This window comes from Equus caballus, chromosome 1 (genome assembly GCF_041296265.1).
Source record: "Equus caballus isolate H_3958 breed thoroughbred chromosome 1, TB-T2T, whole genome shotgun sequence".
Classification (NCBI taxonomy): Eukaryota; Metazoa; Chordata; class Mammalia; order Perissodactyla; family Equidae; genus Equus; species Equus caballus.
Window position 1 is genome coordinate 152,125,566 of NC_091684.1, and position 60,454 is coordinate 152,186,019.

Here is a 60,454-nt window from a genome sequence, read left to right on the forward strand (position 1 = left end):
TCTGTGTATATCTAGTTCTAGGTACGAGGTTTACATTTTTCACGTTTTCCTATAGAGAAAACATGCTCCACGTCAGTGGTTTTTCACTATTCAGAAGGAGCTAGCAAACTGTGAAAGTTCCAACAGAGGAGCAACCAGTATAATTCTACCACAGTATTGTTCTTGGGGGTTATTTTTTTCTTTTAAATGTTGCATGTAAATTAACAAGAAGTAAAAGTAACAATACACCTGTTTCAACATGTGATGGTGCTCAGCCATGATTATTTTATTGACTAATTAGATTCAAGTTAAATAAATTACAACCAAAAAAGAGACATTCACCATTATTCACTTGGGGTTCAGAATCTGTGGTTACAGATCGGAAAGGATGGCTTTTAACGATATGATACACCAGGTCCCGGCAGCTGGATGGAAAGTCAAGAGCCGGATCACGCACTTCTCCCTCCCATGGCTGGACCTCCCATAGTCATAGCCCAAGTGTACTCTGTGCAGTTGGAAAAGGCCACCTGGCTCTTGAAGACTCATGGTGTCTCATCTGACTTTTCACCCTGTAACCTCGAAGGTCACAGACCAGGAAGGTGCCTACGATCAGAGCTCCTCATTTTAGAACTTTCGCCCCAGAACTCTTTCTGTCATCACACCCGTGCTTGGTGATACACTGAGACCATAACCACGTGCACGGCTGCAACAGGCCGCACCATCAGCCTGAGACAGGGCCCGGCCCACCTTTGAGGCCGGGAGGGATGGTTTTATTTACTTTCCAGTGGGAAGTTATCTGCCTTAGACTGAAGAAGCATTAGAGAATTCTCTGGTTTGCTTCTGACATCAGCAGTGCAGATATTTGGAAAATGCTTTGAAGCAACTTTGGTTCTAAGTGAGAGCATAAACTGTCAAAATGATATCTTGACTGAAAATGCTCTGTTTTAGCAGTGAGCCCAAACCTTTTGTATTTTCTATAAAGTACTATTTGCAGGAAAGAATGAGTACCATCTTAATTTTTTTTCACTCTGTAAAGACAAACTTTCAACCACATTATATAATGATCCATTAAGCCTTGATCAAACTCGGTTGTCCTTATACTACTCTGCCATAGCAAAAAAAAAAAAAAAAAAAATCCCAGTATGAGCTTCTCTAGTCTTGAGTTCGTGCTTCCTTACCCACAATTAAGGGAGCCGAGATAGCTCAGCTATCAACACTGGGGTTGCTAAAACTTTTTTTCTAAAAGGAATATATGCTAATTCAATAAAACCTCTTTTGGTTGCTACTATATATATATAATTAGTATTGTACATATTACCATTACTAATATGACTATCACTATAGAATTATATTCATTCCAGGTCCCCTGTGTCCAGAAACAGCAACACATACGAATACTTTAAAAGAAGACTAGCATTCATAAGGCATGTTGATCTTGAACACGAAACTCTTTTACTTTATAACAAAACATCAACCCAAAAAGAGTATTTTTTAAAAGCTGTGATGACATGGCACAACCAATCTAATTAAAAAGTGGGGAAAAATTTTTCAAATATCCATTATTTTGAGAACATAACAATAAAAAAGTCCCTAATAGCTGCCTAGGTATTTTCAGGGGGTGGGAAGATTTAAATATTTAAATCTGTACATCCCCTAAGTTTTAAAATGCTTCTATTAATAAGGTATAAAATCAAGACTAAGGGCCACTGAGGTGGATTTGGACCCAGTGGAAACGTTTTTGAAGCTTTCCTTCAGTGCATGTGAATTCAGTGAAGGCAAATTGATGAAAAATCTTTTCAGGAGATTTTTCCTTAGGTCCCCTTCCTGGCTGCAGGACTCCAGGAAATTTCCAGATTCCTCTCTCCTCTCAGTGGCCATGCTTGGACCTCAGTGCCCGGGTGAAGGATGTTTGAAGAACTGAGTTGGCAAAAATATACGTATTTAAGGGCATTTAGGAGCAAGTTAAACAACTGGATTTTCTCCTGGTATCCAAAGGGACCAGAGCACATCGTTCAAAGCTACATTAGGGAAAGAACAGTTCATGAACTGCTTTTTGGGAGGGCCACTTAATTTTATGCTGTTCTCACTCCCCTTTACCAAAAACTCAAACCATCTAAATGACCACTTCTTAGTCTGGAACAGAACAAAACATAGTAAGCAGGTTCTGGTGAATAAGGCCTTGCAAGAATCAGGCTCACTTTATATTCTAGATCAGCAGTCGGAAACTTTTGCTGGAAAGGGCCAGAGGGTAAATGTTTTAGGCTTTGCTGGCCATCTCTCAACTTTCTTGCAATGATTCAGGTCTGCCATTGTAGAGCCAAAGTTGGCACAAACTATAATACATAAACAAATGCATGTGACGGTGTTCCAGTAAAACTTTATTTACAAAAACAGGCAATGGGCTGGCTTTGGACGGAGGGCCATAGTTTGCTCATCCCTATTCTAGATAATAACCACAAATGGTGGCTCTCTTCTGAAAACTGCCAGATTAATGCCCCATCACACAATCTTTAGTACTCTGATCCATAGCTGTGGTTAAAGAAGCCAGTGTGACCTGAGGATTCCATGTTTATGACTCACAGCTGCGTATCAACGGGATCAGAAATGGCTAGGAACACAGAAGGGCCTGTTTCTGTTTCGTTAGGAAACCTGAGCATGCATCTGTGTGCCTGGCTTTTGCTAACCTTGGGCAGCAGTCAGGAGCTGAGGATAACAGCCATTCTGGCACTGGCGGGAGGTGCAGGTACAGATGCAGAGAAAGGTAGTATAATTCTGGGTAATATGGTACCTCAGTGACCTAAGGCACCAACTCTAAGTCAGCACTAAGGAATTCATTGCTCAAGCAACTGGGCTTCTCAACTCAGAGGTAAATTTGTTCAGCGTGTGGCTAAAAACCAAAAATATAAAAGTTGTGCGAGCAGCAACAGCCAAGAACCACAGAATTCCCTACAGGTAGAGGAAATCTTACCAATCATCTTACCCAGTCTTTTCATATTACCGGTGGGGAAAACAAGGCCCAAAGAGGAAGAGGTAACTTGCTCAGATAGTTTGTGGAGGAATTACCAAATCTCAGCCATTTTGACTTCCAATCTGTTGCTATTTCCCCCTAAGGAATCTGAATTTAAAGGGGATTCACTGACCATATAAACATTCACGTCATGAGATTATGACAGCTAAGTGCCTGGCTACCCTTAAAGACAAGTGTTCTGTTGGGATACAAATGGTGCCAGAGAACGTCTGAAATTTACTGAGGGGAGGGAAAAGAATGCATCCCATCACTGGTTTTATGTAGCTGACAAAAACTGCACAGGATAAAGCATTAAATGGCCATCTTCCCACGAATATAAATGCTGGTCTCTCATATTGTACGATAACATGGCAAGAACAGACTGAGAAGTTCTTAAATCAAAGTTTGCATTGATCTGCTTCCCTCCTAACAAATCAAAGGCAAATGTTATCCTCATATCTTTGGTGTCCGTGACATAGAGGATGCCCCGGGCGATGAAGGCGTTGCCGGCCTTGGATTTGGGGTACGTGGTATTGATGTGTTGCACCACAGAGAATGTCCTCTCGTCCAGTTGTGCTACAAGAATGCTCGAGCCATCCACACTTGAAGCGTAGATAATCCAAAGCCCCTTCTCATCTACAGCTAAATTGAAGTAAGTCTTGGAATTTGCAAAGAGGTATTTTCGATCAAAATACAAGGCATTTTCAAGCTTCAGGGTTTGGGATGTTTCTTTGCCAAATTCAAATCTGAAATGTGCAAAAAAAAAAAAAAGCAGAAATGAGTCAACATTTTTGTGGACAAGGGTGGTTTTGGGGTTCTTCTATTAAATTGGGCCGGGGCCTGGGATTCTGCATTCCTAGTCAGTTCCCAGGTCATGCCCATTCTACTGGTAGGCCCACGATGCTACGTGCAGCAAGGATGTAAAAGATGGTGACTACATCTGTGTCCACCTCCTAGCCATGTGGCACTGGGAAAATTCCTCAACATGATGAATCCTCAGGTGTTTGCTGACTTCCTGAAATGTCCTCTCAAAGATTCTTAGTGCTGCAAGGGGCCTTAAGAGATGATCTAGTCTGGTCCTTCCATTTTACAAATAAAAGGAAGTTGCTGGCCCAAGAATATGAGTAAGTGGCAGAGCCAGAGTTTGAACCTAGGGTTTCTAACTCCAGGTTTGGGGGTTCTCCCTCTCCTCCATGCTGGAGTTTTAAGACAAAAATTTCATGGCAGTCTAAATGAAGAAGAAAGTCACCAGCTGAGAAGAGATGTAGCAAAGTCATGGCTGGGAAGTCAATTTTCTTGTCAGGTAAGTGACTGGAGAAATTAAGTTATGGCATGAAACCCCATGCACCTGAAGCCAGGGGGCTGTCCGATTTGGATGACACCAAATCTAGACCGTACCAAAAAGAGGATTATGGAGACAGCCCTGATGGCCTAGTGGTTAAAGTTTGGCATACTCCACTTTGGCAGCCTGGGTTCAGTTGCTGGATACGAGGCCACACCACTCCTCTGTTAGTAGCCATGCTGTGGCAGTGGCTCACATAGAAGGACCAGAAGAACTTACAAGTATATGCAATTATGTACTGGGGCTTTGGGGTTGGGGGGAAAAGGAAGGGAAAAAAAGGAGGAAGATTGGCAACAGAAGTTAGCTTAGGGCAAATCTTCCCCTGGAAAAAAAATATATATAATAAATATATATATTTAATATATTTTATATACAAAATATATATATATATTCCTATAGAGGGACTTATTTAAAAAAAAGTGGATTATGATTCAAAGGCACCTAGCTCCAGGAATGAAAATTCAGGGACATTAGGCTAAAAGACAAGAAAGACACCAGAGGGTGCCATTGAGCAGCGCAAGAAATGTGAAATGTGTAAGACTGTGGCGTGGATACACATTGGAGCATATCCAGACTTGAAGCCAATTAAGAAAACCTGAAGTAAGTTTGAAAAGAAACCAGAGGAGTGAGGGCTTGGTAAGGCCCTGCCTGCCTGTCTCAGCTCACGGGGTTCTCTTTCCCCTGAATGCCTGGGACTCAGTGCTGCCATTTGGTCCGTGTCTGGTACTGGTACCTAGCAGCTGCATGCTTAATGAGGCTTGTCTCTCCCAGGAGGAAAAGGGTCTGATTCCGGCCTGCCTCTCCCTCCACTCCCAGCATGTGGCCTGGCATAGAGCAGGGCCTCAGCACAGCTCTCCTAACCAGGGCATCAGGCAAACTTAGCTGCATTAGAAGACACTCTTTCTTAGAGTGGCCAATCCTCCTTCCAGGGCTCATTCGCCCCAGGACCCCCCAGCCCCCACCATGTAACGACAGCCCTATGTAAATGGCAGCAGGGCGCCACAGGACTAAATGAGGACGAATGTCAGAGGAAGAAGCCTGTCGGGGGCAGATGACTACAGAACAGGAGGTGGGCAGTTGTCCTTTTCTGTGAGCACAAGACTGCCTAAATGAGGTGGCCGGGGAGATGGGGAGATGATGGGGGAGTCCAGTAGAGAGAGAAGAGAGGCAAAGGAGGGGACAGTTCGAGCCACGGCCGATGCGTGTGTCTAACGTGGCTTGTTTAACTGCACCTTGTGCTAGGAAACCTGTCCCCAGCCTAACCTAGTTCTCCAGTGCCAGCACGGTTGTTGAGGCTGGTCCTCACTGAGGGGAGGAGATGGTGAGGGGGAAGGGACCCAGTCCTCCCTGCAGGTCCTTGTCTCTTGTTCTGAATGACTAGGACCACGGTTTTCATAAACCGGACTTGTTATTTCAGATGAGGTACAGCTGGAGGGCTGCGGAGGCTCTCGTCCTCCTTTTCATTTTTATGGAGGACATGGAGAGCACAGGAGGTGGTGTCTCTTGTCCAAGGTTATGGAGTGAGTAGGAGGAAGAGCTGGAACCTGACTGAGTGCACTGCTCTCTTGATTTGTCCAAGATGACCTGCTTCTGCCTCGAAAGCCGGAACTTGACTTCTTTTTGAGCCACGAAGACAAAACTCTAGCAATTCTTGTGGGGAGCAGAGAAAACTCGACCGTTGCCCTGGGCACAGTGTACCTGCGTGACCACCTCCCTTCCCCTTGGGAAAGCAGAGTGGGGAGAAGAGGTGGCCTGGCAAGGGCTCCATCAGGATGACGGGGCGGTCTGCAGGCAGAGCCCCCTGACTTTGCATTGCAGTCCCTCGTCTTCGATGATCTCAGCTATGACGGGAAATTCTTCACACCCAAAGTTTTTCAGAACAAAACCGATTTCGGGGTGTGACACCTTCCTGCTAGCTCTGGAGCTCTGGGTTCCGGCTGTGTCCTTTCTCAAGGGATGAGAGAGCTGCAGTCCTTGGCACTCCAGGTCTACTTCTCTTTGGCTCTGACCTTACTCTTGGCCTCCAGACCAGCAATAAATGCAGACCCCAGGCAGGGGCTGGTCGTGGGGCTCACTCATTGCATCTTGTGGTTTATACCGTCAGCAAACCCTGATTGACTTCTGACGGTGTGCCAGGCCCTGGGGACATAAAGATGGTGAAGCACAGTCCCTACCCTTAAGCAGCGCATGGATAGCTAAGCACCTCACAGCAGCTGCTGTCTGGGATGGGTGAGAAAGTACTGTGGGGCCCCGAGGAACTCACCTCACTATGGTTTTGGAGCCTCCTTTGTGGTAGTAGAGAGAGTTGTTGTAAACGGCATGCCCACAGCCATGGAAAAAATATGGGAGTTGGATAAGCGTGTAACTGCCATTCAGCAGTGAGGGCTCGTCCTTGAATTCCTTCACCCTGATGCCTGCAGGAGAGAAGCCAGGGAAAGGGGCTGTCACCTGCCGTCAGGGCTGGCCATCACAGCATGGGGGTGAGTGGGGGAGGAAGTTGAAGGAGGGCAGTTGGGAGTGAGATGTCCTGTAAGTGTCTTTGTCCAGTCTGAAGAGTCTCAGACTCCCAAACTCCAAGTCCGGTTCTCCTCTATGGATTCCTGAACCGTAGTCGCCCCACACAGTTGGCTTGGCTCCTCCCAGGAAAACTATCACCCCCTCCCCACCCCACTCTAGCTTGTTTATAAAATTCTCTATCAGACTGACACAGGCCTATACCAGGAAGAGTGAATACTTGGCAATTGTTCAGACCTGTCCTGCCTCCTCCTGCACCCACGGCAGCCACTATTTCACATTATTCCTCTTTCCTTTTGAGCCACAGAATCCTTCTCAGCTGGTGATCCATGCCGTCATCACCAGCTGATCAGTCAGCCTTGACGAGATGAAGAAGCATGTCTCAGCTATTGCTCTGACCAGTGAGTATGCCCAGACCCCTTCTGGAATGAGGCCACTGCTACCACCACTGGCAATTCCTGAGCACATCCCTTTGGGGCAGTATGACTAGGGTCATGCTCAGATGCAGTGTATCTGCAAGATGGCCCTTCACCTTCTCCGCTGGGCTCTCTGTCCAACAGATAACTGAGAAAGATGGCCAAAAGGACCATCCTGGGAGGGTGCCAATCTCAGCGACAGATGGACAGTGCAAACGATTTTGTCTCTGACGTTGCTTCCACATTATGGTTTTGGGGTTTATGAGGCCATCAGTCATCATGCTATTTATTTCCTTCTGGATACTTTGCCTAAAGTTGGATAAGCCATACTGGGGGTGCCCGGGTCATGTCCTGTGACCTGAACTGCAAGGCTGGTCATCAGTGTGCTCAAAGAAGAAAAATATTCTGCCCACTCATTTGTGCTTCTTAAAATAAAGAGCAGTTCTGTTAAACCAATTAGCAGGGATTTCAGACGCACAGAAATAGAATAAGCCTGAAGGTAGGCAACAGAGGAAAGATACAATCATAACACAGATATAGATCATCTGCCAAGAGACGGTACCTGAGAAATGCTCAGTCACCCAGATCCGTTCATCACTCTTGTTAGCAGACTCTCGTATCCAAGTGCCAAATGTCTCTGTCACTTCTAATACTTGCATTGGATTTCCAATGGAAGCGATCATGGATTCTACCAGAAGAGGATGAAGTTACTCACCTGCCAATTATGACTTCAAGGCAACCAATTTCTGAATTTAAAATAGGATCTCTACCTGCTTGTGGGGAATGGTGTTCATTGACTTTTTCATCAGCTTTTCCAACCAAGGTGTCATCATTTGGTACAGCACATGTCTCCCCTGAAACAACAATAATCAGAGCAAACGCAGTGGGCACAGTGAGATTCGTCTAACTGTGTAACTGGTGCTCCCCCACCTCGTTCCAGACTCTGGTCCCACGAGCATCCCTTGGAATAGGCCCACCAAGGTTTTTGCTTGCTTGCTTTTAAGCAATATCAACCCATCCACTTCCAAATATTTTACCCTGCTTGATGAGTTCCCAACAAGCTTTCAAAGACCGCAGTTGCTAAGATAATACAATCCAAAGAGGATGTCAGTAAAAGGGAAACAGGGGTCTAAGCCAACCCGTTCAGGCCCTCAGCCATCTGAGGGAAAGAGAGGCTTATTGACACCTTCCTGGTCTCTCTGGGCAGGTGGTATCACCATCACGGTTGCATTTTTCTGGAAGGATTTTCACTTCCAGGAAGCTGATGGGGAGCAGTGAGGGAGCAGCCTCATGACGGGGGGCTCTCTTTATTCTGTCTTCCTGGACCACCAGGGGAGGAATCTCAGAGGAAGGAGGAGCCTGGAGGCAGCCCCACCGGAGATGTTGAGCAGGAGACATTGGGCCCACTCACCACCATTTCCCACCTGTCTCTGCTTGAAGGCATATGGGACACAGGGCGCCTGATTCACAGTTGGTTTGAGGCTACACCTGAGCTGGAATTCATCCTCCTCTGCTTGTCACTGTTCCCCTTAACAAACGGGATTAATTCAAACCTTTGGTGAAGAGGTGGCTTGGGGTGGCAGGAGCAGGACAGGAGGAGGGAAGGAACATGGCCAGTACCCAGATGAGGGGGAGTGGATGGCTGTGGTAAGGACCCTGGTCTGGGGCAGGTTGGGGCAAACTGGGCTTTCTAGGAAAGGCCAGGCCCACTTGCCTAGACAAATTCTGAGGCATTCAAATCACCTCTGTGGTCACTAGAGAAGCTCACAGAACAATCTGGAAAGTTTTCTTATCAGGGAAAGAAGGGGGCCGGACCCTTCACGATCTCTAAGCTTCTTTACCTGGACAAGGCTATGTTTCTCTGAACTCCTTCTGTCATCGATGAGAGCCATCTCAGGGACCTGTTATGACTCCCCCACAGGCAATCCTGCTGCCTGAGTTTCATGTGGAGTTTCCACTTATGAACTTGGGCTTTGCAAAGAAAGGGACAGAGAGACCCTCCTGTTCTTAGTCTGAAGAAAGGTTCTCATTAATTCCTGTCGTATCAACCTGCTTCTAAAGCTGTGGGGGTGGGAGGGGGTTAAAGAAATGGAAGTGGAGCAGGAAAGAGGGCCAAGTTCAGATGCCGGATGCCTGGCAACCGACGACTCATTTCTCAGAGGCAGAGTGGAAGATAATGGCCTCTCATTTAAAGCAGTTTTCACAACTCTGGGGCCCAGCCCCTGCCGACCAGCCTCCTGGTAGACAGGCGAGGCGGAGGAGAGAGGTTCTCCAGGCAGCCCCTGTCACCAGCTGACAGAGCCTCTGGCAAGTTAGAATTCTGCAAAAGCTAGGGTCAGCTCTCCACTCCTCTCTCAGGCGAAGGTTCCCGCTCAGTTCCATCTCCAAGGAGGCTGAGCAAAGGGCTGACGCTAATGGAGGGGGTGGCGCTGATCGCCAGCCACGGAGCCACCGTGCTGCGATTTAACATCATGCTAACTGTTGGGCAGGATTATAATCAGGCTCCCTTATGGGGCAGGGGTGACATCTTTGAAGGTACAGATTCGCCCACTGAAAGCTGTGCGCCCCTCAAATGTCTTCCAGAAAGAACAGTGCCCCAGACAGAACGAAAGGCCATTTGGGAAAGTGGCAGTGGATCCACAGCAAGTGTGAGTGAAACCCCAGTCAGGAGCCTCCTGTCACCACAGAAGTCACGGCATCATGTTATGCCTCCTCGTAGCCCGAGCAGGTGAGTGGGTCCAGGTCACCCCTTTTGGGAAGAAGTTCCAGCTTCACTGTAGAAGCTTTTTCCATTAATATGGCTCTTGATTTCTGATCAGCTTTCAATCCTATGGCCACCCCTGTCACAAACTGGCCAAGAACAAGCCCTCTTGGCCTGCCAGAGATCAAGCATTCCCTGTCCTTGGTGGGCTTAGTCTCAAAGGGTGAATTTCCATCTCTGAAAAGAAGATGCTCTGAGAGCAAGGCCTTTACAGTCAGGCGCACATGGGTTTGAGTCCCAGCTCTGTCACTTACTAACTGAGTGACCTTGGGCAAGCTGCTTAGCAACTTGGGGTTTAGTTTTGTATCTGTAAATTGGTGACAATAACAATTCCTGAATTATAGGACTGTTGTGAGAATTAAATGAACTAAGCACTTAGCACTGTGCCTGGCACATTATTAGCACTCAAACTTAGTGGTGGTGATGGTAGTACTGTAGTATTTGTGCGGAGTTAACCAATCTGAACCTCCCCATCATCTCCTCCAGCATCAGTCAAGCCCGCATGCTCCAAAAGTGAACAGCTTAGCCCTTGAGACTGTTTCAGGGGAGACGGATGGTGGATTTGGTAAGGAAGAGGAATAGTCTGGTGATAAACGAGAGAGGCGAGGGAAAGGGGTGGGAGGCCCAATGCTAAACCTGCCTCCAGTCCTCATCCCGGGGGCAGACGGCTCAGGCCTCCCATGAACGTGTTGCAAGTGGGAGCTCTGGCTTTGGACAAAATCTCCTCCCTCTGTTTAAAAAATCTGGTCATAAAGCCAGGTAAAGTCTGAGAGTTTGGGATCACTAGCAAAAGAGGCAGGTTCCCTGGGGCAGGGCTTGGCGACCTGAGCACTGGCCGTTGAACATGTTTGGCTGCCGAGACCCTTTGGATCTTCTGCTTCCAGGGGGCCCTGGGGGACCTGGAGGGCCTGGAGGCCCAGGGGGGCCAGGTGGGCCTGGCGGGCCGGGTGGGCCTTGGTCACCTTTGGCACCTGGAGAGAGAGAGAGACAAGGAGAGGGGGAAGAGATTGATTAATGAGCCGTGATCAGAGACTGGGTGTCACACAGGGAAAAGGAGAATGAGGTGCTCCAGGGAGGCTCGCTGGACGTCCCCTCCCAGAGCTAACTGTGCTCCAGCACTTGTCCACGCAGAGATGAGGAAGCAGCTATAGTAGGTGTTGACTTCCAACTATGTACCTGGAGCTGTGCTAAGCCGTACCTCAACTTTGAAGAAAATGCCTGTGCTTTCTTTCAGTTGTCCTCTGAGGTATTTTAAGTTGCTTGCTTACTTGTCTTGTTCTAGATCGTGTTGCATTTAATAGATGTTTGGAAAAAGGAAACTGCCTTCCTCCTAATTCACTCCAACCATGACATTTAGACCTGAATGATCTAAGATCCCAGATTTGGTCTTGCCAACGCTAGGGTAACACACACAGTTTTCTCCCTTTTGAAAGCACAGAATTCTAGAACATGCTGTAAAACAGATGGCCACAAAAGGAAAATGAGAGAAAACCCAGAGCAGCCCTTATATGAAAACGCGGGCAGGTCTCCAGGCCTGTTCCCCCTCGGAGAGGCCCGAGCACCAGCCTCTTACCTGCGGGGAGCACATCGTTGGACACGTCTCCCTTGTCCCCCTTTTCACCCTTCTGTCCTGCTGGGCCTTCGTTTCCAGTCAAGCCCAGTTCACCAGGGTCTCCCTTTTCCCCTGGATTTCCTGGGGCTCCAGGTAGCCCTGAGAAAAAGATGATTTATTAGCCTCTTGTGCCAGAAATTCTGGTACATTACTTTGTAATACTATACTTTGTACTTTTAAGGCGAAGCAGCTTCAAAAACCAAATACATAACGCTCTATAACCATTTTAGGATAGCAGCGTGGCCATAAATTCATTAAAGAATAGTATTTCCAGGTGGCTCTGCTGGAGTATTTTTAGAAACGTTTGGCTGGGACAAGTTGGAGAGAGGAGTGAACCACAAGAGGGACAGTCACAGCAAGAACAGAAAGATGGTGAGGCCCAATCAGAAGTCGGGCCCCACCCCCACGCAGGACCGAGGGAACCCTGAGAGGAGCCGGCTTGGTGCTGTCATGGTGGGTGTTGTTATCCGCATTATTAGGTTTATTCCTCACAACATATTGGAGTGGAGGCTGGGAAGTTATCCTTATTCTCATTTTCTAGAAGTTGGAACTAAGGCCTACAGTGGTTATAGCTAATGCCGCTAAGTGAGCAGCAAAGATCTTCTGACTCCGTGACCACTGTCCTTTCCTCTGACATTCCAACGTAAAATGCTTTTAACCAAAATAGCAAAACAGGTAAAGTTGCTCTAGGACAGGCATTAAGAGGGATGGTGATAGCGTGAACAAATTGCAGTGGGTGGGATTTCTGCCTCTGCTCATGGTGAGCCATCACTACAGGAATTGCAGTCCTGCCACACACAGCTAGAAAAAGCTGACATCTACGCAATGACTCATCTCAGCACTGGACCATGGCCAGCACAGGATTCTGATCCCTGGGAAAAAGGAGCAAACGAGGTTCATAATATGATTGTCCCAGCTTACTACTGGCAGGTAGTTTCCAGAGAGCAGTACAGGGACAGAGAACCCACAGAGCCTGGTGATTTCATTGAGTTGAGGAGACAAAAACCAGAATTTGGGAGATGAGGTGGCTAGAATTTGGGAGACAGAATATGAGAGAGGAGATAGTTGTATAGAAAGAGCTCTGGAGAACTTCAGAGGGGTTTCCTTGGGTCTTTGGCTGAGTCATGATCTGTGAAACCCTACAAGGCAGGAAAAGAATCAGCAGAAAGCAGGTGACTGCACCGCTCTCAGAGCTTACACAGGGGACGTGCTCATTCCTCCCAGTCCAGGCAGAGAGATCTCACAAAAGGATGGGATATTGGGTAGAGTCCTTGGAAGAGTCTTGTCTTAGCAGTGGGGCTAAATTAGCCCGAGAGTCAAGGCTGCTGTGGATCCATCATAACAAGGCTTAAAAACAAGCTCCAAAGGGATGAAAACTGATCTGCAAATAGTCTAACTGCATGCCAGAACAGAGTCCAAAGTTTAAATCATTCAGTCAATGTAATAGAGCAAATTAACAATGTAAGCAAGCAAAAAAATCATGATCATCTCAATGGATGCAGAAAAGGCATTTGATTAAATCCAATACCCATTCTTAATAAAATTTCTCTCAAACTAGGCATAGAAGGAAACTTCCTCAATTTAAAAAGTGTCATCTGTGAAAAACCTACAGCTAACATCATCCTTAATGGTGATAGACTCAATGCTTTCCCCCTAAGATCAGGAACAAGACAAAGTATCTTCTCCCATCACTTCTATTGCACACTCTACAAGAGGTCCTAGCCAGTACAAAAAAGCAAGGAAAAAGAAAGAAAAGGCATACAGCTTGGAAAGGATGAATTAAAACTGTCTTTATTTGCAGATGACATGATTATTTATGTGGAAATATCTCAAGGAATCTATAAAAGAGTTACTAGAAGACATGAGCACCCTGGGGCCCTGGGAGGGAAAGTGATTGCCTAAGATTGGGCAAAGGAACTGCCGGGTATGCGTCAACTAACATGAGACCCTATTGCAGGGACCACGTGCTCATTTTGATAACAGCCTCGTGGAGATGTTGCTCAATAGAAACGTTGCTCAAAGTAGGAGAGATTTCAGGCAACAGAGAAGAGCCAGAGGCACACTTTAGTGCAGGCAAACCTTTAGTTCCTCTCAATGCCTACAACCAAGAGGGCTTAGGCTCCATTGCCTTTTCTAATCACCCTTGACAAATAGAAATGGCAAGCAATAGGATATATTGGAGTATATGAGGAAGCCATTTGGTGTAAACCTAATTCGGCCTGACTTTGTTTTTCCAAAAGGGCCTGACCTCGGCTGTTGAGCATGCATTGTATATCTGCTTTAGACATTGCCTATGGCAAGAACAAAGGCCCTTGAGATAAAGGTGCAACTTCTCTCCCCATCCCAACGTTGGCATTCCCTTAAGGATTAAGCATCTTTCCTTAGGCTAGGAACTGATTGCTGCACTCACCTGTGACCACCCAGCTCAAGACCACAGACTTGCTTTCTGCTGCACCTGCTAAGATAGCAGACCCACTACCTGCTGTGTCCATCAAGCCCTGTGCCAACAGGGCAATCTTGTGACTATTGTGGGAGGGGCATTTCAATCATATGTGAAACATCCTGTTTGGGGGTATATAACCACTCTGTATACTTCTTTGGTGTCCTTTCTTCCTCGAGAAGAAAGGCCCTGGGCCATGGTCCTCAGATTTTAGCTCAGAATGAACTCTCCCAAATTTTCATTTATAGATTGGTTGTGGATTATTTTCGTCAACACCCTGCCAGTCCCACACCCTTCTTATAGGCTCTGGCTAAGTCATTGCCCATTTGCACCTCTCCTATGCCCCATCAGCTTGACCAATCTTCATTCTCCAGTTATCTTTCTGGCATTGCCATTGTCTTCCCTCCAGATTTGAAACCAAGTCTGGACTGCCCCCACCCTCACTTCCTGCCAGCGCCATCCCAAGAGAATCACAGAATTCTGGATTAGAAGGCACCTTAGAGGTCATTTGGGCAACCTGCCACCCAACCCTTTAAGTGTCTCTACATCACCTGACTGGCTCTTCTCAAGCCCTTCTGGCAATGGGGAGGTTATTACATCGCATCACACCAGATGGTACTCGAAATACTCCACACTGCTACCAAAGGCAATTATTCCCTCAAACATACATCTGAGCTCTTCATACCTTTTCCTTTATGCCAGAGGAGTGATAAATACTCAAAATGGTTTCTACTCTTCTATATCCAAGGGACCCATCACATGCCATCCCAGGGAAGACAGCAGTGTAGGAAAGAACCTTCAAGTGTTGATCACTGTTAGAAAATGTAGTGAACAGTTTGCTAGATTTCAGCCAACCATAAAAAACACTTCAGTGAAAACCCTGAAATTCAGCTGTAGCTGAGAGTCAGAGCCCTGGGGTTCCCCTCCTCAGCCAGTGGTGATCTGGGGTGGGCACATACACTGATGGAAGAGCTGGCGACCCAGGGAAGAGGATGTGAAGGAGAGCAAGGAAGCCCCTCCATTGTTGGCACTTGTTCTGCCAAGGATTCAGTAACACAGGGGGACAATCATTCCTGGCGGGGGGGGGCGGGTCACGGCTTATAATGCTTCTCTCATTATGAGAGATGAGGGCTGGGTCATCCCTGCCCACAGTCATTAAGACATCTTGCTGGAAAGTGATTCACTTGAGAGGAGCCCTTAATCGAGGACCCCTGCATGAGAAGATGTTCTTTTGTCAGTATTTAAATAGGCAATTTGTCACATTATCTGCAGGACACAAAAGACGAGAACGTTGCCATAGAGTCCAGCCAGCACAATGCACCAAGTATAACCGATACCTTCCAAAGGTTTCACATGCCCGGATTTAGCAAAGCTCAGGGAAACGGTATCTTCTAGTTACTTCAGGGTTTCATCTTTCAGGCATTTATTCTAGTCACAAAGAGCCTTTCTGCATCATCATCCTATTTCCCCTTCTTTTCTTTTATTCCTTCCACTTATGCCTTTTATTTTCTTTACCAAAAAGGCCATGTGTGAAATAGGAAAATGTTCCTACTGTACGCAGCTATTGAAGGCAGCCCCCACAGGGGTGGGTATTTAAAGCTCAACATATTAAAGACCTTTGCTTAAGGGTGTATTTTGACCCTTAGCTGGGTGTGCATGATCATTTTTTAGCTTTCGTTAGGAAAGGGTGGGGACGTTTTGTCTATATACAGTCTGTTTTGCCCTCTCGTAGCCATTGCCTCCGAGAATTCCCCTCGTCTTTGTTGGTGAAATCGCCTTGGCCATGTACCGGCCGTGCACTGGTGTCAAGAGTACACCACACCTAATCTCATTCATGAGATTCCTAATCTCATCGGAGGACCTGTGTGTGGCACTTTCTATCCTGCCCTGACTCAGCCGTGCACAGTGACACTATTACACTGTGTGGCCTGGGCCCAGGCATTGTTTGTCCCATGACTCCTGGCAGGATTTGAGTCAGCACATTCTGCTAGAGAAGAAAGGCCGGATTCTGCGTGCCCAACTCATGTGCTAGAAGTAGCTCTCTGCTGTTTTTCTTCCCCGCTGGCGCCCACTCAAAACAAACCATTTTACCAGCTTTAGAGTTTGGGGTTGTGTGATGTTGCTGGGGTCAACTCCACCAACCTCCCGGCAGGGGGTGAGGGAGGATGTCTTATTTTTGGCAGGACCATCTGTCACAGGCTGAGGCAGGGAGAAAGGGGACCCGAGGGTGTCGCACAAAACCCAGTCCTGAGACTAGGATGAATAAGGAGGGGAGGTGTTTATTTCTGTTTTTACGGGGATTTGATTTTTAGAGATGACACTGCAGCATTAACTCTTAAGTGAGAAAGTGAGAGACAGATGGAGAGAAAGAAAATGCTTGGTTTTGAGGCAACAGAATGTCAAACTTCACAGAAGATGCTAGTTGCAAAACTGACAACATTTCAGTCTCTTTTAGGTCCAATTCTTCTCTCCAAATCTGAGTCAGTGTTTTCAGATGAATATAGGCATTTCAACTTAGAGTTCCTTTTGGTCTAAACCCAAGCTTCTCCTTCCCCATTTTGGGAAGCAGCAGCAACAGTAACAGCTATCTCTAACAGAGTGCGTTCTAGTTGTCCGACCCTATTCTGAGTGCTTTATATATATTAACTCATTTCATCCTCCTAACAACACTATGAGGTTGATATTTCATTGTCCCCATTATACAGACGAGGAAATGTGGCACAGAGCAGTTGAGTGACTTGCCCAAGGGCTCACAACTAGTAAGTGGAGGAGCCAGGACTCAACCTAAGCCCTCAGGCCCTGGCTCCATGTGATGATTCCACCAGGGTTCTTAGCATTCCTAAGGTCAGCAACGGAGGCTTATCTGTCATACTTCACCTGTTAGACTAGACCTCCAAAACTCTGATTTTGTCAGGTTAGTCTTCTTCGCAAGAGCCCACGGTGGGTCCCACCTGCTCCTGCAGATGTAAAGTTGAAACCCTTGGCGCCACTGCAGTCTAGGCTGGGGCACTTATGCCCAGAGGCAGCTTCACTAACAGTTCCTCCAGGTGAGTCCTTTCTGTCCTCCCCCTGCAGTGTTCTCCCCGCCTCCCCTCTACTTATTTCCAAGATGTCCATCACACTTTCTCTTGTCCCTTACACTTAACTCTACCGCACAGTCCAGCCTCTACATAGGGTCCTATTGTTCATTACCTGCACAAGAAAGTTTAGCTTTTCTTCTGGCAGCATGACCTGCTGGGCAGAATACAGCAGTCTTCAAGGCAGAATAACCAATTACCGAGTACACGCTGTGGGTAAGATACACCTTCCCTTTCAACTGGGCGGTAAGCCCTTACGGACGGAAACTATGTTCTATTCTTCCCATTCGTGCATGAATTCATTTATTCTTCATTCATCAAGCATTTATTGAGCCTTGAGTGGGGCCTGGCTGAGAGCTGTGCCAAGTAATAGAATATAGAAGATATAGTCTCCCCTTCATAGACAAACACTGGAGCAGACTGTTTAAAAACTGGAACCATGTTAGAGTTGTTGGAACCCAGCCGCCTCCGTCTGTTGATGGTAGAGTGACTCGCCCAAGGCCTCAGAGCTGGTTGGGGATGGAGTCAAGTGCTCCTGGAACTCCTTCCACTGCTGCCCTTTGCCTCGAGAACAGGGAACAAGAGGCACAAAATCAACTCTGCCTGCCTGGCAGGTAATTACTCACTGAACTGTGGGTTCTTGCCCAGGTCCTGCAGGCCTCTCTGAAGGGCTGCCACCCCCCAGCCCTCCCAGTAAGACCCAGCATTGGCTCAGGTCGAGGGCGTCCACAGTCCTACACCCTTCAACAGCTAACGGCACTAGCTCCCAAGGCCCAGGATCTTTCCTGCCCACACCTGCTCTGTGGTACCTCCAATAATGTGTTCTCACAACTCGGGCCCAGTCTCCTTGAGCCTGGAAGTTTAGTGCAGTTGTGGTTAAGAGCAGGGGTCTAGAAGTCAGAGAGACCTGGATTCAAGCCCTCTACTTATTAGCTTTTTTACCCCTTAAATGTAACATTATTTGTATATATATACATACATATATATATATATATATTTTTTTTTTTTTCTTTTTCCTCCCCAAAGCCCCAGTATATCATTGTATATTTTAGTTGTGAGTCCTTCTATGTGAGCCACCACTGCAGCATGGCTACTGGTAGACGAGTGGTATGGTTCCATGCCCAGAACTCAACCTGGGCCACTGAAGCGGAGCGCACCGAACTTTAACCGCTATGCCATCAGGGCTGGCTCATTAGCTTTATGACATTGGACAAGTTATGTCCATTCGTTCAACAATGACTTTATTGCCCTCCTTTGCTGAGTGTTCCAGGCACTGGAGGTTGGGACTAAGCAAGACACATGTGGCCAGGCTCTCATGGCCCTCAGGTTCTCCCTGGGGAGTCAGATCATCAGCACATCAAGGAGCAAACACAAGGAGAGAATTTCAGGATGGGAAACATGTTTTGAAAGAGAGCAAGGAATGTGACTGAATGGGCGAGGCAGGGGCCAGACACAGAGGTCAGGGGTGATCTTGAAGAGGTGATGACATGTGATCTGAGACCTGCCCCATGGGACGGACCAGCCACGTGAGGGGCAGGGAGAGGGCATTCCAGGCAGTGGGCACAGCAGTGCAAAGGTCCTGGGGCAAGGATGGGTTTGGCCTGTTTGAGAAACAGAAAGATAAGGCTTCTTCATCTAGAAAAAATATGGCTAATAAAAATATCCATCTCCTTAGGTTTGTTATGAGGACTTTATGAGATGAGTAGAGAGAGCACTTGAAGGAGGGCCTGATGATAAACTTTAGCTATTTATGTTAGAGTATGTCATAACTCCCTATCTCCCTTTTCCCTGGCTTTGGGGCAAGGACTTTCTGCTGGAGCCCTTGGTGACTCAAGTTCTATCCTCAGCCTCGGTGGAATCTTCTCGTTCTAATGTTGCTGACCCCAGGAGGCCTTCCTCACTGGGAGACTGCCGCAGAGGAGGGTCTGCGTCTTTGCTGCAGTTCCTGTGGGATCTCCAGGACACTGAAGATTTGGTCAACCTCCATGGATAAACAGAATCCGGCAACTTCCCATCCATCCGCTGCTGTCTCCTGCTCCAAGCCTCCTCCTTTCCTCCCTGCAGCCTCCCTCAGCACAGCTGCCGGGGCGACCTCTCATCCGTGTGGCAGGGCAGGTCTCTGCTCTGCCTCAAACGCTCCCCATCTCACTCTGCGTACCAACCACATTCTGCAAATGCCCAGGGCCAACGTGATTTGGCCTTTTTACTTCTCTGGTCTCAACTCGACCATGTTCACCTCTCATCCTCTCTGTCTGGCTGCCCTGGCCTCCTGGGGGCTCCTCAGACTCTGCAGGCACATTGGACTCACATGCTCTGCTGGAACCCTCGCCCCCACATCCCCCAGGGCGCCCTCTTCCCCTCCTCCAGGTGTTTGCTCAGAGGTCCCTGGCCTCCCAGTCTACAATCACACCCCCATCCACAACCACTTTCCATCCCCTCTCCTTGCTCTATTTTTTCTCTTTAGCACTTAGCACCATGTAACAGACGATACAGTCTACTTATTTATCTGCTTATTGCCTAACAGCCCAGACTCGAATGTAAGCTTCATGAAGGCAGGGGTTTTGTCAGCTTTTTCATTTCTGGATCTCCAGTATCTAGAACAGTACCTGCCATGTAAATATATGTTATATAAATGAATGAACTCTTTCTTTTCAGCCCTCACTGGATTGTGGGTTGCATCATCTCTTGCAAACCAGGGATCTGTCTCAAATCTTTTTGAAAATCACCCCTTTTCCACCTGCCCCATACCCAGTGCTAGTATGGTGGCCCCCTTTCCTCACAGTTGGCCCTCAGGAAACTCCTTGCTGAATCCTGAGGACTGGATCACATTTCTGGGGTCTTCCTGGGATAAACTAAGTGCCTGCACCCTGATGGTCCTTTTTATTCGATACCAATGTTCCTTTATAATTATAATTATTATCCAACACACAATGACCCACTACTACTCCATCCTTCTGGCTGTAATTGCTGGCCTCCTGAGGACCAAGCTGACTCGGACCGCATGTGCCCATCCTCACAGAGGCGGTCCCCAGGAACATGAACGTGTAGGCTTTGCCCAGTGGCAGAACCCCTCGACAATCTTCTCCCTCTCCACCAGCTCTCACTTAAACTGCTTGCAGGAATAACAGCAGAGGTGCTGGAAGGGATTGCTGTGCTGTCTCAAAGAAACTTCCAGTAGTTCTTCTAGCCCAGGGTCTGTCTGGGTGAGCTGGGGTAGCAAAGCCAAGAGGTGGAAAATCAACCAGAGCGTGTGGCGGAGGCTCCAGCCTCTGCAGGGGCTAAGAGCCAGGCCTCCCTAGAAGCGTCCTGAGCAGTCTCTAGGAGCCTCCGCTATGCCAGGTGCCAGCTTTCTGCAGTGGCTCTGCCCAGTCCTTCTCCACAGACTCCTCGGGACTGGTGCTCTGAGCTCTTCAGAACTTTCCCCACCATGACCCCCAGCCTCCTGCCAAGCCCCGTCTGAGTCCCTCTTCTCACTGCTCCCTGGACACATCAGACACCGTGGTGCTTCCGGGCCTTTGCCTGGGTGATGCTGCCGCTCCTAGCAGGTAGAGCAAGTCCCTCAGAGATGCCAGCCACATCTTTGTAACCATCCTATGACCCCTGGGTAGGAGACCCGGACAACTGGGGCCATACCTCAGGGAGGCTGTTATTCTCCTCAAGTTGTTCTCGCTATTCCTGTAGCCAGGAAAAGGTAGGGGCCAACATGGTCAACCGATTTTCAATCAAACACAAAGTTTTGCTGGGAAGGAGAAGTCAGTGAGAGGGCGAGGCAGGAAATAACCCTCAAAAGAACTTGGGGCATCGCACGTACAACCATCACACAGCCCATGGAGTGCCCCTCCCCAGGGCTGCCCGCTCTTGCCCCTTCCATCGGTCGGTCTGCCTCAGAGCAAGCAGAAGGGTGGCGAGCAGCTCCCACAGACACGGCTTCTCTAACTGGATAAGCCTTTGTCAAAGTTGAACCAACAAGAATGCCTTTGGCACCACAGAGCACAGGAGTCTCCAGACAGGAGTGAAACCAGCCTTGCGCATAGAGAGGCAACACTGCATCCCCAGTGCACACAGCTTTAGCCCATCCAAAATGCAAGAGGGAGACAAGCAACAAGAAAGTTAATTAGAAGAGTTGCCAAAATACCCATTTTTCCTCGTTTTCCATTTGCTCCTTTTTCGCCTTTTAGGCCCTGGGGACCAGGCTGTCCATCTGATCCATTGTGTCCTGGTAACCCGCCAATTCCTGGGGGTCCTGTGTCAAAACGTGGAAATAGGAACATTTAAAAAATCTTCACCGAAGTTAACGTGATTTCTTTTAGCCAATGAAACAGGATAGGCATCCATGCCTTTTCCAGATTCCCTCCTGCTTCTTCCCTTTCTCCTCTACCTTTGCTGCCTGCGCCTGAAGAAGTGACAGGGCGGGGGGGCAGGGGGGAATGGTGACGCAGGGTCTCAGGTGGGAGGGATAGGAGAGCTCGTGACTAGGGGAGAGAAGGAGGGGGCCCTAGTCGCAGTCGGGCTGCCTCCAGACTCTTCCCCCTTCCCCACCTCAGTCCCTTCCGAGGGGTCCTGGGGAGCCGGCCCCCCATATCCTCCCCATGAACTAGGGAAGTCCTCGGGCTCTTACCTGGTGGGCCAGGTGGTCCTACAACAGAAAAAGAAATTTAGATGATAAACCATGGGTGGAAGAAAGCAAAGCCAGCACCACAACCCAAAAAGCAAGGAGCACCTTCCGCCTTCAAGATGTACTAACCACCTTCCGGCCCTAAGAAACCGCCTCTTCTCTTTTATGTAGAACTCAGTATATTTTCCCCAAAGATCCTTAAAAGCAATTCAACAAAGACCCATTTGCCCATCAAAGCCACTTTTGCTTAAGTTTCAATGGACCAAGAATAATTTCTGAGCTGGATTCACTATAGATTAAATGAGGTTTGGTGACAATGCAGGTGGGTGCCAGCGCAACCCTGGCACGGGGTAGGTCTCAGCAAATGGCAGTGCTGTCATCACGGGGCTGAGAGCTGGCTGTCATGAGAGCAGTCCTAAGGGCTCTCTTCCAACCACCTTGTCTCCTCTAGGCCACTGAGGCGAATTGAGGGCAGACGCTGGTTCACTGGGTGTCTGTTTGTTGCATGAAATAGCCTGAGAAAAACTGAGAGCCCAGACCAGGTAACAGATACCTCCCTTAGTGTATAACTACCCAAGGATCTAAGGGGTTCAGATGAACCATTTACACATAATCTAACAAAACAATTTTGCTTCCACAAATAGGAGAGTCTTCTTGTCAATTCTGTTCCAGCACTCAGACAAGCCAGCGAGGTTGTGATGTGAGCAGCTGAGGTCCTTTTGTTTCTCCAGATCACGTATAATGATTGTCAGTATTGGAGTGGGAAGGTCTTCCCGTAAATCCAAGCTTGTGACCTTTCGGAAAACCATCATTTGCTAAGCACTTACTATGTGCACTAAAGCCTACTGAGAAGCAGAAATCTTGGCCCCTGTGTCTGTTGTGTTTACAACCTAACTGGGAAAGGTTGACACTTTGAAACCACAATGAAATATGAGGGAGTGACAGGAAGCAACCTGTAGCAGTTTGGTCACACAGCAGTTTGAGAAGGCCTCCAGAGATGGTGAGCCTTGAGCTGTGGCACTAAGGAAACAATGGGCCTGAGGTGGCTGCAGGGGTGAGGGCTGGGCGTCCCAGGCAGGGGACCAGCAGGAGCAAAGGTGGGCACATGCACGATTCCGGGTGAGAGAAAGGAAGAAGATGGGCCAAGCCGGCACGCCTAGAGATAAGGCTGAGTAAGTACTCAGGTGGTGGATGTGGGGCAGAAGCACTCGAATGCCGAGCAGAGAGGTGTGATGGTATCTGTGAGGCAGTGGGGAGCTACGGTAGACTCTTACACAGGGGGATGACACCGTGAAATCAGTGTGCGTCTGAGATCTTCCCTGTAGATGGAAGTTGAATAGAACTAGGAAGTGAGATGGGGGGAGGGGAGAAAATACCCAGAGAATCTTTGTAGTTAAAATTAGGGACAAAGTTGTGGATAAATGTAGTTGGTGACTGTAGAGTTGTAGCAAAAGCTAGAAATTCAAGAGGTATTTCAGCGGAAGATTCCATGTCTGATTGGGTAGAAGACAAAGAAGGAGGCCTCTCTGATGACTGGGAGCCAAGGATACTGATGGAGAGAGGCTCCTTGACACAGACGTGAGGACTCTTGGGAGAATGTGTGTTTGAAGATATGCTTTCAATACATACGATCCTGCTTTGAGCAAATGTGATTTGCTGAAAATGGCACCACATTTTCTAGGATTGGTGCAGTCTGTAGCAACATGACTCCACTACCAGATGGCATGCACACACACACACACACACACACACACACAATGGTAAGGGGGTGATATGGAGAGCTGACAGAGGTCAGAAGAAATCAATCAATCAATCATCACTCCCAACTCCAGATGGAGCCAAATTCAGATGTGCAGATGGGCAGAAAAAAAGGTAAACAGGCAAGAATTGACTGTAGATAGCAGGTTTTGAAAGTTCCCAGGACAGTCCAATAGCCATTTCCACGCAGCAGGACTATGGGAGCAAGGTCCTGGCTGGAGCTCTATATTTAGGACACATTAGCCATGGCCAAGGGGGTCCCTATGGTGAGGTGCGTAGATGAGGGTTTCCTGGCATTGACCTGAGGTCCACAGACACCCTGTGGCTACAGTTCCAAGTCACTTGAGTCCATAGAATCACCTGGCATGCTTGTTAAAATGCAGATACCTGGGCTCCATCTGGAGATTCTAATTCAGTTTGGATTTAGAAGCCCAGGAACCTTCATTTTTACCAAACAGTACACATGGTTGGGATGCTGATGGTCCTGGGTTCCCCTGACCTGATGTGAAAATTTTCTGGGTAAAGAATCAGTCACTATCAGTAGATCCTTAAAGGAGATCTTCAGACCCTGACCCTAAAAAGGTTGAGAGCTAATAGTCTTGAGACAAGAGGAAAATGTCTAGGCCAAATTTCAGGATGGAGAGAGAGAAGGGATACACCCATCTGGAGGGAGGCAGGGGCAGGAAGAAGCACCAGGAAAGAGAGAGAGCGATCTGAAGACGTAGGAGGGAATCCAGCAGGTCCTCGGTCCTGAAGCTAATGGAAAGAGAATTCCAGAAGAGTTGATGGATGACAAGGGGTTCCAAAGAGCTCTTGGAGTGCTATAGCAATGCTGAGCCTTTGTCCCAGTGTCTTCTCAGGATGCCAGGGAGCTGCCCAAGGGCCCCTTATACTCAGAAGAAGCCTCAAGTATGTGTCATTATAATAGTGTCAAATGTTGGATAGCATGTGCCAATAGGGCATTTAGAAAGCTGTTTTTCAGAATGTTTTCTCATCTCCTGCCCCTTCTTCCCTTCCTGAATAACAGACCCTCTAGGAATACACATGGACAGCCACGTTCATGTTAACACTGCATGCAGGGCAGTTGACAGGGCCCCACACTCAGAAACGGCTCCACACTGGGTTTAATGCTCTGTGGTCACCATCTAGAAATTCTTAATAATACTATCTTTGAATCTGTGTTTTGTAGACAAAGTCTGATGGGAGGATGGAGCACATTCCAGGAGGCCTGGAGCCTTGGTTCATGTGTGGTCCTGCCTCCACTGCCTCGCTGCCTCTCCAGGACAGGTTTTCTGCCACCTGCTGCCCTGCCCCGTGATGTGTCCTCCCCACTCCTGGCCCCGTCAGTGACTGCTGCCACTTTCCATCCCAGTGGGGGCCCCGGGGAGAGTGCAGGGAAGGCTAGGGTTACGTGAATGCCCTGCATGCCTGAGCCACAGGGTGAGGCCCCTGTGCCTGTGAGTGTCTGCACTGCTGGGTAAGTGCCCACACCTCAGGGAGTAAGGCCTTAAATAGCAAACGAAAAGCCCCACCACAGCAGGTCAAGAGTAAGATGTTGGAGGAAAGGAAAAAGCCTTTTTTCTGCATTTTCGCTTTGCCCTGGGCCCTGCAAATGACGTCGCTGGTTCTGATTATCCCCACCCCACATTCCTGGCCAGAGTCGATTAGAATTGGCTGGATGCTTGATAAGAGCTGTGCCACTTAGATTTATTTTTTCTCCCTAAAATCTAAAATTGGCCCACAATGCCCTTAGTTCTGTAAACTAGACATAAACCCGACGCTGCCAGGCCTGGAGTACCTCCGAGGTCAGTAGTCCTGATTCTCTCCCACTCCTATCCCTGCAAGGACTCCCTGGGACTCCGGACTCATGACGCTGGCCTCAGCTTCAAGGCCAGACAGGAGTTCTGGCCAAGGCGGGTATGGTCTCCCCTTCCCCTGGGAGTCAGGCATGCTTGGCTCTCCTTCAGGGATGGCCTGAGAGGGCCCAAGCACTCACACTTGGAACTGGAATCTACCAGCACTAAAACAACAGGCTAGTTTGTTCAGCGAGGCCAGTTGAGTGAAAACATGATCAGCTGCCCTAGCTGTTTCTGAGGAGAGCCTGTCCATTCACTTACCAAAGGTTGCACTGGCTATCGCTCTGGGGCCTCAGTTCCCACCCTATGTTTGCTGGTACACCCTCTGCAGCCGCCCCCGTGACTAAGCTATTGGGCCGGACCCAGGGTACCCGACTTGGCAAGGTACCTTTCCTAAACTGCAGCTTTGGTCCAATCCCATTTATTTGGTGCATTTCAACTTTGGACTATGGCCATGGCGATCTTAAAAAATTAGAGTAGGGATGGCAAATAGGTTTTATTTCAACTGCCAATTCTAACCCATTAGGACAGCTTTCTGAAACAGCAGAAAAGCAGGCCATGAGGCCATGCTCAGCCGCAACTGTGATTCTTTACTGATGTCTGCCTTGGTATGAGATAAAGAGTAGTGACAAGTTTCCTCACGGATTGGAGTCACTGGGCTGCAAGAGAATAGGCTATGTGGATCTGAAGCGCTTCTGCCCCCACAGCAATGTGGCAAAGTGATGGTTTAGAGATTTTTCCAACAAGCCCGTACGAGGAGGCCATTGGGAGTGAAGGACAACCCAAGAACCCACCTTCTTCATTCTTCAGGACACCTGCTCTTCCAGGAGCTATGCTCCTGGGGTCCCAAGGAAATCTGGGTTCAGGGGTAAGATGCATCCAGAAAACCATATGTTGTTTGACCAAACTCCACACTAACAAAAACTCCTACCTACCTACTCTGGTTGGTGAATTGCCCTCACTGTTCACGTGAGATGTCGCAGGCTGCACAAGACTACACAGCATCTGTCCTTGTCCCCGTAGCAACCACAGCTGAGTCCACGAAAAGGAAGGGGAATGGGGTCTCATGGTCACAGCTGGACTAGCCTCAAGTCACAAACGCCAGCCTTTTCAAAGGTGAATCCAGTGTAAAGCCAGATCTTGTCCTCAGGCCCCAGGCCCAGGGTCTGCCCTGGCAGTCCCTCCTGCAGGATTCTTCCTGGGGCTCTGGACCAAGGCTGTCTGCCCCTCCCTCTGAAGTTGCCAATTCAGTCCTGGGTCCTGTCACCTCCCCTCCCCCAATCCAGGCACCCTGGTCTATCCCAGGTACCACCTCGCTTTGCAACTTGTACTTTTCATACCTAAGTTTTAATTGGAGAGCTTTCAAGCTAGCACGAAAAGAGAAGGTGGTGGCTTTTGAAAAGCATTTCGAGGCGCTAAAGAATAACCTCTTCAACCCATTTCCAGCTCAGCTGCGATGCCCTGCCCCCATCAATCTCCCCTAAGTGGTCTCAATAGCTCCATCCTGCATTCACTCAACAGCCGGGCTCTCCTTTTATTACTATAAAAATCAAAAAGGAAGAGGCTTTTCCTGTGCCTCTCAACAGGGCTTTGTGCCTGTAATTCCATCCATCCGAGCGTTTCTCTAGCACTGATTACTGTCACACATGGCAACTCTGAAAAGGGAGTTCCAGAGATGGAAGAAAGGTGCCTAAGCCACAAGAGTTTCAGAATAAAGGACCAAGCTGTTCTGAAGACGCTTAATTTTCCGTGAAGGCTGAAATGGGACTTAGTAATTCAATTAGCGTCTCCCAAGAAGCCACAGAATTACAGCTTTCCTCTCAGAGGCCAAAGTGAGTAAGAGTCAGACTCGGACTCAGGGTTCCTCAGGGAAGCGTCTTCCTTACCAGCCCAGCATCCTGGCTTAATCACTTACACAAACCACAGGTTTAGTCATTCAACAAACTCACATTGCACTCCTAATGCACAGCAGGTAATGAGAGGCACTGGGGAGAATATAGCAGAGAGAGTGAGGTTCCTTAGACTCAATACACACTGCACAGGGTTTCTCAGCCTCCACCAGGGACCTCCTCAGAGCCAGGGGCCCTAGACTAAGGAGGCCAGACAAAAGCTTCAGATGGCTTCCAAGCATGTGGGTGTCTTTTAAAGTCCATGAGAGTTGTGCATTTACCCCATAATAAACTTTTAATGCAAAAATAATGTCCCTGTTTCCTCAGAACGCTATGCCCCGTTTGGAAAGACCGGAAATGCAGTGTCTGAAATCAGGCTGTATAAGCCCATCCTTGGCCCTGACTGGAGCCTGAGAGGCAATGAATTGGGAGACTGAGCTGGGGTCTGTGTTTTCCCTGGCCCCCAGCTTCTGAAGGCAGGTGTCCCTCCCCTCAGGGCAAAGGCAGGACTCTGTCAGACTCATATCAAATCCACTGCCCCCCTCCCCTGCCCCATCCATCAGCCTGCCTTGTCCCAAGGCTGCACATGCCTCCTGCTTGATCCCCTCCCTCCTGTCTATTTGTCCTCGATTCACTGAGCGGAGGGGGCAGAGTGGCACCAACCTCTACGTTTCCCCAGCACACAGTAGGCACCACACAGAGCACTTTTCATAAAAAGGGTTTTCTTAACTAATTAGCAGTTTGCTTCTAGAGTTTCCCATTCATGCTGGATGTAGGATGTAGGGAAAGAACTACTTCTGGTAAGAGAACACTATTCTCCAGTAAGAGAACTCTACCACTTAGCGCAGTCTTTTTCCTTTCTTTCTTTTCCTTTTTAAAAACTAACGGGAATAAGGGAAAACATCCATGGCCTCTGTTCAAGGAACCACACGCTTCTAATTACCCAAGACCTAGTTATTTTCCATGGCTCTATTTCTATGGCAATACTGAAAATACTATTTTTCATAATTATATTACAATTGATATTTAGCTCATTAAAAACATCTGGTAAATAAACCAACAGGACTTTTTATAACCTCAAGTGTTCCTAGGTGTTCACTCTGCCCCAGCGCTTTGGCCAGCACACATGTTTGCGGCGTGAGTGGCCCGCGGTCAGTGCGGGCCAGCCTACCTGTCAGGCAGATGCCCTTGGTGCTGTTGCACAGGTCCACCATCACTCGGATCTGTGGGAAGAGAGGGTGGTTAACAGCCGCACCATAGGCAGAGGGCCCTGAACTTGCCCTTTATTCAGACAAGTAGAAAGCAAGTGCAAAATGTAACTTCAGGAGACTATGCAGAGGTCTGAGGAAAAGTTAACCTAAAACTGAAAAGAAACCCTTAAAAGATCTAAAGATTTTTGACATCAGCAGCTCATCTCCCAACGTCATCAACAGAAGCTCCTTGATTTCTATCAAACTCTGAGGAGGCAGAGGATGGGGAAGGCATCGCCAAACCCAAGTTTCAAGGTTGTAATGAGCCGGCCCCCCAGAGTCTGGAGGGCGCAGTCCGTGGGCCTGAATAAAACGGGTCGGTGTGCTTAGTGGTCAGGAGCAAGTGCTTACTAGCTGGGTGAGCACGGGCAAAGTACTTAACTTCTTGACGCTTTGGTTTCCTCTGAAAATGGAGATAAGAAGCTCCTGCCTGAGGGTTAAGCCAGCTCCACGTCTGGCACATGGAAACTGCCCCTGGATGGTAGTGACTCTCATGCCACGCGGACCCTACCTTCTCACTACTAGATGGCCACCTGCGGTGGGTGGTCACTGCGCCCGTGGTATCAGCCTGACACTTGGTTCCCACACAGCCACTTTGCACCCTTCTCCCGTCCATTCTTCACCCTGCTTCTAATGAGCATCACAAAACCCCAGTCTGATGGGTCCAGCCCTGATTCAAACACTCTTGTGATTCCTTGCTGCTCTAAACATAGAGCAAAACTCCTCCTTCTCCGGCCTCACTTCACACCACTCTCCTCTCCCTTCTCTGCCTCAGTTTGCTCATCTGTAAAATGGAGATATCAATAGCATTTACTTCTTAGGATTGTTGTGAAGAGTAAGTGAAATTATTATAAGTGAAGTTCTTAGAACAGCGCCTGGCATGTGGGAAGCACACACAAAAGTGTTTTCCATTTTGTGGAGGCAGCCAAGAGTGCAGATGGAGGTCTGGATTCTGAAGTCAAACTGCCTGTGTTCATATCATGGCTTTGCCATTCACAAGCAGTGTGACCTTGGGGAAGTTACTTAACTTCTCTGTGCTTCAGTGTTCTCGTCTGTAGATAGAACTAATAGCACCTACCTTATAGCATGGGTATGTGGATTAAATGGGCGAATACATGCAACACACTTAGAATTGGGCCTGGCACATGATAAGCATGCTCTATTTATGCTATTGTTTTGATGGTTCCTTGAATGTGCCAGGAATGCCTTAGTTATTGTACCGATCTACCATCCAAGAAGCAGTTTTTAGACCCAAGTGATATGGCATTTCAAAACTGTGGGAGAAAAACTTAGTTAAGAAATGGAGTTGAGACTGCTGGATAGACATTTGGGGGAAAAAACAAAGGCTGGATCCCGACTTCACTCCTTACACTAAATAAGTTAATTAAGTGACATTGATCAAAAAGTTAAAAGTTAAAAACATACTAGTGAAAGAACTGGAGGAAAACCTGGGAAAAATATTTACAATGGCATTAAAGCAGGAAAGATTTTTCTAAGAAACATCTCCTATACTATGTAGGAAGAATGTGATAAATTCGACTGTCTCATAATTTAAAATTTCTGCAAGACGTAAAATGCTGCAAGCAGTAACAAAGGAGAAACACAGTCAGGAACATAATTGCGAAGGGCTGGTCTCTTAAGAGCTGTTAGGAAGCAATAAGCAAAGGAACAAGAAATCTGGATGTAAGATTCGAGAATGTTGAAGCTGGAAGAGGCTTCAGAGCTCGTTGTCCTGGGGGCGTCAGGTACGATCCATCCATGAGGTGGCCATGCTCCCTCTCCAGGTGGTCTCCCATCCCTCCCTCCCTTCACTCTGCTCCAGTCACACTGGCCATCATCACAGGCCTCTGCCGTGTGTGGATGCTGTGCCTACATCTTCACTGAGGCCTCAGCTCAAATGTCACCTCATCAGGGAGGCGTTCTCTGACTCCCCAACTAAAAGTAGCCCCAGCAGCCACTCCCCATCAGCTCATCCAACTCTTTGTCTTGGTGACACTTATCATTAGCCAATGTTATCTTATTTATGTATGCATTTATTTATTACCTGCCCCCGCTCCACAAAGAATGGAAGCATTTTGAGAGCAGGAGAACTTGTTCTCTCTTTTGTCTGTATCCCCTGTGCATAGAACAGCGCCTGGTTCCAGGCCTAGAACTTCTCCCCTGGGGAGATAGCGTTGAAGTCGGGAAGCACATCAATGCTCTCCACGGGAGAGCTTGCCTTGAGAGGAGACAACAAATTGCTAACCTGGGTTTATGATGTGAGAATCCAATGGTGTTGGGAAGAGAGTGGGTGAGGTGCAGGAAGAAGTCCTCAGCAGTGATGGGAAGTCCCTCCCAACGCAGCCACTCTAGCTTGGAGGACATATTTCATAGGAACAATGACCTGAGCGCAACAGAAAGAACGGCACCAACAAGAGCTCAGGCTTAACGTACCCTTGGTCAGCATGTCACTGAGGAGGTGGAGTCATCTCCCCAGAGGAAATGCCAGTACATCAGAGTCATCTCCCCAGGGAGCAGATCAATGCAGCAATGGACGGGGACATAGGACACTGCATGGAGACTTGCTTTCAGATTGACAATATATGGTAGCAGTGGGAGAAAAGACAGCCAAAATGGGTCCAAAGAGCAGCCTCACCAGACCTTCCAGTTTTCTCTCTGTACAGAGACCGGGTCTCACTGAATTAGTAGAACTTCTGGATCTTGGGCAATTCAAGGGCAAGGAAGGGGCCTGAGGAGAAAAAGAACAGATTTCTTGCTAACCTACCTGGCATCAGAGGCCAAGAGCTGGTTTTAAATTCAACTAAAAGAGAGGGGACCTAATTTGGCAGTATCCATTAGAAAGAAAATGTTGTGAATTAGGAATCTCACTTGCAGGAAGAGTATACTAGGACATCTGCACAAGAATGCTCACGGCAACACTGTTTGTGATGGCAAAAACATGCAAGCAACCCAAACGTCCATCAAGAAGGTGCTTATTAAACAGACGAAAAAGAATGAGGTGGATCTCTATCTAATCTAGATCTAATCTGGAAAGACGGTCTTGGCATTCTGGTGAGTGAACACAGTGAGCCCAAGCCATGTAACACAATGCAGCTCATTGGTTGAAAAAAGAATCTAGATATGTCTGCATAAGCACAAAGAAAAGTTGGGAGGGTCGTGAACCCAATCATTAACTGAGATTTTTTTTTTTCTCCTGGAGATGGAGACTAAGGAATGAAAAGGGGATTTTCACTTAGTTTACATAGTTTTAAAAGATATATTAGGATAAAGGGTGATTTTCACTTTGTGTATTTTTAGTAATTCAGAGAGAGAGAGAGAGAGAAAAGAGTGTGCAAACATTATGTGAACCTAAAAGACGGGTCTAATTTGGGAACCCAAATATTGTGCCTTCATTTACCCCTATCACTTGGCATAACTTGGATAGATTTCTGTTGCTTCTAGACAAATCTACATAGAATGAACTAGAACAGTTGAACAAGTCCAGTGATTTTCAAATTGTTCATTAGCCATAAAATCTGTCTTTTTCCCACATAAATTGCCAAACTCTAATAGATAAAACAAATGAAAATGGAACTGCTCTGGGTGAACTGGGGTGGGGTTGGCCTCAGCTACTTATCTGTAAAATGAGAGAGTTGGACTAGACAGGTGATTTCAAATTGCTCCCACCAGAGGAATGGGGGTGCAGGGTGGGGGGCGTAGTTAGGAGGTGGAAAGGGACACCCAGAGGCTTGGAGTCACAGGAGAAGGGATGAGAAAGCTAAGTTCCAGAGGAAGCCAGTGGAGTGGCTGGCCCAGGCTCACCCAGCAAGCTGGCTTCCAGAGCTGAGGACTGTTCCCCACCCCCTTTACTTTTTCATGCTGCTTAGCCTTTGCCAAAGGAATTGTCTGAATTCAACTTGAAATGCAAATTTTTGCTTTAGTTTACTTCGAATATGAACAGGATATCAGATTTTTACTCATTAAAAATGCATCAATTTCACGAAATCTTTTCTGTGCAAAAGTGAAAGGTTTAATCAAAAGTGTTCCTTTCTCGTCAGAGTGAATAGAGCCGAAAGCGGTGAGCTGCCACTGCTCATCGGAACACAAAACTCACGGCAGTTGGCTGGCTGTCCTCCTGAACTCCCTTCCTCTCACCTTTTCCTCTCAGGACTGATTCATGAGAAAGTAAAGAGCAAACCTGCCCATCACCACCAGCTGCACTGGTTTGCAGGAGGCTAAAACTATGTCCTGTCCTGGTTTCTCCGACGTTCCCCAAGTACAGACGCCAGTTTGCAAGCTGGAACGCTGTGAAAATTCTGTCACCTTTCAGATCTGACATATTTTACAGCTGAAATTCCTTTTTTCTGAGACAATTGAATACTCTTCACACGCTCCCTAATTATGCAAATTGCTGTTATTACATTCATGCAAATGATCCTTTAGAAACAGGTCCGGGGAGCTGATGATCAGCCTGCCATTGACTGAGACTCCTTCGACTGCAGAGACGGGGCCAGCTGCTTGCACTTGAAAGTTAAACTACTGGTGTTGGAGGAATCCCTCGGGGACGGGGACGGGGTGGGGGGATGGGGGGCTGGTCAGCCCCCCTGGACTCATCCCTGGAAAAGGCAGGAATTCACACTGGGGCCAAGACCTGGTAACGACAATCTGCAAACCCCAGCTGGAAGGTAGGGCTTGCCTTGCACAGGGGTGTGAAATTCTGGGGCATGACTTCCTCCCTGCAGCCCCACAGGAAGATCGGCCAAAGGTCCAGGTACTTGTCAGCTTAAGCGAGCAAGCCCTGGCCATCCCACATCAGTGGCCTGGGAGCTGAGTGCTCCTGTTGGTTTGTCCCGCCTGGGATCCTCGGAGCCCAGCTGAATCCTGCCTAGCCTTCCCCAAAGACCCCGATTCCCACGGACTGCGCCTCCTGAGCCCAGCAGCATCACTGTGTGGCTGGTTGTTGGCACACTTTTGCATGTGTTACTCTGCCTTCTAACCAGAGAGGCTCTTATCACAGGTACTATTTCATCCTTTTACTGTTGCCGCATTCACTCATCCACTCCCTTTCCCAGCATTAGAAAGGCATCCAGCACATAGTAGGTACTCAATAAAAACTTCATTATTGATTACTCACTCAACTGGAAGGGGAATGTGCTTCTCAACCAATGAAATGATTCCTTTCTGACGGAGGGGAACATTGTTTATGGGAGTTGGCCATCTAGCATGTGATCACCTGTTTCTCTTTGTGCCTGCTTGCTTAGGATAACTTTATTTTGGTAGACACTCCACTAATCTTAGAAAACAGGAGCTTGGAGATGCTGGGGTTATCCTATTAGGATCCCCAAGACAGCCCACATGAACATCACTGCAAAACCGGAAACATCTGATGTGCCCTGGTCCATAGGGGAATAACACAAACCTTCCACGTTCTCTGGAGTAGAGGCACCCGCATGAACTCTGCACCCAGGGCTGGTTAGGGCTGGTTAGGGCTGGGTCAGCCAGGCAGAGACCGAGATGCTGCCCTGTAAAGGAATCTCAGACATTCATGAAGACACAAGGCCATGGGGAAAACACGTGGTATTCACCAGCTCCTCCTGCTTTGCTGACTGGATCAGGATGGGCTGGAGGCCAGCCTGCTTCGCAAGGAACACGGGTTGGACTACTTATCTCAAAGGCATTTCTTTTGCGTATAAGCTCTGGCGGGCTGAAGTGAATTCCTGGAGATGGTGCAGCCCCCTGTGGCCCTCCTTCTCACCCTGCCTCAGTCATTGCCCAGATTCTCTAATACAATGCTGAACAAGTAATTAACGAGGGTTGGTTTGGAGTTCACCCACAGCCTTGGCCAGCCGTCTTGCATACAAAAGCTGGGAAGTCGCAGAAGCTGAAGCGGCTCTGTGTGGCCCCAGGACTCCTCAACAATCCCAGCTGGAAGCGGGTGAGACCAACAAAGGCCCTCACCCAATGTCTCTGGCAAAACTACTTTCGGCTGGGATCAGGGCCTTGGGAAACATCCCAGTGTAACATTTGTTCACCCTGGGGACATCTGAAAATGCACCCCAGAAGTCTTTGAAGGAGCATTTCCTCCTCCAAGCGTGCTCTGAGACCTTCTTCAGGCTCTGACCCAGGTCAAACGGCGGTGGGATGGGGTGGAATTTAGGGATGGATGGCTGTTTCTTGTTAACTGCACTAAACTTATAGTCAGTCATAATTATAATTATAGAAAATTATATAATTAAGTCACTAAAATTAAAGATAATGATGGTGTTAACGATAACGGTCCATCTTGAGTAAGTTGGGAAACTGGTTACTTATCAGTTAGATATTTTCTCTAACCATGCATTTTTCTTTGGTAGCTACCATGTGATGCTTGTGCCCTGCAGTGGCTTGGTGCCTTGTAATAGCCCCCTGGGGAGGGAGGGCTGGAGCCTCTAGGTTGCCTATATGGGACCTGCCCGGTCTTTCTTCAGAACAAGAGATAAAGAGAAATGTTAGAGGTTAGAGGGGATCTGCCAAGCTGAGAGGAGACAGGACCCTGCACCAACTCCCCAGCCCCTTGACTAAATAGGACCCATGACAGTATTTACCCCAGGGAATGGCTGTGAGGAGCAAATGACGGCGTCCTTATGAAAACAACTGTGTATATTCATACTGGTGTTATCGAAACATATTTGTTCACAACTGGAACATAGGTCAGCTGATTCTACATTTGAAAAATCATCAATTCATACTATTTTAACAAAAGTATTTAACTAAAGTCCAATTACTAGCTTGGTTTATCAACTAAATTCAAAATGTAGTACAGAATAGGATTTATAAAAGTAGCCAGATACAAATCACTAAGTGCCCTAACCCACTAAATATAAACGGTCATTGGTCATTAGAACCCCCTTCCTAAGCCTTTCCCTTCTTCCACCGGGAGCCCCTCAGGCGTCAGCAAGCCCCAGGTGCTCAGTCTTGTCCTGACCGCAGTTCAAGCTACTGCCTGTCAGGAATGGCCAGTCCTTTTGCTTTTCCTCCTGTTGACAAGTTGGTGAAGAGCTGCTGGCAGCAAGGACACCTGTGGCACCAACTGGCTGACCCAGCTCCAGAACCAGAAATGCTGGGCCATTCTCAGAGGAGGCTCAGGACATGTTCTCCCGGCACCTCCTGGGCTCAGATCTTGCTTCCTCCAGGTTGGAAGTCAAACGCAGAGCTGATGTGATGTTCTAGCTACTGGATGCTGCATGGCTTCCTGAGATGGCTCGCCCAGGCATATAAAAAAAGGGAGCAGCTAAAAATCGTTACTCATCTCAAATCCTTGTCTGTACTTTATTTTTAAAAAGTTGTTTTGTAGTGTATTGCCTATTTTCAAGTCCAGCAACTTTACAACTTATTCTGGTCAATTGTTTCTTAAAGAGGAAGGGCTATTTTATCTTTATTTTAAACACATGCGAATATAATGGAATAATTTTCAAACGAAATTATATATAACTATGAGAAAATAGAAGCGACTATTTGATCTTGAGATCCTGAGGCAGGGAAGAACATTCTAAAGATAAAAGCAAATGAAGAACCCATAAATGGGTTATAGATTTGACAACGCGAAAATGAAAATTTTTCAATGCCCCTCCCCACAAAAAACTATAAACAAAATGAAAAGGCAGATAGAACCCAAGGCCAGAAGGTGTGATATACAGAACATGGGCTTTGGAGTCAGACACAGCTCCATCTGATCTGAACTCCAATTCCTTCACTTGCTGGCTCTGTGACCTCGAACAGGATAATTAATCTCTCTAAGCCTCAGTGACCTGTCTGGGAATAATAATGACGATAATAATAGTAATGATCTCATAGGACTGTTATCAGGATTAGGATGTTTTTGACATACATACCTAAAGCTCTTTGAATAGCGCCTGGCAAGTTCTAAGTTCTCAATAAACATTATAATCATTATGGAGGGAAAAATATTGCAACATGTATAATACACAAAAAGCTAATAACTTTCCTATGTAAAGGGTATTCATAAATTAATAAGAAAAAGATAAAAAATGATTGAAAAATGAGCTAAACCATGAATGAACAAATCTCACACAATGAAAAACATTCAAATCACCAATAAACAAATGAAAAAATATTCACCCTCACCATAATCAAACACCTGCAGCCCCTCCCTGGTGCTGGGGATCCAACCTGTCCTGGGACAGGCCCTCCTCTTTTAAACGTCAAACTACCAAGTTTCTAATCCCATCTCCCACCCAACCTGGCGTAATTCTACACTGGTGATTCTCCAATTTAGAGTGTACTACAATTGCCTAGAGAGCAATTTACATACAGATTCCCAAGCTTAACTCCATCAAGTCTGATTCAGGAGATGCAGTGTGGAGCCCAGACATCAGCATTTTAAACAGATGTCCCAGGTCTTTTTTTTTTTTTTTTGAGGAAGATTAGCCCTGAGCTAACATCTGCTGCCAATCCTCCTCTTTTTGCTGAGGAAGACTGGCCCTGAGCTAACATCCGTGCCCATCTTCCTCTACTTTATATGTGGGACGCAAGCTATGAATGAGTGTATTCTTCATCTCCCAACAGAAAAGAGAAATGGCCACTTTCCTTTCCTGAACATCCTTGTTTCAAGCCGGATTTTTCTGTTCTTTTTGTTTTTTCCTTTAATTTCTTATTTGAGTGCTAAACCAACAGTAGGATCTTTTTGGGCTGAGGTTGGAATGTGTAGTTCCTGGGATGGTCGGCTATGGGAAACTTATCCAAGGCTGTGTGTTTCTTTCCCTTGATAATTAAAGAGTGCCTAATTGAGCTATCACATCCAACAAGGTAAAATTTACAATGTCTAGCATCCAGTAAAAAATTACCAGGCCTGCAAAGAAGCAGGAAAACACAACCCAGAATGAGGAAGAAAGATCAATAAATTGAATCTCACCTAGAAGTGACATAAATGAAGGAATTAGTAGACAAAGACAATAAAACAGTTCTCTTAACCGTATTCCAATTGTTCAAGAAGCTAGAGGCAAGATTGAACATGTTAAATAGAAACAAAAAATAAAAAACACCCAATCAAACTTTTAGAAAGGAAAATGACAACATCAGAGATGAAAAATACACTGAATGGGGTTAAGAACAGACTAGACATAGCAGAAGAAAGACTAGTGAACTTGACGACGTAGCTAGAGAAATAACCAAAATGAAACACATGGGGAAAAAAAGACTCAAAAAGTGAACAGATCATCAGTGATGTGTGAAGCTGTGGAACAACTTCAAGTAGCCCAATCATGTCTAATTAGAGGCCCTGGCTGGCATGGAGGGCAGAAAAATATTTGAAGAAATAATGGCAGACAATTTTCCAAATTTTACTGAGGACTAGAAACCCATATTTCCAACAAGCTCAATGAAATGCAAGCACAAGAAACTTGAAGAAAATGAAACTAAAGCATATCATAATAAAACTGCTTAGAATATGCAATAAAGGGAAAATCTTAGGAGCAGAGAGAGGAATAAAAGACATAATCTGTACAAAGAAAGGCAAAGATAACAGAAGGGTTCTCGTTGGAAACAATGCAAGTGAGAAAATAGTGGGGTAACATCTTTAAATTACTGAAGAGAAAAAATATATTTAATTCTATACTCAAAATAATTTTCAAGAATGAAGGCAAAGACTTTTCAGGCATTTTTATGTCTATCTAGATCATGTTCAAACCAAAATGAACAACCTGCTGTTCAAGGGCCTTCTTCCCTTCTAAAGTCTTGTCCATAACTCAAGTCTCAGCTCAAACGCCACCTCCTTCTTGAAACCTTTCCTGATCGCCCACTGGGTTTTCTTCTTACTTCTCTTAGGGTCCTATTATCCTTTGCTTTGTGTCATCGTGTCATAAGTGTTTGAGGATTTGTCTTTTCCCTCCCACTAGTATTTATTCAACAGGAAACACTTGATAAGCTGGGCCCTGTGCTTATAAAGGTAAGACAAAATCTCTGAGTGCAAAAAGCTTGCAATACAGTTAATTGATTTAATTTGATTGCTTATAAAAGAGCTTTAAAAAAAAAAGTCTGGGCTTACTAAGGAGGAGATTGACTCTTGGCTAGAGCCTCCCCATGTCCAGATGATGAATATTCTCATGTTCAGCATCTCTACTCTTTCCTGAGCACACCTCCCACTAGGACCCCCTCCCAGACTCTGGTATGCAGCTGTCTCTTCGACATCTTCACTTGGACATCTAATGGAAATCTCAGTGTTAACATACCCAACACAGAAACCTGTTCCATCTGCAGTTCTGCCATCTCAGTTAATGGCAATTCTATCTTTCCATTGCTTGCCACTAACCTTGAAATCATTTAACTTCTTTTTTTCCCCCCCTCACACCTCATATTCGAGCTGTCAGCAAATTCCATCAGCTCGACCATCAGACATATCTACACACTGTCCTCTTCTTACCATCTCTACTGCTACCACCCTGGCCCAAGCCACTACCTTCTTTCACTTGGATTATTGGAATAGCTATATAAATGGCCTCCCTGTTCCCACTGCCTGCCCTGCCCACATGGAGTCTCACCATAGCGATTCTTTGAAGAGGCAGGTCAGATCATGTCACTCCTCTGCCTAAAGTCCTCCAATGACTCCCCATAAAGGCCAATGTCCTTACAACAGCCTGCAAGGGCCTACATCAACTGGTCCCCTTGTTCCTCCTCCCCCCAATTATCTTTCTGACCTCCTTTCCCTCTACTCCCTCCCACTTACTTTGCTTCAGTCTCCTTGCTGTTCCTTGAGCTCTCCAGACACTCTCCTACCTCAGGGCCTTTGCAACTGCTGTTCCCTCTGCCTGAACAGCCCTTCCTCAGATATCCACATGGCTCACTTCCTACTCCTTCAAGTTCTTGCTCAAATGTCACCTTCTCAGTGAGACCTTCCCAACCCACATGACTTATAATTGCATCTTCTCCTTCCCCCGCCCTAATCCTCACCCTTGCTTTATTGTTACCCATGGAACTTATCACCTTTTAATGCTGCAGATAATTTACTTTGGTTTTTGTCTGCCCCTCCCCCACAGAACATAAAGTCTAAGAGGACAGGGACTGGTATGTTTTGTTCATACTGTTTCTTGCATACCCACAATAGTGCCCAGGACACAGTGTGTGCTCAGTAACTATATGTCAAATGAATGAATGAATCTCTGACAGGTAGAGTGGGCTTCTAAGCCAGTCTTACCAATACCTGACACCATCTCCTGTTGGGTGGGTAGCATGAGTTCTGAAGAGGAATTTAAAAAATACTTCAAAACTCTTAGCATGGCAAGAAACCCGATTCAGAAACTGGCAGAGACCTTCGTTTATATCCGCACTTATTGAGTTGTGGATGAATTCATCAGTGAAGAGTATTCAGTGAATACCTCACGAGAGGCATAGCAGAGAACAGTGAAATATATTTAAAGAGACAAGGTGACTAAAGGTGACAAATTAGAGACTAAAACTGTGCACAAAGTGTTAGTTGTGTGACACAGACAAATAAGTACTGAAGAAGTGAGGGGAGGAAGAGACGAGTGTTTTGAAGTGAGCTGAGAATCACTTGTCCCCCTCCCGGCCTCTAATGGAGTTTTCTGAAGCAGGAGTGCTGTGGGAATAATCCTTCACTAACTGTCAATAACAATATTTTGTGCTCACATTGTTCCCTTCAACAAGCATCTTCAGATAATTTCTGATTTTTATCTAAGCATTCTTATCCCCACCCTATAGTTAGAAAAGTGTACAGAAACCATAGTTAAGTAACTTGTCAGATGTTAGGGGAATAGACAAAGACTTAAACTATTACCCCCAAACTCTGCCCTGTGGCATTCTTTGCACACAGCAAAAACATTTGTGAAGATGTTTTGTCAACCTACTCCCTGCTCAGCCCCCTCCTCCTCAGCACAGGGAATAGCCACAAGTGGGCTCTCCAGAAAACATTTGGAGGCGGTCGTTAGAGGTCCAGAGAGATGCTCACCCACGAAACAATTGTTGATGCTGTTAGCATTGGAACACTGGCTAGATGGGACCGTTGGTCTGACAAACATGCCATTCCTGTGGGGTTCTAAAAGATTTGGTTACTGAAAAGAGTGAATACATGAGTTCACATTGAACATGAATAAAAATATTTGCAAATTATGCTTAGTATAATTAATTTCCCCAAATCCAATATCCAAAATATATTTTTTCTTTTGGATCCATTAACCAGAAAAAAAGACAATTTGGGAAAGAGCATTCTTTCTAGAGGTCTGTGTGTTGCCCCAATCACCAGGACTCTGAATTTTACAGTTATCCTAGAATCTGCCCTGCCCTTTCTCTGGCAAGTTCTGTTGGTTCTATCGCCATTCTTTTTATCACAAGGTTTCAAAATTCCCTGAAGCACAGAAAGGAAGCATTTGAGAAATGCTCGAATCCAGTAACTCTAAGGTAGCACACATTGAGTTCTAGGCACCATGCTAAGGACTTTGCATGGATGATTGAATTGCGTCCTTGTGATAATACCTAAGGTGGTTACTGCTATCATTGTCTTCTTAAGGATGAGGGGACTGCGACACTGAGAGGTTGACTGACCTGTCAAAGGTCACACAGCTAATAGGGGAACCAGGAGAAAACATACAGTATGATTCCATTGCTCATTGCAGAGATTTTGGGGTCTGCCTTTTTCTTTAGACTTGTAAAGACCTCTCTAATGGAGAAGACAGAGTTCAGATGCTCCCCTTTCCTTGAATACTCTTTCATTTTTCAGTTCCTTCCCTCTTTTCTTCTCTTTTCATCTCATATTCAGTCTCAAAACAAATTCAACATCCTCACTTCTAAACTAACCCACTTCAGTGTTTCCTCATTTCTGTCCACAATGCCAACATGATTCATGGTGTCAGATGGATCTGGACCAGATGGCTCCTTTCTCTTTCTTATATCCAATGAGTTATTAAGCTCAATTTATTCTTCTCTCTGGATATTTCTAGGGTATATATCTTCTCCATTTCTGATGCCATCACCTTAGCTAGACATGAATCATTTCTTGCCTGGACTAGTGCCATAACTTACTAACTTTCTTCTTGCCTCTGGTTTCTTCCCTCTCCAGTCTTTACTTTACCACCAGACCAGTCCTACAAAACCACTGTCTTCATGACTCTCCCCAGTAAGGAGTCTACAATGGCTCCCAATTGCCCAGTGGATTTAGTCTCAACTTCTCAAAAGTTGAAATTCAAGGCTCTCTCTCACCTAGTCAACCCTTCCTGCCAGCCCAAACTCCTCAGTGCAGGAAGGGCTGCTTGGCTTCTTGCTCTTCCAGCCTGTACCATTTTCACTCCAGTCCCAAGACCTTAGCTGAAGTTATTGTCTGTACTTGGAATGATTCGCCCTCCTTTTCTGATTCGCCCCAAATCTCACCAACTCTACATTGCCCATTTCAAGTTCTGTCTCCTCCGTGAAACCTTCCTTCATCACTATAGTGAGGGTTGATTTTCTCTCTTCTTGACTGCCCTGATGCTCATCACACAACTCACTGTAAGGGATTTTCCTCTAAAGGTCTTCCTGTTCACAGGGATTGATTCCAAGGTCCTCAAGTGTTGCCTATAGGGAGAAGGCACTTTCTACCTTCTAGTGAAAAGGATTCCAGACTCCAGTACTCACCCACTAAGTTACTGAAAAACTGGGGAATTAATCTTGCAGTTGTCAGCTCATCATTTTAGCTTGGGTACAATTATCCTCAACACATTTCCAAGTACTTCGCGGTTCTTACATACAGCCCGGGCAGGGCCTTCAAAGTTCCTGGCACTTTGGTGAGCAAGAGAAACTTTTTCTGAGTGACAGAGGAAGGGGTTACCCTCTCTATTACATTCAGAACAAACTCCACTGATTGCATTTTAAATGATCTTCAGTTGGTCTTCTTGTTTTAACTCTACCTTTCAGTAACGAAAATTGTGTCTTGAACTTCAGTGAAACTAGAAGTAAATTATATCTAGTTAAACATAGAGCTGTTAAAACTCAAAGAGCTACATAAAAGCAACTGATGGGCTGAAAAATGCTCCCTTTGTAGCAGAATCACAACCTAAAAGCTTCAGCTTGTTTCACACAACATGACCTTTAGTCTGCAGATAAAATGCATGTAAATTAAGCTTGAATGTCAACTAGATTTCACCAAGGATTTCTTCGTTTTGGTGGGAAGGGGAGGGGAGTTTGAGGAATGTAGAGAACAAAAGGAATGTCTTCTTTTTTTTTTCCCCAGATAAGTGTGTTTTATCAGATCTAAAAGCTGTTCTGTTAGTTCTCGCACAGGTAACCACGTCCTGGAGAACATGAGACCCCCAAGAGGTAAATTGTTCTCCTTCCTTAGACGTTTTTGCTCTACCTTCTACTCACATTTTCTCAATTTTCCAAATGAAAGAACCCAAAAGTTTTTCAGGACTGCCAGCGACAGGGATCAGTAGAAGTTAATAATAGCTGAGCCAGTCAGAAAGGGGGTGAAGACGACTCCCTCTTAGTGAGTGTCAAACCTCATCAGCGGCCCCGCAGGAGGGGTGAGGGCCTAGAGAGCCCTGTGATGCTGCAGAAGTCCTGTTACCGCATCGAGGCTGACTCTGTTTTGTTGTCAGTGACAAGATGATTTAGGCTGGTGTGATGCCAACCCAGGCTTCAAGATGCCAAATATTGTCCCGAAGCAGCAGCTGATAGGAGCACAGATGAACAGACTCGGCATTCTGAAGGAAGTGGAGATAAAGAGTAAACCCAGAAACAAGATGCTGGGAGCACGGGGCAAGAAGGGCTAATGATAATGTCATAGAGGTTAATCTTAATAACAGCAACAATGAACACTTACTGGGAACCTGACCATACCAGGCACTGTACTTTACCTACATCATCTCCTTTAAACCTAACAACCCCATGAGGTAGGTACTATTATCTCAGTCTTATAGACGAGGAAACTGAGGCTTGGAGAAGTTGAAAGACTTGCCAAAGGTCACTCAGCTACCAAGCTGTGGGCCCAGGATGTGAATCTGTCTGACTCCCGGGACCACACTGCTTACCACCACCACGTACCTCAGGGAAGCATCAGGGAGAGAGAATTTGGCTGGGAACCTAACAGGAAAGAATGAATTCAGGTTGCTCAAGTTAAGGGCAGGCACACAAGGGCTGCAAACAACAGCAGCACCATGGGAAGTGACCTAGACCAAGCACAGAGAGATCCTAGGACAAGGGTACCGGGGAGAATGAATCACTCCTTGGCAGTGAAGGACTGGTGATCTGAGAAGTTGCTCTGGAACTCACCCAGAAAGGCCCTCTGCCTAAGGATCTCTCAGCCTGTGGTCTAGTGGGTGGTCTGTGAGGTTCTGCTGTCTCCCCAGAGTGGAGTGGCACTTTTCCAGGGGGGCACATGGCTTTGAGTTCCAAAGGGAAAAATCCATTTTATCTCTGGCATAGTGGCAGTGAAGGCTGAAGGAAAGGCAGGGAAACAGCAGATAAAGATGATAGTGGAAAATTCCCCAGGCCCCACAAGGTCCATCCACCTCAGGCTGTAAAGGCTCAGCGGGCTTGCTCCTGCTGCCCTCACCTCTGCTGCTTTGGCTAGAAAGAGCCTAGGGGCTTTTCCATAGCTCCATGGTCTGGGAGCAGGTCCAGAAGGCTCAATGCCCTTCATGTGGTCAACACAACTGCCCAGTTCTCATGGGTCCAGGTGCTCTGTCTTGACCCACTTGTTTCTTACATATGTCCTTAGAGAATCATGACAGCTCTATATCAGTGCTGAATGGTTTATTTGCACGTGTTGATGAAGAAAGTGTCAGAAGGATGTAGCTAAGAGGCCAGCTCTCTCCTGTCTTCCTCAACGTACCATCATGACCTGATACGCAAGTTAGGTTTATGAGTGTGTTCACAGTACCAACACCAGACACAATCTCAGCAGAGACATAGCTTCAAGTTCTCTCCCATTCTTTTTTTCTTTTTGCTTTTCCCTTTTTTTTTTTCCGAGGAAGATTAGCCCTGACAGCAGCCCTAACTGCTGCCAATCCTCCTCTTTTTGCTGAGGAAGGCTGGCCCTGAACTAACATCCATGCCCATCTTCCTCTACTTTATATGTGGGATGCCTACCACAGCATGGCGTGCCAAGTGGTACCATGTCCACACCTGGGATCCGAACCAGCAAACCCCGGGCCGCTGAAGGGGAACGTGCGAACTTAACCGCTGCGCCACCGGGCCAGCCCCCCAAGTTCTCTCCCATTCTTAACTGACGCCTGGAAATGGCTTCTGACATGCAGACCAACCACATGGTGTCAGGTGTGACATTCCAAGTGCCCAGGTGCCTAGGCTGCTGTGAGGAAGGCCACAGAAACCCACCTCCCAGGCTCTGTGTGGGCATTTATGACTGGCTGCCCTGTCTTTTTGTGCCCTGCTGTATCAGGCCTCTGATCTCTCATCTGGGCCCGCGCTGTACTTCAGGACCTAATGGAGTATAAGTCTCTCCCCTTCAATTGAAGAGAACAGATGGGGTTTGCGATAAGGCCTAGGTATGAGGTTAACGAGTGGTTAAACGCTGTCCTAACATTGACTGCTCTTGACTTGGGGAGCCAGCCCAGGAGGAGCAAGCCGTGGGGGCCTGGCTCAGCCCTGCCTACAGCTTCCCTCTCGAGTGGAACCACACTCTCAGATTGGCTGTGTCCTGGATGCCGTCTCCTTGGGGTAGGTCTTCTGGTCCAGAGTTAACCCAGTGCTAGAACAACCCTGACTTAGGAGCTTGGGCTCTCCAAAGGAACAACCCTGGTGTCCCTTTGCTCCAGCGGACAGCTGTCTATTTGAAGAATTGGCAAGCCTTCCTACAAAGGACAAGGCAGAAAGCATTTAGGCCATATGGTCTCTGTTACAGCTGCTCAACTCTGCTGTTTTCATGCAAAAGTACACACAGATAATATGTAAACAAATGGGCATGTCTGTATTCCAATAAAACTCTGTTTACAGTTATAGAAATTCAAATTTCATATAATGTTCATGTGTCATGAAATATTATTCTTCTTTTGATTTTTTTCCTAACCATTTATAAACATAAAAATCATTCTTACTTTGTGGGCTGTACAAAAACAAGTAGTGGGCTGGATCTGGCCCATAGGCTACAGTTGGCCAACCCCTGGTCTAAAACTTCAGCTTTTACACCATATGGAAGTACTCAGTCCAAGGGCTGGGAAAGAAAAGTAAACCCTGGCATAGCCAACTTAGGGCCTTCAAGGAAATATAGCATCCATGTAAACAGGAGCTGTGACTATAGGTAATGTAATTTTTTTCCCCTATAAACAAGATAATTTATAGACCCACGTAAGAGGACCACACAGCAGTCCTCATGAAAAGCTCTATGTTTGTTACAATAATGCATTACTACTTAACACGGTTGGAGAACTACCCTCAAAACTGGAGCACATGCTTTTGAAAAGCCACAGTGACGGAAATCTCCATCCACCAAAGCTGGAGTTGATTTTAGAAGCAGCCAAAAAACAAAACAAAACCTAAACCAAACCAAATGCAAAAAATCTCGCCACTCAACCAACAATAACAATAACTATGGGACGGCTACTACTATCCTTTCAGAATCAGGCTGGAAAATAATTGAGGGAGGGGGTGGGAGTTGTGGTTGAGCTAAATAAAACCATTTTTGTTTAAAACCACTCATGATTATAAGATGAGACTGCTGCAGACTAAGCTTGGAAGTCATAACATGGCCCCTAACAATGTGAGTGTTGTTTGGCCAACACTCTGTCAGCTAATCAAAAACATTTTTTTGGAATTTTTGTCAATATTTAAAAGCCAAGCAATTTCACATAAAAAGTGAGATTTTTACTTCTCTTGAAAAAAATCATAAGATAAGGCACACTGAGCTCTCTTTCTTGTACAGCAACAATCAGCAAGAGCCTCTCCTTTAGACAAGAGTACAGGAACCTCAGGCTGGCACAGTCCCTACCATGCCCTATCACCCCCCAGCTTAGTGGCTGCTGCCATGTAACCTTGTGCTTATGGCCTTTCCATTTACCATGAGAGTAACACAATCACCTGGTTCAAAAGTCAAAATCATCTACAAAGCTATACCGTGAAAGGCTCATTCCTACCTTATCCCCATCCTCCCTAAGTAAGTACTTTTATTTGTTTCTTCATTTATTTTTCCCCTTCTTCTTTACACAAGGCAATACAATATATATTTTCCTCTGCCTTGCTTTCTTCACTTAAAATATCTTCTGGAGATTGTCCCGATAGCAGTACATAGAGAATTTCCTCATTCCTTTTTTACAGCTACCTAGTCTCCCAGCCCACCCGGAGTGTCTAGGTCAGTTTATTTAACGAATCCTGTATTGACGGACAGGGGTTGGTAACAGTCTTTTGCTTTTACAAATATTCTGCAATGAACAACGATGTGCATATGTCCTTTCATTGGTGACCAAGTCTATTGTGCAGGATAAATTCCCACAAGTGAGACTACTGGGACAGAGGGCAAATGGATTTGTAATTTTTAGGTTTTGCCAAATTGCCTTCCACACAGGTTGTCATTTTGCACTCCCAACAGCAATGCAAGAGCATGTCTGTTTCCTTCAGCTTCCCCAACAGAACGTGTTGTCACATTTCTGCAGATTTGGCACTCTCATGGGTGAAAATTTCAGAGCAGTTGTAACTTACATTTTTAAATCAACATGTGATGTTTTCTCACATGTTTAAGAAACATTTGCATTTATTTCTTGAGAACTGTCTGTTCCATTTTCCTATTGGATTCCTATTTCTGTTGCTGATTTTCCTATTAAACTCTGGGGTGTTTTCCTTATTGACTTCCAGGAGTGCTATATATATTCAGACTAGCCCTGTATCTATGATATGAGCTACAAATGCTCTTTTCCAGGTTGTCATTTATCTTTTGCCTTTGTTTACAGTGTGGGTGTGGGTGTGTTTGGTTTTATTGTTGTCTGTCATGCAGAAGTTTTGTTGTTGTTGTGTGTGCTTTTTAAATGCAGTTAAATTTATTTATTTATTATTTGCTTCCGGCTTTTGAGCTATAGTTTGAAAGAAAGATCTTCCTCATTCTGAAGTTAAAAATGAACTTACTCGTATTTTCTTCCAGTAATTTTAGAGTTTCATTTTTTAAAAATGTAAATCTTTGATCCATTTAGAGCTTGTTAAGGTGCACACTGTGAGAAGTAAAACTTTTTTTCCTATTGGGTGCTCGATGCTAGATTTTGGGCAGGACAATAAAGCTCCCAGAACATCAGTAAAGGGGGGACATGAAGAATGGGGTGACAGAGAGCAGCTAGTGGGAGGAGAAGTGAGAAGAGGGGCGGGGCAGGAGCGGAGACTAAACAGAAGCTGCACCTCCTGCAAGAGTTCCTGGCAGATGGGTTCCCATTCCTGGTCTAGTTCCGTGGTGCCCAGGGCCCCTTTTGTTACTTTTTGGCAAAGTACCTACTTACTTTTAAAGCTTTAATGTGTTCAGCTGTACCAAACTAACTGTACTTAAGTAATAATTAGGTATGTTGCCCTTTTAACAAAGTCATTTACAGCTGCCAACCAGTTTCTGGTCAGAGTGTGCTAACCAGAATTACCATGCTGAGTTGATGTGCCTTCAGCCAAAAGCACAGAACTTGGAAGCATCAGCTTGAGGAGGCTCACCTTGGGTAGATGAGCCATTCTGGAAGACTTTTTGAAATGCTGACATTAGTTTGCATATAGTTTATTTCTTTGTTCTTAGATCTCTAAGGACACGGGACCTCAGTGGGAGACCTCTGATCTCACCCTCCTTCAAGACCTACTGGTGCTTAGAAAACGAGGGAGGAGGTGTAGACCACAACCATAGTGTGCACACCCACCTCTATGCAGTGTACTGAACTGCCCTCTCAGCAACTTTTCTACTAGAGGTGCCCCGGGGAAGTTCCTTTTTAAAAATTGTTTCCTCCTGGGAATAATTCTCTGCTCTGAGAAAAAACAGAGAATAAAGATGGGAAAAATTTGCAAAGCCAAGTGGTGAGAATATTGCTGAAATAAAAGGCTTTCAGCAGTAAAGTTGGTTCCTCTGCTGGAAGCAGAGGCCTCAAGGGGGACTTGGTGAGCGTGAGATGCTTAACCCAGCTGACGGTCATCAGGCAGGCCAAGGTCCTTCCCGCTGGTGAGCGGGCATCCACTCCCAGGCTGCAGTCCTAACAATTAATGCAGAATCTCCAGGGGTGGGGTCTAGGCACCAGTCACGTTTAAAGCTCCTCATATGATTTCACTGTGCGACCACTGCTCTGGAACTGTGCTACTCAAAGTGTGGTCCCCAGACCAGCAGTGTTGGTGTCAGCGGGAGCTTGTTAGACATGCAGACTCTCAGGCCCCAACTTAGACCTTCTGAATCAGAATCGGCATTTTAACAAGATCCCCAAGATATTCATATGCATGTTAAAGTTAGAGAAGTAGTGGTCTAGAGTAGCGTTTCTCAAAGCGTGGCCCCTGGACCACCTGCATCAAACTCACCAAGGGGTGGTAGGCTGGGAGAATGGGGGTCAGGGGACTTGATAAGAAAGCTGATTCTGGAGATGATCTATGATTCGATAAGTCTGAGGGTGGAGCCCCGAAATCTGCATTTTAAATGTATTCCCAGGTGATCCCTAAGCCTACTGTTTGAGAACTGCTCCCAAGAGGAAAGCTAGCAATGTGATAGCTGCTTTCTCCTGGCCTGCATGGAAATTCCCTCAGTGACCCTCAAAGGTCAAAGCATTCCTACTGCAAGCGGGGGAGGAGTTGGTGATAATCTACAAATGCTTCTCAGCCTGATAAATATGATGTTTCTGCTCTCTGACCTGTGACCCCCAGCAGGTGGTGGTAGTTAGATCTAACTTTCAGATGAACACAGAAATGAGTCTCTCCATTCTCTTGGGTTAGTGACTGAAGAGGCTGCAATTTGGATTTATAAGCCTCTACCTTAAAAGCAGGATTAAAAACATAAGATGCTGATGCTCAGATGCATCCTTCTTGGAGGGTTTCAAAAAATGCTCAAAATGCACAGTAGAGAGTCAAGAGAAAAAGCGAATTTCACTAAGGCGATTTCTTCATTACAGAGGTGTTTTGAAATTTTTGCTTGGGGCCAAATTTTTAAACAACGCGGGTAAAAAAATGAAGCCAGCAATGGAAAATTCGACCTCTATCAAAAAATGTGTTTGAAGTGTGTAATACTTCCACATAGTTTTAAAAGCACTTAAGCTATTTGAAAGCTTCTGTGATAACAGAAGCTTTAAGTGGATTTATCTTCTAATACTTAGGATTCCAAAGCACGACTCACACTTGACTTGAGGTGACAACTGAACTCTTTGTAATTACTAAGTGAAATAAGACCATAGTGGTTGTAATGGATAGTGAAATGGAATGGAGAAATGCAATGTGATCTAAGTATAGTAGTTAGATAACTATTGAGCTAAAATCAGCAAAAGCAAAGAAACTTAAAACTGGGGGGAAAAAAGATATTGGAGGCGTTGCTTTAAAGACTTTCTTTAGAGCAGTGTTTCTTAAAATTTGGGGGAGAAGGCCAATGGAGGCCCTTTGAAAATCTCATGAAAAGCTACGGACCCTTTCTAGATGCACTCTCCGCCAGCGCACAACCTGGCAATTTCTAGAGTCCCTGTTAAGAACCTCAGCTTTGACCTTGGGTTTTAGGAAAATTCTTCTATATTGATTCTCCCATTTGGAACCGCTTTAGACCCAAGAGCAACTTTCTCCGCAACAACGCCCTAGGTGGTTGGTAAAATGAGGGCCGATTGTTTTCATTTCAGTGAGACAATTCGGTTGGGCGATCTTGTGGGGGTCCCAGGCCAGGCGAACAGGCAAATCCCTAGAGTGGGCCAGGGAGAGTCTCCCGCGCTTTCAGAAATGCCGCCTCCGTGCTCTCCGGGGCCCCGACGGGTTGCACAGCAGAGGCCGGGAGCCACTGTGGCTCCCTTCACATCAGAAAGTGAAAGATTTTGTCCAAAGTAAGAGGAAAAGTAAGCTCTTAAAAACACTGCCTACATCCCTCATTTACCTGCAGACTCAAGGACGTAGGTGGTGGAAGACTTACCCCCTCCCCCGCTGCCCCCGCTTAACAGACAGGAAAACTGACCCCAGAGGGCTAAGGTGCTTGCCAAGGTGACATCCCCAGCCGAGCTCACACCCAAGGCCCTCTCTCCGCAGCCCCTCGCCATCTGGCCAGGGGAGGTGAGGGCGTCCGGGGTTCTCTCCTCACACTACCCGCCGCCCACCCGGCGGGGGCGCCACGGGGAGCCGAGCCCCCGCCTACCGGCACCATGGAGTAGGTCATCATCATCATCATGTCGTGGCTCTCGGCGCGGACCTGCGACGCGGGCTCCCCGCCGTGACTGCGCTTGTTGCGCGCTGCGCCCCCGGCGTCGGGCGCGGGCGCGGGCGCGCGGCTCAGCTCGGCCAGGAAGGCGCGCAGGGCGCTGTCTTCCCGCTGCTCCCAGCCGCGCTGCGCCTCCAGCGCCCGCAGCGCCGCGCTCAGCCCGCGCCACTGGCACAGCGCGAACACCGTGCCCGCGGCATTGAGCGCCGAGAGCAGCGCCACCGCGGCCAGGGCGCCGCGCAGCCCCCAGCCCGCGTCGCCGCGGCCTCGCTCGGGGCCTCGGGCCATGCTCCGCGCGCCTCAGGCCACCTCCCGCCCCGGCGGCCCTTATACGCTGCGGGCAAGCCGTGGGCTGATGGCAGCGCCGTGAGTCACGCTGCCCTTTGGCACGGCTGGCGGGGCGGGTTGGGGACAGTAGCAGCGGCGCCCGAGCAGCCCGGAGGGACAGAGGGGGAGAGGAGTGAGCAGAGACAGCCCGCAGAGGAGGGGCGGGCAGGGCTCCGGCTCTCTGTGCCCGGCCAGGCAAACCAGCAAACCCGCCTCTCCCTCCTTTTCCCGCTGCTCTGCCCGTGGGCATTGCCGTGGCCCAGACGGGCAGGGCGAGGGTCAGACTGAGGGGGACAGCAGGAATTCGTAGGGCTTGAGAAGTCGCCGGATTCCACCCCCGCCCCCCCCCCCCCCCCTTTGGAGAAAAGGATCAGCATGCCTACTGTCCCTGGGAGGTCTGCTGGGCCGGCTCCCAGGCTGCCCATCACCCCTTCCCGCATCACAGGTCCCCACGTGGCCACCCAACACCCTACTTCGTCTTTCCCAGGAAGCGGATGAATAGAAACAGGGAGACAGTTGGCACTGGAGAGTTTAAATGGCCTCCGGTCAGAACCAGGAAAGCCCAGCCCTGCCTGGCAAGCAGGAGTCTCTGTGAAGGGAGATTTCCAGGATTTGACTGGCCAAGAACTCTCCCATGGGTCCCATCCCTGGGAGGCGGCAGGGGATGAGAAAAAAACGCCAGAGTGGAAGCCAGGAGACCTGGCTCTAACCCCATTCTGTCACTACCCAGCTGGGGGGCTTTGAGCATGCCCCAAGACAACTCTGGACTGATTCTGAGGTGCTTTCCGGCTGAAGGGTTGGGACTCTGGCCAGGCCCTTCTGGACCTTACTTAGCCTGCCTTTCTTCAGAGGGCAGTTGCCTCACGCCTCCTAGTTACCCCTTCACAACACCCTCCCTGTCCAGTTGGCTCAGATGCCTGCTGTGCCTCAAGAGCCACTGTCCCCCAAATGCAGAGTCTCTTCTCAGCCCCCTCAGAGGTCCTCTTCACTTTCTGTCTTTCTCAGCTTTCTCTACGATGGTTCTACCTCCCTGGGACCCCAGGGCCTACAGAAGGCCCAGTGATGTGGGGAAGACCCCAACCAGAAGCCAAGATTGCTGTTTCCACAGCTCATTATCTCAAAGGAGGAGGTGGTTCCCTGCCATGGAGCCAGCTGGAGCCATCAAAGAGAAAGGACTTCCTGTAGCGTGGGGCGCCACAGCTGCTTCAGCGATGGGGGAACAAGTAGGAAGATGGGGAAGCAAGCACCCTAGGACTTAATGGTAGGAGCTCTGTAACCATCTCCTCCCCAATGATTAACATTCCAATTCTTGCAGGTGGGTTTTTGGCGCAGAAGAAAAAGCCTGGAGGAGTATCAAACTTCTTGCCCGCCGTTCACCAGGGAAGCCAGGGTAGAAGTGCTGAGGAAGCACAAGAAAACCGAAGTGACATCTCAGTCAGAAGTTCTGTGTCAAGGTCTGCATTCCTGAGTTTTAATGGGACACTGACCAACTTGAGTATTCTTAGAAGAGCACCTGAAATGAGGAGGAAAGCGTGAAAATCCAAGTGGTTCATGAAGGACCCCACCTATGGGGACATGACGGCTGGGAGGGGAGGGAGGTGACATTGACAACTTTGTCCAGTTCTCTCAACTCTAACATACTGCGACCTATTTGAAGAACTGCCATGTATCCTTATCTTTTTTCATCCAGGCTTAGGATGCCAATTGTCAGGTTTAGGACCATTGAGGAGAAGCCACAGAGAGACAGAGCTGGGGCTCAGCCCCAGTAAAATCTTTGTTTAATTCACTAAAACCTTACTGAGTACCTACTGTGTGTTAGGCACAGTGATGGGCATTGGAGGTACAGAAAGGAGCAAGACAAGCAGCTTGCCGCATGAGCAGTTGGAATGCCATGGTGCGTCCTGAGCTTCTCTTTATCATAACATTCATTACAGTTACTGTTGCCTGACCATCTGTCACCAGTGTCCACCATTAACAACAGAGGATACAGCTACTGAAGTTAGGGACCACATCTTGTTTGACCCTGTCTTCCCCAACACCTAGCACAGTCCCTGGCTTGAAATGGTTATTCAGTAATTACCTGTTGAATGAGTGAATGAATGAAAGGCTGGGAAGTGAGGGCATTTCTATGTGAAATGATGGTGTGTTTAGTGGTGGTATGGCTTAAGAATGCCACAGCACTGGCTCCATCTTCCTTGGAAGGCTCCCTGTCCTCTGGTCGAGAGAGTGAGTGTAGCCTGACACACATACCCCGTCTGGTTCAGACCCCACGGCCAGTAGAAGGAGTGGAGTTCCAATTCCACTGGGAACCAGCCAGGCTCTATCTGACGATCTCAAGATGCTGCCCCTTCTAGGATGTAGGACTCAAAAGGCTTGTGACATGGACTACAGGCTGGATGGGTGGAGTGCACCGGGGCCAAGAGAGGAGCAGAAAGAGAGCAAAGGAAAAGCCAGATTCTTTTTGCCCCTGACCCTTCTCCCAGTTTCCTCTCCAAATCTTTCCGTGTAGGAATATGGTATTTTATTTATTTTTTTTTGAAGGATTTTTTTCTTTGAGGAAGATTAGCCCTGAGCTAACTTCTGCCAATCCTCCTCTTTTTGCTGAGGAAGACTGGCCCTGAGCTAACATCCGTATCCATCTTCCGCTGCTTTATATGTGGGATGCCTACCACAGCATGGCATTCCAAGCGGTGCCATGTCCACACCCGGGGTCCGAACCTGCGAACCCCGGGCCACTGAAGCGGAACAATGAGAACTTAACTGCTGTGCCACCAGGCTGGCCCCGGGAATATGGTATTTTAGAAGAAAGGAGAAGGGTGGGGCATGTTGATACAGCCTACAAGGCAGGTATCTCCACTCAGCCCTCACCCCAAGATGGCTGTGTCCAAGCAGCTGGCCTTGATCGGTTCTCTTTGCCCTTTCTTGTCAGTCCTCTCTCTACACCCTCTCTCCACCACAGCTCCATGCATTGACCTTTCTCCTTCTCTGTTCTAACTCAGAGTTGCACCTGGTTAAGGCCTAGCTCAGTGCCCCTTTCATCATCAAGCCTTGCCTTCTGTGCCAGCCTATGTTCTCCCTGAACTCTGCAAGCCCCAGGGTCTCAGAGGTTATGAGCATGGGCTTCAGAATCAGATAGACCTGAGCTTGACACAACTTTTTAACTTTGTGACTTTGGGTATGTTACTCAACTTTTCTAAGGGGACTGTAATCATATCTGTCTCTTAGGTTGTGAAGACGTAATGAGAAAATGCGTGTAATGAACTTGGCATGTAGTAAATACTCAAGGGACGTTAGTGCTGTTGACTGTGGGCTCCGTGAACTTACTGATACCCATACTGAGCCTTGTGCTGTTGACCAACGTCTTGCTTCTTCCAGATCTTAGTTCTTTAGTTGGGTTATAGTATGCTTAAGGAGGGGACCTCTCTTCACTGTGTCCTTCACAGCAGGAGCTCACGCCAAGTAGGAATATTTGATTAATTGATTGATTACCTAGTCACACTTTGTTGATGCTTTTTGAGGAACAGAACTTTTAAGCATGTGGTAAACTTGGTCTCTTGTCTGAATGCAGTGGCTTTGAGATTGCTTATGTGGGACCCTTCACTCTGTGGCTTCCTAAGCCTCCCAAGACTTCTTGAGGCGCAGATGCATCTATGTAGACTGCCCTGCCTCGTGGTTCTCAGGATTGGCTGGTACTTTCTACTTATCATTATTTTTTTTTAAAGTTAGCTATTAATCTGGACTATTTTGTTGACATAGGGGGTTCAAGATAGAGTGAGAACACTGGGGACATCTGACTTTTCTTTTTTGGAGACCAAAGAAGCCAAGAACATAGTGTGCTACCTTTACAACAAGCAGTGGTTTTTCCATTAAAAGGCAGATGCTTCATTTCCGAAGGTTAAATAGAGTGGTCCTCAAAAAATGATTCCAGTTGGTTAACTTTAGGGCCCTGGAGAATAAAATCCAATTCAAGCATATACTTCAACTTTAATTCCACAGTATTTCCTCTTGATTATGAAGTGAAAATTCTCATTTGCTCTAGGGCCTGGCACTTGGGTATTTTGGTCCTCTGTGGGGAGGGTGGCGGCCATGCTGTGCCTGCCGATGCCACTTTGGGGCCTCCCCTGTCCTTCTCTTGCCAGTGGTTAGGGAGAAAGTCTCTTTAATAGTTGCCACCTTGTACAGTTTCCACCAAACCGTCTCTGGTTTTAATTCCCCGTTTCTACATTTTAACTCCAAGAAACTTCAAGCCACCCAACCAAAGTCAGCAATTCTCTCTTTTTCTTTGTTCATTCACTCATCCATCCATCCATCCATCCATCCATTCATCTATCCATCTATTTAGCAAATTGGGTGCTTACTATCTGCCAGGAACTATACTAGGAGCTAGGAGAAGGATGAGGAGCAAAACCAGACTTCATCTGTGCCTTCTTGAAGTCTGTGGTCTAAGTGGGGAGACAGATCAACCAAAGAATCACAGACATGAGGGTATAATTCTAAATGAGACGATGAGATAGATGCCCTGAGGAAAGGAGCTCATTCTGTGAGATCATGTCACTGAGGAACCTGTCCTAGATGTGGGATGTGTGGTCAAGGAAGGCTTCCCTGAGGTACTGATGATGCTTAGGCTGGAATTTGAAGATGGGTAGTTGTTAACTGGGTGGAGATGTGGCTAGGAGAATTGCAGGTAGAGGAGACAGCGTGTGTGTGCAAGGTCCTATGGCAGGAGGGACCATGGCTTATTTGAGGAACCATAAGAAGGCTGCAGCATAGACAGCATTGGGAGCAGGAAGGAGAACGGAGCGAAATGAGGCTGGAGACCAAGTTAGGAGCCAGACTGTGGGTGAGATCTTGCAGAGTCTTTATTGTAAGAGCAATAAGAAGCCAGCGAGGAGTTCTCAGTGTGTGTTGCGGGGGGAGGGGAGTTGGGTGGGTGGATGACAGATTTTCATTTTCAAAGATTGCCTTTTATTGCCAGGATTAGCAGTGGCTTCTGTCACTACTGAAACTATGTTTGATCTCTGACCTCCACCAGGTGAAATCTCAGCCCTTAAACCCAGCTTTCCAAATGAAATAAGAAAAGATCGAGTTCTAGAAAATGCCACTTTGTCTTCCCTAGCACATTTAAAGGTAGTTGAAAAATAGAACCATGACTAACATGTAGATGATTTGGCTAATCTTGATACTAGGTGGGGTTTGTGAATAATACCCAGCAGGTATTTGCATTTTCTGAGAAGTCAGCCTTTGCTGCTTCAAGGTGAGATCACCAACCCAGGTTATCTCTAGGGTTGCGAATGAGACTGGTTGATATTGCTTCCCTTATGAGATTTTGGTCCAAGTTAGCAGGTAACAGCAGATTTCCACCCATCATGCTTGTGGTATCTTAGACCTTCAGTCACCCAATCATTGTTGGACACGAGCTGTCCGAGGTTGTGCGGTTGTGCTGTTTCAAATCCCCTCTCTATCCTATCTGTGTTTTCTTTGCTACTTTGTTTCAATAAACACACCCCTCCCTAGCACACCTCATCCTGTCCTCCTAGCACATTGTAGCCAATTGTCACAGGTTGGGTTCTCTGGAACAGGTGCTGAGATGGAATTTGGGATGCAAGATGTTTATTAGGGATCAGCATCCGTGAAGGAAACAGAGAGGAAGCAGGATTGGGCAGAGGGAGAAGTCCAACTCAGTGCAGTCCTACAAAGCCTTTGCCCACCCCCTGGGAGCTCTGGATGGAGTATTGCCCATCAGGGTGTCCCATGTCAGGTCAGAATGGCTGGGCTTTCACCCCAGGCTCACTTGGTAACAGGGCAGATGTGGGCTGCTCCAGGAAGGGTGTGACCTTGGGCCAGGTGGCTCTCAAAGCTGAAGCATCCCCTGACCTCACTCCCTGTAGCCGGTCAGCAAGTCCTTCCTTGAAGGGGAACGTGAGGCACCTGTCTATGTCTACCACATCAAACACCTGCTTAGTGTCAGAGACAGGCCCACAGATTCCAATATTAGTAGACTATAAGTGTAACCGTGTCAGACTGTGGAGAAAAGCCTTCTTTTTCACTTGGAGTTATGGCTTTTTAGTAAATAAAAAAGTGGTTTTTTTGAGAAACTGAATGAAAATATGAAGAAAAGCTCTCTGAATAGCTTTGAAATGGTTAAATCCATGGAAGTAAGTTAATACTGCAAAGCCCTGCTTAAGAAACTTGAACCACTGTTTTCGAAAGGACAAAACAAAGCCTTCCATGTGTAGAGCACTTCAGTTTTCAAAGTACTTTCTCATGTCATTTGACCTCTATAATAAACCTGTGAAGTGAGCAGAGCAGGTCTTATAACCATTTCAAAGATGAGAAAGCAAGGCTTACGAACGTTTAGTGACTTGCCCAAGGTCGTACTTTTGAAATCTCGCCAGCATTCATCTATGCCTTTTTCATTGAAAGAGGGAAACTTCTTGGCCCAATTCCTGGACCAGTCAGGAATGCTCAAGATGATGGACAGGAAGTGGAAAAACAGAGCAGGGAAGAGATCAAACTGATGAAACAGAAAATGACTTGGAGCGTCACTTGGACCAAAGGCTTAAAAACACAGGAGGGCGAGCACTGAACACTGAAGTGTAAACTACACAAGAGAGAGGAAGTCTATCCCCAGTCTAGCATATTTTGGAGGGCACAGAGAGCAATGATGTCAAAATACAATTTCCTGGAGACCAGGTAGGGGAAGTGTCATCTCAGAGATGAATATGGAACCTGAAAGACAGGTGATATTGGGGCCTGAGAGACCAAGACCTTTCCTTCCTCGGGTCAGAAGCCAGAGTGACAAGCAGGATGAGATATATCTCAACTCTCCAGAGGCTAAGTGGGAGGGACCAAAAAGGATAGTCTGGAGAGATGGTGCTCCGTCTGCAGAGCCAGGGGACTGGAGGACTGCCCTAGCCAAGGGGAGCGCAGGTCAGACTACAGAACATGAACTGACATGACCTCTTCCTCCTCCTTTTTTTTAAGATGTGCACAACTGTGATATTGGGCTGTATCTCTCCCACCCTTTTCTCTTTCTCTCTTTTCCTTCCTTCCTTTCTTCTTTGTCTTTCTTTTTTCTTTCATTTTACAATCTCACAAAACTATTAGGAATGAATTATTTTTGTGTCATTTTACCTTCTTTCTTTTTTTAAATTTTATTTTATTGGGATAAAAACACTTAACACGAGATCTACCCTTTTAATGACGTTTTAAGTATACGCTGTAGTGTTGTTGACTGTAGGTACAATATTGTACACAGATCTTCAGAACTTATTCATCTTGCTTAACCAAAACATTATGTCCTTTGATCAGTAACTCCCTATTTCTCCCTTACCCTTGTCCCTGGCAATCACTATTCCAGTCTTTGATTCTATGAATTTGACAATTTTAGATACCTCATATAAGTGAAATCATGCAGTATTTGTCTTTCTATGGCTGGCTTAAGCCACTTAGCATAATGTTCTCAAGGCTCATCCATGTTGTCTCATATTACAGCATTTCTTTTCTTTTTTAAGGCTGGATAATATTCCATTGTATGTATATATCACATTTTCTTTTTCCATTCATCTGTCAACGGACATTTAGGTTATTTCCATATCTTGGCTATTGTGTGTAGTGCTGCAGTGAACACGGGAATGCAGATACCTCTTGGAGATCCTGATTTCAATTCTTTTGGATAAATACCCAGAAGTGGAATTGCTGGATCATATTGATACTTCTATTTTTAATTTTTTGAGGAACCTTCACGCCGTTTTCCATAGCAGCTGCACCATTTCACAGTCCCACCAATGGTGCACAAGGGTTCCAATTTCTCCACATCCTCACCAACGCTTGTTGTCTCTTGGTTGTTTGATAATAGCCATTCTGATAGGTATGAGGTGATATCTCATTGTGGTTTTGATTTGCATTTCCAGATGATTAGTGATGTTGAGTATTTTTTCGTATACCTGTTGGCCATTTGCATTTATCCTTTAGAGAAATGTCTGTTCAAGTCCGTAGCCCATTTTTCAGTCAGCTTATTAGGGCTTTTTTTGCTGAGTTGTGGGAGTTCCTTATATATTATGGAGTTAACCCCTTATCAGATATAAGATTTGCCAATATTTTCTCCCACTCCATATGTTGCCTTTTCACTCTTGATTGTTTCCTGTGCTGTGCAGAAGCTTTTTAGTTTGATGTAGTCCCACTTGTTTATTTTTGCTTTTGATGCCCGTGCTTTTGGTGTCAGATCCATGAAATCATTCCTAAGACCAATGTCATGAAGCTTTTCCACTATGTTTTCTTCTAGAAGTTTTACAGTTTCAGGTGTTACATTTAAATCTTTAATCCATTTTGAATTGATTTCTTTGTATGGTGTAAGATAAGGGTCCAATTTTATTCCTCTACATGTTTATATCCAGTTTTCTTAACACCATTTGTTGAAGAGACTATCCTTTTCCCATTGTGTATTCCTAATACCCTTGTCAAAGGATCAGTTGTTCATATATGCATGGATTTATTTCTGGGTTCTCTATTCTGTTCCGTTGGTCTGTGCATCTGCCTTTATGCTAGTACCATACTGTTTTGATTACTGTAGCTTTGTAGTATGTTTTGAAATCAGGAAGGGTGATACCTCCAGCTTTGCTCTTTCTCTAGATCGATTTGGCCGTTCATGGTCTTTTGTTGTTCCATGTGAATTTCAGAATAGTCTTTTAAAGTTCTGTAAAAACTGCCATGGGGATTTTTATAGGGATCGCATTGACACTGTAGATAACTTTAGATAGTGTGGACATTTTAACAATATTAAGACTTCTAATTCATGAGCACGAGATGTCTTTCCAATTGTTTATGTTTTCTTTTATTTCTTTCATCAATGTTTTGTAGTTTTCAGTATATGAATCTTTCACCTTGTTAGTTAAATTTATTTCTAAATATTTTATTCTTTTTGATGCTATTGTAAATGGGATTGTTTTCCTAATTTTTTTTTCAGGGAATTTGTTAGGGTATAGAAATGTAACTGACTTTTGCATATCTCGCAACTTTACTGAATTTGTTTATTAGTTCTCACAGTTTTTTATGGAGTCTTTAGTGTTTTCTATATATAAGAGGATGTTGTCTGCAAACAAGGACAATTTTACTTTTTCCTTTCTGATTTGGATGCCTTATATTTATTTTTCTTACTGATTTGCTCTAGGTAGGACTTCCAATACTATGTTGAATAAAAGTGACAAAAGTGGGCATGCTTGCCATCTTCCAGATCATAGAGGAAAAGCTTTTAATTATTCACCTTGAGTGTGATATTAGCTGTGGTATTCTCATATATGGCTTTTACTATACTGAGATAC

General features: G+C 46.5%; 1 protein-coding gene across 2 annotated transcripts; it reads right to left on the reverse strand.

The window, feature by feature from the left end:
- Positions 1-231: 231 nt before the first annotated feature.
- Positions 232-51,253, reverse strand: GLDN (gliomedin). Of its 2 annotated transcripts, none has more exons than XM_023617477.2 (10): positions 50,745-51,253; positions 28,438-28,489; positions 21,767-21,784; positions 21,284-21,391; positions 11,593-11,730; positions 10,844-10,990; positions 8,029-8,112; positions 7,821-7,946; positions 6,592-6,742; positions 232-3,732 (listed from the first exon to the last, which is right to left on the reverse strand). In XM_023617477.2, the coding sequence occupies exons 1-10, from the start codon at positions 51,093-51,095 to the stop codon at positions 3,264-3,266; spliced, it is 1,644 nt and encodes a 547-aa protein (XP_023473245.1). In that variant the 5' UTR covers positions 51,096-51,253; the 3' UTR covers positions 232-3,263. The 2 variants fall into 2 exon arrangements, with proteins under 2 accessions (XP_023473245.1, XP_023473249.2); XM_023617481.2 differs by lacking the exon at positions 50,745-51,253 and adding an exon at positions 33,915-36,419.
- Between the last annotated feature and the right edge of the window lie 9,201 nt (positions 51,254-60,454).

Excerpts from the sequence above, each read along its gene's own strand:
- GLDN (XM_023617477.2), bottom strand. The coding sequence starts at position 51,095 with ATGGCCCGAGGCCCCGAGCGAGGCCGCGGCGACGCGGGCTGGGGGCTG. Across the intron at positions 8,113-10,843 it reads GTTCAACGGCCAGTGCTCAG|GGGAGACATGTGCTGTACCA; the intron begins GTCGCCAAGCCC and ends TTGTTGTTTCAG. Across the intron at positions 6,743-7,820 it reads GGTGACTGAGCATTTCTCAG|GCATCAGGGTGAAGGAATTC; the intron begins GTACCGTCTCTT and ends TCTCTCCTGCAG.